We start from the raw sequence: 72,089 nt of genomic DNA, 5'->3' as shown, positions 1-72,089 counted from the left end.
GTAAATCTTTTTCTCATCCTAAATATATATTGGTTTCCATGCCTCAGTAAAAGAACTTCAGTACCTGATTCTTTCATAAAAATCTATTGAATTATTCAATTCTATACTTTGGGAAGATTTTTATAACTAAAATGGTTTTAAAAGAAATCACTCATGGCCATTTTCACATTACGCAGCTTCTGGCAAGGTTACTTCCACAGAGAAGGTGGATTCCATAGTCACCAGATTCCACTTATCCTGCATAGTTGAATGGAAAATGTCAAATAATTATTACAAGCTTGGATAGTAAGCATTACAATCCAATTCGTGTTTTATGAGACAGGAGTATGTCATCCAAACAGTAGAAAACCAAGAGAATACCTTGTGCAACAATGAAAACGCTTTAAACTTTCAGTGGTGCCACTGTTCCCTGAAGTGGCATTGCATCAGATTGGTCCACGGAGCTTTGAAAATAACATATACTAAAGGGTCACATTTGGACTTTCTAATTCAGGAGGCTTAGAGAAAGCCCAGAAACCAGAACTGATCAGTCTGACGTGTGCCTCCCCAGTGGAGAAGCACTGATTTGCCTGGTAAAGTCCAAAGTTTGAAGTATGGTCACTAGAGTCATGATGACTGGCTCCTGCTCAGAACCATCTCCAAACTACCTCAACACTTAAGCCTAAGAACTAGTGAGCTACTGGGGTTTCTTGGAAACACTGTGCCTTTGCTCATAATGTTCTTTTTCCTGGAATAAACTTTTCCCCTTGTATAACTGGAGCATTCTATTCCTATTTCAAGACAAAGCCCCCAAATCATCCACTTTCTCACACTTCCCTAGCGACCCCCAAGAAAAATTAATCACATTCTATTCTAAGCCTCCAGCCTAGTTTGTATATATATTTATAACATATAATATATTATATACATATATACATAATAAAATATAATATTGGAGAAGGAAATGGCTGCCCACTCCAGTATTCTTGTCTGGGAAATTCTGTGGACAGAGGAGGCTGGCAAGCTAGAGTCATGGGGTGGGAAAAGAGTTGGATATGACTGAGCAACAACAAATAATATAATAGATACATTGTTATTGTTGTTTAATTACTAAGTTGTGTTCAAGTCTTTTGCCATCCCATGGACTCTAGCCTGCCAGGCTTCTCTGTCCATGGGATTCTCCAGGCAAGAATACTGGAGTGGGTGGCCATTCTTTTCTTCAGTGGATCTTCCTGACCCAGGGATCGAAACCAGGTTTCCTGCATTGCAGGCAGATTCTTTACCATCTGAGCCACCAGGGAAGTCCTCTTTTGGGCTCAAGTCATTACAATTGCTGACTTCTCTGTCTTCCCCAGAAGGCTAAGAAATATTGTAAGAAAGAGACTCAGGCCCCTGAGTGTATGTGTGTGTGTGTGCGTGTGTGTGTGTGTGTATGTGTGTTTAGTCACTAAGTCGTGTCTGACTCTTTGCAACCCCATGGACTGTGGCACACCCATGGACTGCAACACTTCCCTGTCCCTCACTATCTCCCAGAGTTTGCTCAGATTCATGTCCATTGAGTTGGTGGTGCTATCCAACCATCTCAATCCTCTGCCACCCTCTTCTCCTTTTGCCTTAATGTTTCCCAGCATCAGGGTATTTTCCAATGAGTCAGCTCTTCCCATCAGGCAGCTAAAGTATTGGAGCTTCAGCTTCAGCATCAATCCTTTTGAAGAATACTCAGGGTTGATTTCCTTTAGGATTGACTGGTTTGATCTCCCTGCACCTTTATTTTAGGTGACTCTGACAATCTATCAGTTGTATCTAGAATGTAACTCAAAACTTACCTCACATCAATTTGTTTAAAATGCATTTATTTTGAAAGATGTAAATATAATTTTTCTTAAACTAATATCATGTGGAAAACATTGTCATGAGATGCTTATACTACACAATAAGAGAAGTTTGAGAATTAGGCGCTAAGAACCATTTCATCAAGAAGATATCTTCTGAGGGACTTGAGCAGAATGAAAGATCTTTTATAATCTGCTCATGGAGATCCAAACACAGGAACCACCACAGGATATCCAAAGATGCCTGAGATATGACTCTTGCCCTCAAGGATTTGGCAAGCTAAATTAAATAACTCAAAAACTAAGAGAGAAAAATCATCAGTGTTAATCAGTACTCTTCAGACATAAATGTGTGACCAGAAGCCATCTTTGTACTGTGTCAAAGAAACTTAAACTTATGTTTTCTCTTTATTTCTTCTTTTTGTGATTGTGAATCCTGCTTGACTAAAAGGATGTTTTGTCAGATTGTTTAACTCATTCGTTAATTCATTAATTCAACAATATTTCCTGATCATGTTCCACACCAGGCACTTTGCTAATAATACCAGAAAACAAGACAAATACTTTTCCTTAGAGGCATTTTTAATGAAAACAGATAAATAACACACACATAGTCAACCTAAAAACAAAGCAAACTGAACTCTGAGTGGGGGTCATGAAAGACTTCTCAAGGAAGACACTTAACTTGAGTCTTCAGAGAGGAGTTGGAGTTTGCCAGAAATATCATTATTGAGGCAATGATAGAATTGGATATGGAATTTGTTTTTGCTGTGCATTCTAACTAATAAAAGCCTCCAGCTGTGCACACACAACTAACAATCCATAAAGGTGACAGCATTCCTAGAGATGGGTGTTGGGTGTTCTGCCATTTTCCTGTCTAGAATCCCTTAGATTATTTCCCTAGGCACTTGCATTTTTTAAAAAAAGTTTTCCCAGTATAGATCCTCTGGAGTGCTAGGGGCCAAATTAGTCATTTTTTTATATATTTTATACCTGTTGACTAAAGGATTTTCAACAAACTTTTGTATGAGTTTGTGTGTGAAAAACACCTGAGGAATTATTTTTTAACGCCATAAAAACTTTGACTTGGGAATAAATATATTGTCTCCAGAATTTGCAAGCATGGGCATTTCGGTCCTTTCCTTTAAAAAGTGAGGCTCCATGGAGAAGAAAAACTCTCACAGTATTTTCAAAAAGTAGACGATATTTCAGTGAACAGTCAGTGAAAGTATTTCAAATTCCTAGCTGAAAAAAATGAAAAGGAAGACATTCAACATACCAATTTTTCAATATTTTCTTCTTAAGCTTGATTTTTCTAACCATAAATGTATAGAGTCGCATGGTGGAAAACCGGAACATACAGAACAAAATGATAATGATCCGGCTTGCTGTCATTTGCTGCACAACTTCTCTGTGCCCAGTCCTGTCCTTCACATACATTACATCACATCATCCTCACCACAACTCTGTGAATCAAGTATTCGAATTGTCTTTGTTTTACAATAAAGGAAGAGGCTGAAGGCAATCCCAGAGATACCAGGAGGGGTAGCACCAGATCACAAACTTGAGATGTCTGATTTCAAAGCCCTCACACTTAAGATCTTCCATCAGGCCACCAACACCTCATCTAGGTGCACGTTTTCCTTAAACATTCCATTACGTATTTACATCGGGCACTGTATCAGGTGCTAGAGGCAGCCAGGTAAGTACAGTCTCTGCCATCACAGAATCGATGTTCTAGTGGAAATGGTAGACATTGCACAAGTAATTAGGGATGTGAGTATAAAAAAGGAAACGTGAGGGGTGGTTTGGGAGTGTATAATACAGGAACCAAATCTAGTCATCTGAATGCCAGAACATATCCCCAAGTCACCTATCGATACACTTGCTTACATAGTTCAGTCATACTGTTTCTGAATTTTCAGTGTTACTTTGTTAATCTAACACTATATCCCAAGCATTTCCTGAGTAATTAAATGTTACTTGTTTTACCTCCTTATATAATTTTTAAACACAGGAATGCATCCATTAACCATTTTCTATTACTGTATATTGTCAGTTTTTTATTTTTCTTTGTTATAAAAATAATATAATAATATCATTTGCATAAAGTTTTTACTGTATGTCAGATAGTTTTCTTGGAAAAAAGAACCTCCAAAATTGGAAGGCTGCAGATACCTAGAGTATTAGAAGATTTCAAAAATACATTTGCTACATCAGCGAATGTATAAATTAAAGGTCAAAAAATTATCACTGTTGCAATTTGAAAGAGATATATGGTTATTCTGAAGGAGAAAAATGTGCTTCTAAATAGTTCTTGTTATAACTCAAGTCCGAATTGTTAATATTGACTGTAAAAAATGAAAAGCAGTGGACACTATCATCAATTACACTTTCTGTAATTTTGTACAGAATCACATTCCTTCATTAGCATAAACCAGAACCTCCTCCTTGATCATCACTGCCCAGCATCAAGACTGACTGCCACAAAATCCCCAAAAAGAAAGGCCAGCTGTGAATTTCACACATACTCCCTGTTACCTCATCAAGTGAGGAGAGCTCTGGGGATCAGCTATGAGGCCTCGGACACGTTTCTTAACTCCTTAGGTTCCAATTTCCACATCTAAAAAGCTGGGAATAGTATCTCCAGCTTCACGTCTTAAGAGGATTAAAAGGGACAGCATCACGTGCTGCACACGTGTGCAGCAGGTACCGTCAGGTCCTTTGCACACTACATGCAATATCCAGCAGTGATGCCTCAAGCATCAGATCATATATCAAGAAAGGAAAATGTGGTCGGTAGGAAACAGGGGATGAGGGAACGACGGCTGAAGAGACAGAGTTTCTACTATTTAGAACAGATGTCTACACCCCCATGTTCATAGCAGCATTGTGTCCATAAGCTGATGAATGGTACATATATAAATATTTTTCAACCATCAACAAGGAAATCCTGCCACTTGTGACAACGTGGATGAACCTTGAGGCATTATGCAAAGTGAAATAGGTCAGAGAAAGACAAATACTGTGTGATCTCACTTATAAATGCCATCTAAGAGAACAAACTCATAGAAAAGGAGATTCGTTTTGTGGTTGCCAGAGGTAGGGAGTGAGAGTAGGGTAGTAAGATAAGGTGGTCAAAAGTCATACACTTCCAGGTGTAAGATAAACAAGTACTGGGGATTATTCTGCTCAATGGCTACACTTAACACTCCTGAATGGTATATTTAGAAGTTGCTAAGACATGTGCACCCGTGGCTGATTCATGTCGATGTTTGGCAAAAACCACTACAATATTGTAAAGTAATTAGCCTCCAATTAAAATAAATTATTTTTTTAAGTTGCTAATAAAGTAGATCCTAAGAGTGTTCATCACAAAGAAAAAAAAATTTTCCTCTTTTTCTTTTTTTGTATCTTTATGACATAATGAATATTAAGCTTATTGTGATAATTATGTCAAGATATATGTAAGTCACATCATTATGCTATACACCCTACACTTGTACAGTATATGTCAATTATACCTCAATAAAACTGAAAAAAAAAAAGATGTGGAGTTTCTTCTTGAGGTGATAAAAATGTTCTAAAATTGACAATGGTGATGATTACACATATCTGTGAATTCATTAAAAGCCACTGAATTTTTTTAATTAAGTAACTTTAATTGAAGGATAATTTCTTTACAGTATTGTGGTGGCCTTTGGCATACCTCAACATGAATCACCCACAGGTGCACACATGTCCCCCCATCCTGAACCCCCCTCCCACCTCCCTCTGGGTTGCCCAGAGCACCAGCTTTGAGTTTCCCTGCTTCATGCATTGGACACTGATCATCTATTTTACATATAAGCCATTGAATTTTATACTCTAAATGGGTGAATGGTATGAGACATAAATTATACCTCACTAAAGCTGAGAGAAAAAGAGAAAAATAAGTTATTAATGGCAATTTCACCTTAGTTCACATTCTGGTTAATGTGAGATTATATTTTGATTCATTTGATAAATGTTTACTAGGCACCTGATTCAAACGTGCCAAGAATGATACTAGATGGCAGAGACAGAGCAGCATGTAAGCCAAACAAAGCCCAACCCTATAGGAGCTAACAACAGGCCAAAACCATAGGCATATATAATAAATATCAGGCATGGTAAGTGCTATAAAAAATAGAGAAAAGGATCGAAAGCTATTTTAGATAAGGTGATGAGGGTGACAGCTCTGATGAGGGGAATACCTGAGGAGTTACCCAGGAACAGAAAGAAAACTGAATAAAATAAAAGAGCAGCTGTAGCAGCTGTACCGTAACTATCAAGCCTGCACTCTAGAGCACAGGAATTGCAACAACTGAAGCCCGCACACCCTGGAGCCCGTGCTCCACCACAGGAGAAGCCCACACCTTGGAGTAAAGAGGAGCCCCCACTCACTACAACAAAAGAAAAGCCCGTGCAGCAATGAAGGTCCAGCAGAGCCAAAAATAAATAAATAAAATTATTTTTTTTTTATTTTAAAAGCTTCATTTTATCAAAACATGTTATCCAAAATTATATTATATATATATACTATAATACATATATTCATTAAATACTTATTTACCTAAAGTTAATGAAATATTTGAAAAATTTTAAAAACAAGTAAAGCCTAATGCCGTAAAGAACAATATTGCATAGGAACCTGGATTTAGGTTCATGAATCAAGGTAAATTGAACATGGTCAAGCAGGAGATGGCAATAGCGAACATTGACATTTTAGGAATCAGTGAACTGAAATGGACAAAAATGGGCAAATTTAATTAACATGACTATTATATCTACTACTATGGGCAAGAATCCCTTAGAAAAAATGAAGTAGTGCTCAGAATTAACAAAAGAGTCTGAAATGCAGTACTCGGGTGCAACCTCAAAAATGACAGCATGATCTCAGTTTGTTTCCAAGGCAAACCATTCAACACCACAATAATCCAAGACTCTGCCCCAACCACTAACACTGAAGAAACTGAAGCTAAATGACTCTATGAAGACCTACCAGACTTTCTAGCATGTGCATGCTAAGTAGCTTCATTCATGTCCAACTCATTGCAACTCCATGGACTGTAGCCCACCAGGCTCCTCTGTCTATGGGATTCTCAAGCTAACACCCAAAACAAGTGTCCTTTTCATCATACAGGATTAGAATGCAAAAGTAGGAAGTCAAGAGATACCTGGAGTAAGAGGCAACTTTGGCCTTGGAGTACAGAATGAAGCAGGACAAAGGCTAATAGAGTTTTGCCAAGAGAACTCACTGAACATGGCAAACACCCTCTTCCAACAACACAAGAGAAGACTCTACACATGGACATCACCAGATGGTCAACATCAAAATCAGATTGATTATGTTCTTTGCACTTTGAGATGGAGAAGCTCTATACAGTCAGCAAAACAAGACCTGGAGCTGATTGTGGCTCTTCTCATGATCACCTTATTCCAAAATTCAGGCTTAAATTCTAAGAAAGTGGAGAAAACCACTGGACAATTCAGGTATGATCTAAATCAAATCTCTTATGATTATACAGTAGAGGTGACAAATAGACTCAAGGGCTTAGATATGGTAGACAGACTGCCTGAAGAATTATGGACAGATGTTCATAACATTGTACAGGAGGTGCTGACGAAAACCATCCCCAAGAAAAAGAAATGAGGAAAGGCAAAGTGGCTGTCTGAGGAGGCCTGATGAATAGCTGAGAAAAGAAAGGAAGTGAAAGGCAAAGAGAAAGGAAAATGCATGTCCATCAGAAAGCAGAGCTCCAAAGAACAGCAAGGAGAGATAAGAAAGTTTTCTTAAGTGAACAATGTAAAGCAATTGAGGAAAACAATAGAATGGGAAAGACTAGAGATCTCTTCTAGAAAATTAGAGATACCAAGGGAGCATTTCATGCAAAAATGGGCACAAAAAAGGGCAGAAATGACAAGGACCTAACAGAAGCAGAAGAGATCAAGAAGAGGTGGCAAGAATATACAGAAAACTGTACAAAAAAGGTCTTAATGACCCAGATAACCACAATGTTATGATCATTCATCCAGAGCCAGACATCCTAGAGTATGAAGTCAAGTGGGCCTCAGAAACATTACTATCAAGAAAACTAGAGGAGATGATGGAATTCCAGCTGAGTTATTGTAAGTCCTAAAAGATGATGCTGTGAAAGTGCTGCATTCAATATACCAGCAAACTTGGAAAACTCAGCAGTGGTCACAGGACTGGAAAAGGTCAGTTTTCATTCCAATCCCAAAGAAAGGCAATGCCAAAGAATGTTCTAACTACTGTGTAATTGCACTCATCTCCCTTGCAAGGTAATGATCAAACTACTTCAAGCTAGGCATCTGGAACCAAGACTTCCAGATGCTCAAGCAGGATTAGAATAGGCAGAGGAAACAAAGATCAAATTGGCAACATCTGTTGGATCACCAAAAAAAGCAAGAGAATTCAAAAAATAGATCTATTTCTGCTCCATTAACTACACTTTGACTGTGAGGATCACAACAAAATGCGGAAATTCTTAAAGAGATGGGAATATCAGACCACCTGACCTGCCTCTTGAGAATCCTATATGCAGGGCAAGAAGCAACAGTTAGAACTGGACATGGAACAACGGACTGGTTTAAAATTGGGAAAGGAGTACGTCAAGGCTGTATATTGTCACCCTGCTTATTTAACTTATATGCAGAGTACATCATGCAAAATGCTAGGCTGGATGAAGCACAAGCTGGAATCAAGACTGCTGGGAGACATATCAATAACCTCAGATATGCAGATGACACCACCCTTATGGCCGAAAGTGAAGAGGAATTGAGTAGCCTCTTGATCAAAGTGAAAGAGCAGAGTGAAAAAGTGGGCTTAAAACTCAACATTCAGAAAACTAAGATCACGGCATCAGTCCCATCACTTCATGGCAAATATATGGGGAAAAACTGGAAACAGTGACAGATTTTATTTTGGGGGGCTCCAAAATCACTGCAGATGGTGACTGCAGCCACAAAATTAAAAGACGCTTGTTTCTTGGAAGAAAATCTATGACCAACCTAGACAACATATTAAAAAGCAGACATAACACTTTGCTGATGAAGGTCCATATGGTAAAATCTATGGTTTTTCCAGTTGTCATATATAGATGTGAAAGTTGGACCATAACAGAGGCTAAGCACTGAATAACTGGTGCTTTCAAATTGTAGTCCTGGAGAAGACTGCTGAGAGTCCCTTGGATTACAAAGATATCAAACCAGTCAATCATAAAGGAAATCATTTCTGAATATTCATTGGAAGGACTGATGCTGAAGCTGAAACTCCAATACTTTGGCCACCTGAGTCGGCAAAGAGCCAACTCATTGGAAAACACCCTGATGCTGGGAAAGATTGAGGGCAAGAGAAGAAGGGGATGACAGAGGATGGGTTGGTTGCATGGCATTACCAACTCAATGGACATGATCTTGAGCAAACTCTGGGAGATAATGAAGGACAGGGGAGTCTGGCATGCTGCAGTCCATAGGGTCGTAAAGAGTCAGATACGACTTAGCAGTTGATCAACAAAAACACTTTTGGATCCATCAAAATCTTGTTCCTCCAGTGATTGATTATATCCCACAATATCTTTTCATTCTTATGATAGTTCCCTAATTGTTGCTTTTTATCTTCTTCTCCTGGATATTCTTTCTTTTTCCCCCAATTATCCTGTCTTAAATCATCTTCCTCCCTCTGATTTTATCCTACATGTCACAATTTCCTTGGAAAATAAAATCACCAAAACAGGAATATATACAGGTAGATATTCACAGGTAGATTTTACAATCTGGCCTTGATCTGTCTTATAGACAATTATCACATATCCTCCAATATCAAATATCCTCCAATAAGAGGAAATGCAGAAATTCACTAGTGACCTTCAGTGGTATTGGGAACCAAGTGGCCTCATCATCCTGCCCTATAATAGTTAATACCTGTGCTATTAAGAGTAGGTCCATTTGATATTGGATGCTGAAGTCTGATACAAACAAAGACAGGAACTGAAAACAAATCTTATGGGAAATATTCCAAAAAGATAAAGTTATTCCTGAAGTCCACCAAATAGAACAGGGATTTTAAAAAGCACCAAGTGTAGGGCAACCCTCACTGGGGATTATACTTGCTTTATCTCCAGTAAGAAATGGCTAAGTGTCAGTCCAGCCTTGAAAGCAAAGAAAGGACAAATCCATCAGAGGTTTTAGAAATCACTTTTCCAATAACTTTCCAGTAACAATAAAGTCAACACTCAAGAGCAGATCCACAGGCAGATACTCCTGATGCACTACCCTTTTTTTTATGAATGGCCTTAAGCTACAAATATAGGACTGGTATATAAGCAAATAACAGAATAGGAATAGTTCTCCGAATAGACCTGTAGCATTTACCAAAACATATTGCTATGCACTTAGTCTCTCAGTCATGTCTAACTCTTGCAACCCCATAGACTGTAGCCTGCCAGGCTCCTCTGTCCATGGAATCTCCAGGCAAGAATACCAGAGTGAGGTTGCCATTTCCTTCTCCAGGAAAACATACTGAGAGGGTCTTAGAACAAAAACAGAGTAAGGCCCCAAAACAATGTAATGGCTTTGCAAAATAAAATTATTAAACAGTCTTATGCCATCTTGGAGTCCTTCTAAAACATGTTCCTATACTGACAACATGATAGATTTGTGGGATTATCCATGATTTGAGATACCTTGAAAAGAGTAACTCTTTCTAAACACAAGATGGATTCCTATTTTAAAAATGATTAAATAGTTAAGGAACTTCTAGATACCCTAATACTGACAAAGGAAGTCATTATTCTTTTTTCGTTTTGTGGCTACACTGGGTCTTCATTGCAACATAAGGGCTTCTCTAGCTGTGGCTCAAAGGCTCAGTAGCTGCGGAGCATGGGCTCCCTGGCTGCAGCACTCAAGCTAAGTTGCCCCACGGCATGTGGGATCTTAGTTCCCTGACCAGTGATCAAAATTGTGTCCCCTCCATTAGAAGGCAGATTCTTAACTACTGGATCACCAGGGAGGTCCCAAGAAGTAACTATTCTAAAGGCAAAAATTATCTTCAGAATAGATAGTCTAGAAACTAACAGATGCTAGCTCATCATTATATCAAGCAGTTAGTCCTTATAAACATACTTGCCTCTCTGACACCCTCCAAATATCTAGACTTTCGGTTCAGTTCAGTTCAGGTAAATTGCTCAGCCATGTCTGACGCTTTGCGACTCCATGAACTACAGCACTCCAGGATTCCCTGTCCATCACCAACTCCCGGAGTTTACTCAAACTCATGTTCATTGAGTCGGTGACGCCATCCAACCATCTCATCCTCTGTCGGCCCCTCCTCCTCCCCCTTTCAATCTTTCCCAGCATCAGAGTCTTTTCCAATGAGTCAGTTCTTCACATCAGGTGGCCAAAGTATTGGAGTTTCAGCTTTAGCATCAGTCCTTCCAATGAATACTCAGGACTGATTTCGTTTAGGATGGACTGGTTGGATCTCCTTGCAGTCCAAAGGACTCTCAAGACTCTTCTCCAACACCACAGTTCAAAAGCATCAATTCTTCAGCACTCAGCTTTCTTTATAGTCCAACTCTCACATCCATACATGACTACTGGAAAAAACCATAGCTTTGACTAGGCAGACCTTTGTTGGCAAAGTAACATCTCTGCTTTTGAATATGCTGTCTAGGTTGGTCATAACTTTTCTTCCAAGAAGTAAGCATCTTTTAATTTCATAACTGCAATCACCATCTGCAGTGATTTTGGAGCTCCCCCCAAAAAAATGTCTGCCACTGTTTCCACTGTTTCCCCATCTATTTGCCATGAAGTGATGGGACCAGATGACCTAGACTTTGGAAGGGTTAAAATAGGCCATTATAGAAGCCAGAATTCAGCTGCTGTATCAAAGAACAAATACTAGAAACTATATGGATATCAATTATCTGAATCTCATCTCTGACATTCCCAGGATAGCTGACTGTTAATACCATGTGACCTCAAGTGGAACCTTGCTAAGATCCTTCACAAACTTCACAGCATAGAAAAGACAACCTGGTCACCACTATGCACCAATACTATTGGAGGAATTTTAGATAAATCACTGAGGATGTCTCTGTTGCATGTCTTACCAAAACATTATCCTGGCAAAACTCAATTCTATAACTTGACTAGCTGTGTGACCTTAGGCAAACAGCTCATATAATTCAACAACAGCAAAACAAATAACCCAATTTAAAAATGAGAAAAAGACTTAAATAGACATTTTTCCAAAGAAGACATACAGATGGCCAACAGGCACATGAAAAGATGCTCAACATCACTAATTTAATTAGAGAAATGCAAATCAAAATCACAATAAGTTACCACCTTAAGCTGGTCAGAACAGCCATTATTAAAAAGCCTACAAATAGCAAATGTTATAGAGGGTGTGGAAAAAATGGAACCCTCCTACACTGTTGGTGAGAATGTAAATTGGTGCAGCCACTATGGAAAACAATATGAAGGTTTCTCAAAAAACTAAAAATAGAGTTGCCATAAGATCCAGCAGTACCAATCCTGGGTATATACCCTGACAAAACTATAGATCAAAGAGATACAGGTACCCCTGTGTTCATAACAGCACTATTCACAATAGCCGAGACATGGAGACAACCTTAGTGCCCAATGACAGATGAATGGATAAAGAAGGTATAGTGTGTGTGTGTGTGTGTGTGTGTGTGTGTGTGTGTGTATGTATATAAGTTTACACACACACACACACATATATATATAAAACACACAATGTAACATTGGTGGTGGTGGTGGTTTAGTCACTAAGTCATGTCTGACTCTTGTGACCCCATGGACCATAGTCCACCAGGCTCCTCTGTCCATGGGATTTCCCAGGCAAAAATAATGGAATGAGTTGCTGTTTCCTTCTCCAACAATGGAGTATTACTCAGCCATAAAAAAATGAAATAATGTCATTTTTAGCAATATAGATGGACCTAGAGATTATCATACTAAGTGAAGTAAGTTAGAAAGAGAAAAAAAATATGATATCACTTATTTGTAGAATCTAAAAAATGATATAAATGAACTTATCTACAAAACCAGAACAGACTTACAGACATAGAAAACTGACTTGTGGTTGCCAAAGAGGAGAGGGGAGAAATAGATAGGGAGCTTGGGATTAGCAAACTATTATATGTAGAATGGATAAACAGAAATGAATATATATGTGTGTGCTGCTGCTGCTGCTAAGTCGCTTCAGTTGTGTCCGACTCTGTGCGACCCCATAGACGGCAGCCCACCAGGCTTCCCCGTCCCTGGGATTCTCCAGGCAAGAACACTGGAGTGGGTTGCCATTTCCTTCTCCAATGCAAGAAAGTGAAAAGTTAAACTGAAGTCACTTAGTCGTGTCCGACTCTAGCGACCCCATGGACTGCAGCCCACCAGACTCCTCCGTCCATGGGATTTTCCAGGCAAAAGTACTGGAGTGGGGTGCCATTGCCTTCTCCGATATATGTGTGTGTGTGTGTATATTATATATATATAATTCAATACATTCATACACTCATATATTCATATGGTGAATATATGACTGGTGACTTACCTCACATTTCTCCAGCACTGACTTCCAAATGTTAACCCAAGTTTTCTGCCAGACCCTAAAACCATAGCCTCTGATGTGTAGAATCTTGAGAAGACTAATTAGAAGTTTAAGCAATTGTGTGAAAGTGAAAGTGTTAGTCACTCAGTCGTGACCCCATGGACTATAGGCCACCAGGGTCCTCTGTCCATGGGATCCTCCAGGCAAGAATACCCAAGTGGACTGCCATGCCCTCCTCGAAGGGATCTTCTGGACCCAGGGATTGAACCCAGGTCTCCCTCTCTGCAGGCACATTCTTTACCGACTGAGACACCAGGGAAGCCCAATTGAATCGATGTGCAGATTGAAGTTTTTATTAATAACTAATTGAAGGTTAGAAGAAGGTGAGAAACCACATTAGCACTTAATTCAGTTTACTGGAATGAGGAAAGTTGATTAAAAAATACAGTAGATGTGATCTTCATCTCTTCACTAAGGAGACTGAAAGCCACAGCAAGCCAGTTTCCCAAGCCCCAGAGTAGTAATGAATTTCAAGCGTCCATGCATTTTTTTTTTCCTTCTGTTCAAGGATAAATCTTTGGGGAACTTTTTATTTCTTAGATTTCTTTCCTCACCATCAAGATCTTCTAACTATGATATTGAAGGATTTTTTTCAGTCACATTGGTTTAAATTCAGTTTCTGTCTGCCACAGTATTTTCCAGGGGCATCCTTATTTAAAAAAAAAGGAAGGAGGGTTTCAGATTAATTGCCACATCCTTCCTTAGTATATAATGCAACTCTTCCCAGTGTAAACTCCAGAAGAGAACTGATCCATTTGTATCGGCAGCATCCAGAAGACTACAAAGCACGACACAGGCTCTTCATACATTTTGTCGTTGAATTCATGTAAGGATAACAATGACAAAAAGAAAAAAGGCAAGCAGAAGTCTCTGATCACTAAAGAAAAAAAAATACAGAGAAAGTTCACAGGCTTTGGATCCAAACAGACAACCTAGCTGTATTTCCTCAGCTATAGTGAAGAGCAATAAAGAGCTGTTTATGAACAGCTCTTTATGAACCAGGGCTGTTTTAAATTATTTTCATATAAAATTATCTTAAAGTGTACACTGAATCTTTGCTATTGTTTAGGAGATTTTGTTATGTTTCTTAGAATTTAAATCTTACTTTCTGGAAAAAAAAAAAAACTGGTTCTCTAAAATATGGATGAAAAGGTAGCATTCACTAAGACACACTGTCTTAAAGCAGAAGGGAAAAAAAATGTGTTAGCTGACTCCCTGTGATGAAATCATAAACCCAAAGAGTTACAAAATTGGAACAGTGGAGGTCCAGACATGTACGCCCAGTTTTCTAACTTCTAGTACAGGAGAAAAGACCTACAGATTTGATGAGATGAAGGTTTAAAACTTCTTGAATGTCAACAGCAAATTTTTTTTAAATTACAAGGAAAACAAACTTTGGGAAATATTTTCAGGAAATATCATTCAAGGAAATTATTATATATAAAAACCTTATAAAGTAAGAAACCACTAAGACAATGATATATTAATCAGAGAACAAAAATTAAACAATTTAAAAAGAAAAAATGAGTAATAAAAATCCAATAGTATAACTCTAATTAAAGCAATATAGTAATTAACTCCTTGTAGGAGAAGGCAATGGCACCCCACTCCAGTACTCTTGCCTGGAAAATCCCATGGACAGAGGAGCCTGGTAGGCTGCAGTCCGTGGAGTCGCAAAGAGTCGGACATGACTGAGCGACTTCACTTTCACTTTTCACTTTCATGCATTGGAGAAGGAAATGGTAACCCACTCCAGTGTTCTTGCCTGGAGAATCCCAGGGACAGGGGAGCCTGGTGGCCTGCCGTCTATGGGGTCGCACAGAGTCGGACACAACTGAAGCAACTTAGCAGCAGGAGCAGCAGCTGGTGATCAATAAACAGTGATTCTTCTATACAGCTAGTAGGATTGTGTACTATTTCAAGCCTTTCAGAGATTTTGGAGATCAAGAACTTAAAAATAATTTTATGACAGTCAGCAATTACCTCTCTAGGAAATCAAAATGTGGGAGAAAAAAATCAAATGTAAGTAGCTAATCACAGAATTACTTGTACTAGTGAAAAAAACAGAAATAAGCAACCTAATTATTCAACCCTAGGAATGATGAAGTAAACACATATCAATTCAATGAAATATCATTCAATCACTAAAAATTTTGGTTTTATAGGATCTCAAAGAAATATCTGAACCCCCATATTACTTCAGCATTATTCACAATAACCAAGAATGGGAACAACTAAGCGTCTATCAATGATGGATAGATAAAGAAAATGTTATATATATAAACAATGGAATATTATTTAACCATGAGAAAAAAAAGAAATCCTGTTATTTGTGACCACGTGGACGAATCTTGAGGGCATTATGAAGTAAGTCACAAAGAAAGACAAACACTGTATGATATCATTTACACATGAAATCCAAAAAAGTCAAACTCAGAGAAATAAAGAGTAGAGTGGTGGTTACCAAGGGCCAGGAGTGGCCAAAATGGAGTAATATTAGTCAAAGGGTACAAACTTCCTGTTATATGATGAAAAGGTCTGGAGATCTAATGTATAGAATAAGACTACAGCTAATAACACTGTACTATATGTTTGCAAGCTACTAAGAGAGTAGAAATGCAAAAAAGCAAAACGGCTGTCTGGGGAGGCCTTACAAATAGCTGTGAAAAGAAGAGAAGCGAAAAGCAAAGGAGAAAAGGAAAGATATAAGCATCTGAATGCAGAGTTCCAAAGAATAGCAAGAAGAGATAAGAAAGCCTTCCTCAGCAATCAATGCAAAGAAATAGAGGAAAACAACAGAATGGGAAAGACTAGGGGTCTCTTCAAGAAATTTAGAGATACCAAGAGAACATTTCATGCAAAGATGGGCTCAATAAAGGACAGAAATGGTATGGACCTAACAGAAGCAGAAGATATTAGGAAGAGATGGCAAGAATACACAGAAGAACTGTACAAAAAAGATCTTCAAGACCCAGATAATCATGATGGTGTGATCACTCACCTAGAGCCAGACATCCTGGAATGTGAAGTCAAGTGGGCCTTAGAAAGCATCACTATGAACAAAGCTAGTGGAGGTGATAGAATTCCAGTGGAGCTATTTCAAATCCTGAAAGATGATGCTGTGAAAGTGCTGCACTCAATATGCCAGCAAATTTGGAAAACTCAGCAGTGGCCACAGGACTGGAAAAGGTCAGTTTTCATTCCAATCCCAAAGAAAGGCAATGCCAAAGAATGCTCAAATTACTGCACAATTGCACTCATCTCACACGCTAGTATAGTAATGCTCAAAATTCTCCAAGCCAGGCTTCAGCAATACGTAAACCATGAACTTCCAGATGTTCAAGCTGGTTTTAGAAAAGGCAGAGGAACCAGAGATCAAATTGCCAACATCCGCTGGATCATCGAAAAAGCAAGAGAGTTCTAGAAAAAAATCTACTTCTGCTTTATTGACTATGCCAAAGCCTTTGACTGTGTGGATCACAATAAAGTGTGGAAAATTCTGAAAGAGATGGGAATGCCAGACCACCTGACCTGCCTCTTGAGAAACCTGTATGCAGGTCAGGAAGCCACAGTTAGAACTGGGCATGGAACAACAGACTGGTTCCAAATAGGAAAAGGAGTACGTCAAGGCTGTATATTGTCCCCCTGTTTATTTAACTTCTATGCAGAGTACATCATGAGAAACGCTGGGTTGGAAGAAGCACAAACTGGAATCAAGATTGCCGGGAGAAATATCAATAACCTCAGATATGCAGATGACACCACCCTTATGGCAGAAAGTGAATAGGAACTAAAAAGCCTCTTGATGAAAGTGAAAGAGGAAAGTGAAAAAGTTGGCTTAAAGCTCAACATTCAGAAAACAAAGATCATGGCATCCCATCCCATCACTTCGTGGGAAGAAGATGGGGAAACAGTGGAAACAGTGGCAGACTTTATCTTTTTGGGCTCCAAATCACTGCAGATGGTGACTGCAGCCATGAAATTAAAAGATGCTTACTCCTTGGAAGAAAAGTTATGACCAACCTAGATAGCATATTCAAAAGCAGAGACATTACTTTGCCAACAAAGGTTCGTCTAGTCAAGGCTATGGTTTTTCCTATGATCATGTATGGATGTGCGAGTTGGACTGTGAAGAAGGCTGAGCACCGAAGAATTGATGCTTTTGAACTGTGGTGTTGGAGAAGACTCTTGAGAGTCCCTTGGACTGCAAGGAGATCCAACCAGTCCATTCTGAAGGAGATCAGCCCTGGGATTTCTTTGGAAGGAATGATGCTAAAGCTGAAACTCCAGTACTTTGGCCACCTCATGCAAAGAGTTGACTCATTGGAAAAGACTCTGATGCTGGGAGGGATTGGGGGCAGGAGGAGGAGGGGATGACAGAGGATGAGATGGCTGGATGGCATCACTGACTCAACGGACGTGAGTCTGGGGGAACTCCGGGAGTTGGTGATGGACAGGGAAGCCTGGCGTGATGCGATTCATGGGGTCACAAAGAGTCGGACAGGACTGAGTGACTGAACTGAACTGAACTGAAGAGAGTAGATCTTAAAAGAAATGGATGGAGGTGTTAGCTAATGCTATGGCAGTGATTGTTTGGCAATATATAAATGGATTAGATCTACATATTGGGAACCTTATACTTACATAATGTTGTATATCCATTACATTTCAATAAAGCTGGAAAAAAGACTTTGAGCCCTGCTCAAAATGCAGAACAAAGCAAGACACAAAATATCATATGATTTTTATTATAGTAATAGAAAATGAATATATATGAAAATTTTTGGAACAAAATACACCAAGCATTAGTAGTACTGATAATGACAAATAACAATATTAAAAACAAGCTAAGCACACAAATATTTCTTCCATTTAAATTAACACATCTACATCCAAAGAGTCATGAAAATATTAGCCACTGCAACAAATAAAATAAATAGGCAAATAAATCTATTTTTAAACATGCAAGTATTTGAAAACACAATGAAATTTGGTTTAATACTTTCACAGGCCACAGACACTTTCTATGATAAAATCAGAAAGAATGGGAGGGATATATGAAAAAGATCTATAAGTCAAGAAAAAAGTGGAACATAGCCTGTCTTTTAAACATTTGCAAAACTGACATTTCATTACAAATAGCAAGGTCTGGCTCAGTAGACCCACCCCAGGTTTTAACCAGCCAGTCTCTCATAACAAATTTAAATTCATCTTTCTCTAGTCCGTTAATCTTTTAGTATTGACTCTCAGTAAAGATAAAATTACAGCCCTTTAAAAAGTCAAAAATGCTATATCAATATATAGCATTATATCAATATTACAGCAGAATTTCTAATGTTATTTAAAACTAAACCCGAGTGTAGATACTTCTGCCTTCTAAAAGTTTGAGGTACATAAGTTTATGTACATGAGGTACATAAATCATAGTAATGGAGGAGAAAGTGTTTCCACACTAGTGCTTTCCACTAATCACAAATAAGTGAATAAAACCTAAAGTTTCTTATTTTTTACCACTTCTATATTGTTAAATACTAAGATCCAGGGCAGATGATACTTTTTCATCAGAGTCTCTCAATTAATTTTTGGTTTCAGAAAGTATGCCTGGAAGTGAATAAGGGAATGGGAATTAAATTGTTCTGAAAAACTATTGTGAGAAATTAAGTTGTGATTGTGCCTTGAAGATTCAAAGGGAAGAATCAGCCTAGCAGAATGCAGAGGCTCACTGAGAAATTTGGTCAGTTCCCAGTGTTGGGGTGGTAGAAGAACTTTTAATAAAGGAGATGTCTGATCTTGAAATTTATGGTATTTTCAATTTCTGTATGTAAAAAGCCTTCTATAAATAATGTCTACAACTATTTTGTGAATAGTCTGAGGGGAAATTAAGAAAAAAAGAGCTGTGTTTCTTGAGTTGATGACAAGAAACTTGTAAATTATATGATACAGTGATGTGGAGTGATGACTGAGCCATAAACTCCGGAAAAGTCAGGACACGTCCATCTTACTCATCAGTGCCTGATGGCTGAGACCCTGACTGAGTAGATCTCCCATAAACACGTGCCGAATGAATTAACAAATCACACCATTGACATACAAACATTAAACACAGTAGTGTGAAGACACGTGAAAGTGCTTACCTCTTCCCAGAGATTTTAGGAAAAGATTTCTTAAGGATTTGAAATGAATGAGGTACAATTCGACTTCAAAACCTTGAATTCACCACAAGCAGGAGTGAAATCAAGCCATTGGCCCAAGATGCACAAAGGCATGAAATGACCGGCTGTGCCTGGGGATCTGCAGGCTGTCTGGGGTGGCTCTGTCTCTGCATGTGAGAGAGAGCTAGGGGTAGAACCCACCAGGAAGCTGAGGCCAGAGCCTACAGATGTGGTGTGATGTACTGTGATGCAGAGTGAAAGAGAGAAATAATGCCACGTGCATCAACATGGATGGATGGATGCAGAGATTATCATTCCAAGTGAAGTTAAGTCAGAAAGACAAAACAAGTGTGATGTCACTGATATGTGGAATCCAAAAAAAAAAAAAATGATACAAATGAGTTTATCTACAAAATAGAAATAGAATCACAGACAAAGAAGACAAACTTGTGATTACCAAAGGGGAAGGGGGAAGGATAAAGGGATAAATTAGGAGTTTTGGATTAAAATATATACACTGTTATATAAAAAATAGATAATTAACAAGGACCTACTGAATAGCACAGGGAACTATACTCAGTATCTAATAATAACATATAATGGAAGAGAATGCAAAAAGAATATGTATATTTACATATATGTGAAACTGAATCACTTTGCTCTACACCTGAAATTAACACAACATTGTTAATTAACTATATCTCAATAAAAAATTTTAAAACACACTAAACTTCCTAAAAGAAGCCAAAAATAAATAAATGTAAGAAAGACATTTTACTTTTTACATTTTACAGGGAGATGACTCTGTGTGTATGCAAAGAACAGGACTGTTCCTCCTTTTGTTCAGGACTCCACACTCTTATGAATATAACTCACTAAATAACCAATATGGTCATTTGAAGATGTATTCTTTTGTCCATGCTAACTGAGGAAAGCAGCAGTCAGTGCTTTCCAAGACACATTCAGTGAAAGGCCCAGAGAGGTGGTCATGTTCCAGAATACACCGCTTCAGAAACAACACAACACACTGAACACAGAGGCTAGGAGACACTTCACTAGCTGTCCTTCCTGAATCAGACATCAGATGGTCCATGAGATGAGACGGCATTCCTCTCTATTCATAAATTGATACACATACAATCATAACTGAAATCCTAACACAGATGGGAGGAAAATCTAATTAGCATCATCAGAATGTATTTTGACTACAACACTGAAATATAAGGAGATTGGGAAAAGAACCCCCAGGCCTTTTGAATATCATATGCCCAAAATCTGCATATTCATGCTCATCTGGAAATCTACCATGAGCTATGTGGTGCTTATGCTCCATCTGCATTTGCCATCTTCCTTTCCCCAACCCTTGATGCTTCTACTAAATAATTTTTTTTTTTTAATGCAAGAAGTGGCAAGGATAGGGAAGCAAAATTTTATCACTGCATTTTGCAGCCCCAAGTCAAATAACAGCTCAGGCTTCCTGATGCTTACAGATGCAGTTAATTTATTCTGATATTAGTGACATTCCAATATATTTAGATAAAACTGTGTGACAATGAGGAAGGCCCAGAGGGCAGGTCATGGTGACCTAGTGAAGAGAAAGAACAGCTGAGAGTGGTTCTAAGACAGAGTCTTCATCTGGGGTCCAGAGACCACCAATAGGACTATTAAGAGATTTCTGGGATTCATGGACTTATATTTGAGAACATAATAAATAAAATATTTGTTATTTAATTTTTTAATTTTTTTTATATTTCTAACTGAAATTTAGCATTTCTTTAACCTGCAAATGTAAATAATAAAGCCCTGTAGTATCAGCCATATCAATGACTCTGTCACCAAGAGAAATAACAGATATTTTTGTATCACATTACAGTTATTGCAAACCTATCACTTATACATGACTAATTTTAAATATCAGTAGTATTGAGGACTCCACCTCTAATCGCACTTTATCATCATCTTCCTGTCTACAGATACTGGGCCAACTACAGGGCAACTCTGCCCTGAGTAGTCACTTAGCCCTGAAGGATAGAGCTGTGTGTTCTCACATTGGTACCCAACGGTCACTGCTTCGGTCACTGCTCTCCAATGCACTCTGTCCAAAATCACTTGCAGGTTAATATACTGAAAGGTGTGCCACGCTATATTTCTATTCTTTTGTTTTAGTATAATTATTATCTTCTGTAATTGTAAGCATTTTATTCTATGCACATAAAAATTTCATCCTGAGAGCTGGTCTATAAGCTTCACTACATTGGCAAAAACTAACATTAAACAAACAAACAAATGTTTTGACTTCCCAGCCCAGATTATATTGCTGCTACTGCTACTGCTGCTGCTAAGTCGCTTCAGTCGTGTTCGACTCTGTGCGACCCCATAGACGGCAGCCCACCAGGCTCCGCCATCCCTGGGATTCTCCAGGCAAGAACAATGGAGTGGGTTGCCATTTCCTTGCCTTCTGAAAATTAGAAGGAATCAGTTCTTACAACCCTTCCTTCCATTATTCAACTTGGTGTTATTAAAGGGTGGAGTCTGAGGAATGAGGTGAGTTTGGTGGACTCCATCACTTAGAATTTTTAAAAAGTGCAGGACTTAATGGGGGTGGTAGGAGGGAGGCTCAAGAGGGAGGGGATATACGTATACTTACAGCTGATTCATGTTGTTGTAGCAGAAAACAACATAACATTGTTAAGCAATTACCCTCCAATTAAAAATAAATTTTAAAAAAAAGCAGTAGGACTTTCAGCTTTCATGTCAGGAAGGAGTCAAGTCTGGGAGCCAAACTTTGAGGACTTTCCAAGGTCTGGAAGCTTATCCTTTTGTTTATATCCATGGCTTATACTTATTTGTATACTTATATAAATAAGTATACTTATACTTATTTATCCATGGCACAGTCATCAGCAAGTCCCTGAAGCGAGAAGGGCTTCTGGTTTTCCCTTCAGAGGCAAACAGGAAGGAAGCACTAAAACAATAAGAGACCCAAGCAACAGAGTAGGTGGCAGGAGTGTGGGGGTTCCCTTCCGAGAGGAGCAGTGAGCCTGCTGAGATAGCTGAGCCTGTCACAGGAAGGGCAGAGGGAACCAGGAGCCATGCTGAGACTGGAAAATAGGATGCTAGGGCTGGGGCCATCTATTACACTCTTAAATTTTCTCAAGAAATTTTAAGGACATGGAACAATTGCTCAGGAACTATTGTGTATAATAACTAGGAATACATCCGTGCTCTGATATCAAGATCTATTAAAGACCCCTGAATAAGCTGACTACTAATTCTAATTCTAGGCTATGATCATGGATTTTAGAGATCCAAAGGCCCTCTGCAACAACCCCATCACTGTATTACCCACTTCCCACTAAGCCCTATGAAACAGACAAGGCATTTCCACCCTGGTATAGAATGTTGATTCCCCAGGAAACAGAGCTTAGTAGGTTCCATTCTCAAGAGTACTTGGTCTCTGAAGAGAGAGGAGTGAAGGAAGGGGCATTTCTTCAGAGCCAGACCTTGTTCTGGAAACTTATTTCATATAATCTACAAGGCAATAATTTCAATTAATATTACTGTGAATGAACATTTTGGCTGTCATATCAGGCAAATCCTTTGCCTGTCATAAACAGAGGATGTTGCAGCCATTGAGCCATCACATTTCAGCTAGCCAGACGATAAGCCTAAGAGAACTCAGGATGGAGACAAAGAAGTTGCCCACTGCCAAGCCCTCCACCACTGCAGTGACTCCCTACTGTGCACCCTGATGGGATTCAGAATGGAGAAAAGCAGGATGCTGATCCCAGATACAGCTGAGGTGCCTGTCAGAGGAATGACTTCAGTGAGCCCAGCCTCTAGCTTATTCCCGTACATAGCAAAGCACTAAATTCCTTAACTTGAAATATCTGGGGTTTTTTAATTAAGATTTAATTAATCTTTTGATGTTCCAAATACCTGGTCTTTGTTGCAAAAACTCCTTCCATCCTGGCTACCCCCAACCCCTTGACCCTTTGGAGCAGTCTCACAGAGTTACCTGAGATGCTGTGTTCTGAACTTGAAGTCTTCAGAATGCTCACCAAATAAAACATAATTCTCAACTTGTAGATTGTGCAATTTTTTTCATCAACATTACTATCCCAACTTTCAGCAAACTGAAACTCAGAGGGATTAATTAATTTACTCAAGTTCATGTAAAATATTCAAGGATAGTTGACTCCAAACCTATTATTCTGTATCTACCACATTATGTCATGCAGAATCTCAAAAAAAGAGTTCACATTATGGAACTAAATCCAAATATCTGCAATTTTATAGCATCGTGATTTTGGCCAGATTTCTTTATCTCTCTGCGCCTCAAGTCCTTCATTTAAAATGTGCATCACAGTATCTACCTCACTTAGCACCATGCACTTGGCACATAATAAATGGTTGACAAAAGTTAGTTATTTGGGGGACTTTCCTGGTGGTCCACTGGCTCAGACTCTGAGCTCCCGATGCAGGTGGCTGGGGCTCAATCCCTGATCAGGGAACTAGATCCCACATGCTGTAGCTAAGAGTTTGCATGCTGCAACTAAGGACCGACTCCTCATGCTGCAACTAAGACCCAGCTCGATCAAAAAAAAAAAAAAATTTTTTTAAGTTAGTTGTTTTCATCATGACATAAGGAAAAGAACAAAACTCAGAAAGGAAAGGCAGCTCAGACTCAGTTTGTCAAAAGTAACTCACTGCCAACCAAATTCCCTCTCCTAGTATAATTTTCATGTATTTTACTCAGCTTTTTGGGGCCAATATTTAGAAGTCAGCCAATGCTATTCCTTTCCTCTGATTCCTTTCCCAGTTATAATCAGTCACCCCAAATCCTGACAATGCTACCTCATCTACATTTCTCAAAGATACAATCTAAAAATTTATTAAACATATATTAAAAGTTTGAAAAAAAAAGGTTGGGGGAGGCAGCAAAAAACTAAAATAGCAAGGAATGACCTAGTGCCTCACATGATTTGTACAGCATTTTGATTCTCTCTGTTTTAATTCTGGAGAAAAGAATGGCAACCTTTTGGCATTACAGGCAATACAGGCACTCCAGTATTCTTGCCTGAAGAATTCCAAGGACAGAGGAGCCTGGAGCCTGGAGCCAGGAGCAGCATATAGAATCCATGGGTCGCAAAGAGTCAGACATGACTGAGTGACTAACACACACACACACACTACACACACACACACACAAACACGATTTTAATTCAGGAAACATTAATTGCACAACGAATATCCATAAGGAACTCTGGAAAATATGAAGACTTGGGACCAGATTCTATTTTGAAAGATTTACTCTCTAAAAAAACTGTTGAGGTGTTACCATGGGCCAGACGGAGAGGATGAAGGAAAAAAAGTGAAAATGTTAATCACTCAGCCGTGTCTGACTCTTTGCAACCCTGTGGACTGTAGCCCACCAGGCTCCTCTGTCCATGTAATTCTCCAGGCAAGAATACTGGAATGGGTTGCCATTACCTTCTCCAGGGGATCTTTCTGATCCAGGAATCAAGGCCAGGTCTCCTGCACTGCAGGCAGATTCTTTACTGTCTGAGCCACCAGGGAAGCCCCATGGGCCATATGGAGGCGACACATACAATTAAATGCAAAAACAAAACATTATTCCCGTTGTAATTTGAAACCTGACGTGTACACTGCAAGCCCCTTAAAAGCAGGAATTCTTAGTCTCCATTGTCTTCCCAGCATTTATCCCAGTGCCCCAAACACAAAAGTTATGTAATAAGTGTTTCTAGGAAGGGAGGCAGGGAAAGAGGAAAGCTGGGAGGAAGAAAAAGAGGAAAAAGGACGAAAAGCAGGAGTAAGTAAGAAGGGAGAGTGCCTACAAAAAGCTTCAACCACGGGATGTGGGACCTGAGAGGAAGGCAATACTAACTGGGTGAGATATTAACTGTAAGAATATTATCAACAGTGTTAACAATATTAATGGTGAGAATACTGTGGCATTTGAGATATCTTAGATGACTTCAGAAATAGGTCAGGACACAGTCTTGTTCACTGTACCTGATATGCAGGAGGACTCAGTGTTTGCTGACTGAGTTTATGAATGGATAGTACAGGGGTGGGAGAGAGTCTTGGGAAACCACCATAGGAGTTTGAACATGCCTCATACCTTCCGGGAGATGGTGAGAGACAGGGAGGCCTGGCGTGCTGCAGTCCACGGGGTCGCAAAGAGTCGGACACAACTGAGCGATTGAACAACAACAAATATACCTTCCTATTCTCAGACTGTTCATCAGACAAAATGAAGGATAAACTCATGCCTTTCAATGTCTTCTACAGCACTTTCATCCCCAAACCAACTTTGCCGCTTTATCTTTTGAAAAATATAAAACAGAGAAATTTCATTCCCTGCTAGATGGTGGCTAACCTACCTTTTTAATAATCCTTATGTGAAACTCTGGCTCCGCCTGAAGAGTTTGCCACGCTGGGGACATAAGAGTCACAGGCTCCACAACTTTTTATAATGTCTGAGTCATTAAGCATGTTAAGCCAGCAAAATCTATCTAATGCCTTTTAAATGGCACATTTTTATGTTTTGGGAAACTAGGAAGGCATGTACAGTAAAAACCAAGAAGCTGAAGAGTTACATGAACAACTTTCATTGGTATCTTTTCTAGACCAGCAGCTCAGATGTTCTGCCTCATTAAGTAAAACTACTTTTCACTCCTTGTATTACTGGAGAGATAGGTCATAACACCTCTGAACGGAACGACATTTAGAGATCACTCTCTCACCTACAAATGTTGAGCAGTTGGAGCACAATCACCAGTGAAGACGGTAAGCAAGCAAAGATAAGAAAGGAAACAAGTTATTTAAACATATCACTGGCAGAACATCACAATCATCTCACAAATGTTAACATCTCTTGGGAGGAAAGGAAGAAGGGAGAGAGGGGAAGGAATGGAGGCAGGGAGGAGGAAAAATAAGGCAATAATATGGCGGATAACAGCTTCTGATTTTTGAGAAGGGGACATTTCTCGTATTTCAGGGGATAGTCCATGTATTCCAAGCATTTCAGATAGTAAGATGAAGAAGGCACGATCTCTCTCCTTGAGCACCTCATTGTAGAATGTGAAAACAGTTTTGTAAGCAGATGTTTTCAATGTAATATGAGGGCCATATCAGTCATATTTACCAAGTGTGAGGACCCCCATGGAAGTATCAGTATGTCAACAACATGGAGAAGAAGAGAAACCATGTGAACTCCAACACTACCTCTTACTGCCTTTGTGATTTCTGGACAAGTTATCTAATTTCACATAGACTCAGCTCCCCCACCTAACAGTCATACCACCTCTAAGGACTGTTGAGAATATTAAATGAGATAACATGTATGGAAGTTTTTATTTCCATGAACTATCATAGAAGGGGTTGTGATTGCTCTACTATTTGAGAATATTCAGTTTTGCTCTAGAAGAAAAATAAATGGGATGAGTGAAACCCTTTAACAGTGTTACATTTAGGAGGGAAGTAAGCAAGTAGTTTATAAAACAGAGGCAGAGTGCAAAGATATGTTAAATGTCAATAGTAATTAAGTTAATAAACTATAAGATATGTTAAAGATGGATAAAATAATGAAATGTATAAGAGAATAAATAAGTGCTACTAATAAATACAAAGGGATAAAAAGACAAATTTATAAGGTGTGCTGCTGCTGCTGCTTACTCGCTTCAGTCATGTCTGACTCTTTGCAACCCTATGGACTATAGCCCTCCAGGCTCCTCTGTCCACGGAATTTTCCAGGCCAGAATACTGGAGTGGGTTGCCATGTCCTACTCCAGGGGATCTTCCCAACCCAGGGGTCAAACCCAGGTCTCCTGCACTGCTGGCAGATTCTTTCCCATTTAGCCACCAGGGAAGCCCCTTATAAGGTGTGATTGTGCCTTCTTTGGGCTGACAGCTATGTCATCTCAATATCAGCCATCCAATATAAGCCCCACTTATTCTTTGCCCAAGAAACAGGAATAAAACCCCTCACAGTTCAGGCTAATGTGTACTTGCTGCTGCATCTCTCTAAAAGACAGACTATGTGTTTGGGCACCCGGTGCTTTCTGTTTATTGGGTTCCTTTGTTCAAACCCCAATTCTGGTCCCAGCATGCACATCAGTGAGCAAAGCTGACGCAGCAAGTAGAGACAAAATACAGAACACAGTATATTTTGGGTAGTGTAGTCCATACATCTCACTTGCATCTTAACCTAAGTACATTAACCACCTCTCTCTTTTTGTTTCTCTTTGCTTCTTACGTAGGTGTCCAGTTGACTTGATACACTATGTGATTTGAGCATCTTAATTTGGTATATGAACCTTTCTATCCTGTGACCTCTGAGACAGCTTGCCTAGTTACATAATTGGAGACCATCGTTGCTTCAAGGTGGCTTCTTACATGTCAGGTGTTGTACATATTTGTTTCTTTCCTTCTTTTTTTAAATTCAATTTTTATTTTATAGTGGAGTATAGTTGATTTACAATGTGTTAGTTTCAGCACAGCAAAGTGATTCAGTTACACATATACATCTATCCCGCCGCACTGCTGGTGCAATGGCATCATGCAAGATTCCCATTCTTGCGACCCAGGTTCAATTCCCGGGTGGCACAGGTCATGTTTTCCCTTCTCTGGTGGTTCCAATGATAAAAAAAAAAAAAAAAGCTGCCTGCAATGCAGGAGACCTGAGTTCAACTCCTGGATTGGGAAGATCCCCTGGAGAAGGGAATGGCAACCCACTCCGGTATTCTTGTCTGGGAAATCCCATGCACAGAGGAGCCTGATGGGCTACAGTCCACGGGATTGCAAAGAGTCAGATTCGACTGAGAGACTAACACTTTCACTTTCACACATATATTCATTCTTTGTCAGATTATTTTCCCATATATGTTATCAGAGTGCTGAGTTCCCTGTGCTTGCTCTTCTATCTTACTGAAAGATAATGAAAGAATGAACTGCAGTTTATTTTGAGATGGGTATGCCTTAATTCGATTTTCTATTTGACTCTACAAAATGTGTCTATCATTGCACGTCCCACTCAAACTCCTGCTGGTTAAACACCTGCCGATACGGTGTCAGCTCTCTGGTAGAAGTGCACTGGAACAAGGGTGGACTGATTCAAAACCAGCCAACCATCGGCTGGCCAAAGACCAGAGACTTCACTCGGAATGACCAACAAGCCCCGGCAAAGAATGATACTGAGAATGTGGACCTGACACTCTGAAGCTAGGATCAGGTATCTAGAGGCCCTCAAGTGCACGGGCCATGCTCTGGCTGAGGACTAGTAGGGGTGAAGAGATGAACAGGAATGTATTGGCCACATTCAGGATGATGAAAAGGAATAGAACACGGGTCTCTGGACAGTGAAAACAGCGCAGATGCCCAGGAAGAAGCAGAGATATCACTGAAAGGGAACTATAAATCCCCGGGAGAAATAGGGATGAGGAACTTTGTCTTAGTTACAGCTTTTCATTCCAGCTTTAGTGGGGCCCAAACATTCAAGTTCCCATCCTGGGTCCCCTACATCAGTACAGTTTATAAGAAACTTCCATTTACCTTCTAATGGTTTTTCTTTTTCATCATTTGTTTCTTACAAGCAAATAAATAAAAACTTCCATTGGAATACTAATTGTTCTTTTTTTTAATTAATTATTTTATTTTAATTGGAGGCTAATTACTTTACAATATTGTAGTGGGTTTTGCCATACATTGACACGTATCAGCCACGTGTGTACATGTGTTCCCCATCCTGAACCTCCCTCCCACCTCCCTTCCCATCCCATCCCTCAGGGTCATCCCAGTGCACCAGCCCTGAGCACCCTGTCTCATGCATCGAACCTGGACTGGCGATCTGTTTCACATATGATAATATACACTTTTCAATGCTATTCTCTCAAATCATCCCACCCTCACTTTCTCCCACAGAGTCCAAAAGACTGTTTTATACATTTGTGTCTCTTTTGCTGTCTCGATATAGTAATTTTTAATGTTCACAAACAACCTCATATAGAAGCCACTTACATGTGTTAGTCTTTAAGAGTGTGTATTGATGGTAAAACTATGTGATTCAATTGAAACAGTGTCATTCATTTGTTTCAGTGCCACATTTAGTTGTTATGTCATAAAAGACACCATCTGTGCAGACACTAGTAAATTAGATTACTTGCTGGTGACACTGAAGCAGGCAACAGAACCCTGGTCCCCTTACACCTATCCCATCTGGAAGAATTAATCCAAAAAACTTTCAGAGTCTCATGACAAGTTAATGATAGAGGAAAAAAACAAAACAGCATATCCCCAAATACAACCAGTTTATAAAAATGCCAACAAAATTATCATCAATTAGCACACTGACTGTAAAAGGGCAATAATGTTGCTTCTCCAGAAAACTTATTCCATTTGATAGTTGGTTCACATTTGGCCTAGATATAATTATTTCTTGGTGAAAAAATAATTAGCAAAATACCTAAGCTGCTTATCTACTTATTTTATGGAAAATGACTCTCGGGGGGGGAGGAGCCAAGATGGCGGAGGAGTAGGACGGGGAGAACACTTTCTCCCCCACAAATTCATCAAAAGAGCATTTAAACGTCGAGTAAATTCCACAAAACAACTTCTGAATGCCGGCAGAGGACATCAGGTACCCAGAAAAGCAACCCAACTCTTCGAAAGGAGGTAGGAAAAAATATTAAAAACAAAAAAAAAGAGACAAAAGAGGGAGGGACGGAGTTCCGTCTCGGGAAGGGAATCTTAAAAAGAGAGAAGTTTCCAAACACCAGGAAACCTTCTCACTGCCGAATCTGTGCCGAGCTTTGGAAGCACAGAGGGCAACATAACAGGGATAAAAAATAAATAAACAATTAAAACTCGCAGATTGCGAGCCCTACGGTAACTCCCCCAGCGGAGAAGCAGCACAGACGCCTGCATCCGCCATTAGCAAGCCGGGGCTGGGCAGGGAGGCGCGGCGTGGGATGCATCGCTGAGAGTAAGAATCTGGCCTGAATACCCTGAGCGCTATCTGAGCGAAATAATTTGGGCTAGCAAACCAGACTGTGAGATATCTACCACGCGAAAAGCCAGCCCTAACCTAAGACCGCCAGGCCCGCACACGGAACAAAGGACTGAACAGAGATAGCCGGCTGCAGACCTTCCCCCTCCGGTGACAGGCAGCCAGAGCCGGAAGGGGGCAATCGAAGCCCCAGAGAGACATTATCTATAAAACTGTAAGCAGGCTTCTTTGCTAACTGAAACTTCTTGGGGGTCTGGACGGTCAACATCTGCCTGAGAAGGTGCGCCGGTTTTACACCCAGATAACCGAGTGGCGGGGAGGCGATAAGTCGCAGCATTGGCGCTCGCCAAACACCTCATCACCTGAGCTGCTCGGACCTGGGAAGAGCACAAAACGCAGGCCCAAATGAGTCTGCGCCTCTGAGGACTACCCGAGTGCCTCAACCTGAGCGGCTTGGACCTGGGAGGTGCATGCAGCCCAGGGCCAGCCTCGGATTGTTCCCGGCGGAACAACCTAGAGTCAGAGCAGTGTGGACAGGGAGGCTACACGTGCCGTGAGCGGGGGCAGACCCAGGGTGGCTGAGGCACTGCGAGCCCACGCCAGTGTTATTTGTTTGCAGCATCCCTCCCTCCCTCCCCACAGCGCGACTGAACAAGTAAGCCTAAAAAAAAAAAAAAAAAGTGTCCTCCACCGTGCCCTTTGTGTCAGGGTGGAAACCAGATACTGAAGAGACTAGCAAACAGAAGAAGATATAACAGAGGGAAACGCCTTGGAAGCTACAGGCAATAGATCAAAACCCTGTGGTTACTACGGACTACATAGGAAGGGGCCTATAGATCTTGAGAAATATAAATCTGACCAAGGAACTAGCCAAAAATGAACTGAACCCACAACACCCACAAAAAAAAAAAACAAAAAAGTCCTAGATATATTTTTATTATGTTTACGATTCTTTCTTTTTTTTTTAATTAAAAAAAAATTTTTAAGTCCTCTATTGTTCCTTTAATTTTCACTTTTATAACCTATTACTTTGCAAAAAAAAAAAAGACCCTATTTTTTTCTTCTTCAGCAAACTTCATATATATATATTTTATAATTTTTCGACCTTGTTTTTTGTTTGTTTGTTTGTTTTTGTTTTTGTTTTTTTCTTCTTTTCTTTAACATTGTATTTTTGAAATTCCAAACTCTACTCTAGATTTTTAATTTTCGCTTTTTGGTATATGTTATCAATTTTGTACCTATGGTTTTTTTTTATATAATTTCTGTGACTTTTTTTTTTTCTTCTTCTTCTCTGTTTCTTTCTCTTCTTCTTTTATATAACATTGTATATCTGAAATTCCAAACTTTACTCTAGATTTTTAATTTATGCTTTTTGGTATTTGATATCAATTTTGTACCTGTATTTTCTTTATAATTTTTGTGACATTGTTCGTATTTGTTTGTTTGTTTTCTCTCTTTATCTTTCTTCTTCTTTTTTTTTTTTTTAACATTGTATTTTTGAAATTCCAAACTCTACTCTAGATTTTTAATTTTTGCTTTCCGGTATTAGTTATCAATTTTGTACCTGTACTTTCTTTATAATTTTCGCGACCTTGTTTGTTTTTGTTTGTTCGTTTTTTCTCTCTTTCTTTTCCTTCTTCTTTTCTTTAACATCGTATTTTTGAAATTCCAAACTCTACTCTAGATTTTTAATTTTTGCTTTTATGTATTTGTTACCAATTTTGTATCTTTAAGGACCCAATCTTCAGGACCCATTTTTCACTAGGGAGTGAGATTACTCACTTGACTGCTCTCTCTCCCTTTGGACTCTCCTTTTTCTCCACCAGGTCGCCTGTGTCTCCTCCCTAACCCCTCTCTACTCTACCCAACTCTGTGAATTTCTGTGTGTTCCAGACGGTGGAGAACACTTAGGGAACTGATTACTGGCTGGATCTGTCTCCCTCCTTTTCATTCCCCCCTTTTATCCTTCTGGCCACCTCTGTTACCTTCCTCCTTCTTCTCTTCTCTGTATAACCCCGTGAACATCTCTGAGTGGTCCAGTTGTGGAGTGCACATAAGGAAGTGACTACTGGCTAGCCCCCTCTCTCCACTATTGATTCACCTCATCTCATTTGGGTCACCTCTAACTCCCTCCTCCCTCTTCTCTTCTCCATGTAACCCTGTGAACCTCTCTGAGTGACCCTCACTGTAGAGAAACTTTTCATCTTTAATGTAGATGTTTTATCAATGGTGCTGTATAGAAGGAGAAGTTTTGAAACTACTGTAAAAATAAGACCGATAATCGGAAGCAGGAGACTTAAGTCCAAACCCTGACTCCAGGGAACTCCTGACTCCAAGGAACATTAATTGACAGGAGCTCATCAAATGCCTCCATACCGACACTGAAACCAAGCACCACACAAGGGCCAATAAGTTCCAGGGCAAGACATACCAAGCAAATTCTCCAGCAACAAAGGAACACAGCCCTGAGCTTCAAGATACAGGATGCCCAAAGTCACCCCAAAACTATAGACATCTCATAACTCATTACTGGACATTTCATTGCACTCCAGAGAGAAGAAATACAGCTCCACCCACCAGAACACCGACACAAGCTTCCCTAACCAGGAAACCTTGACAAGCCACCTGTACAAACCCACACACAGTGAGGAAACGCCACAATAAAGAGAACTCCACAAACTGCCAGAATATAGGAAGGACACCCCAAACTCAGCAATTTAAACAAGATGAAGAGACAGAGGAATACTCAGCAGATAAAGGAACAGGATAAATGCCCACCAAACCAAACAAAAGAGGAAGAGATAGGGAATCTACCTGATAAAGAATTCTGAATAATGATAGTGAAATTGATCCAAAATCTTGAAACTAAAATGGAATCACAGATAAATAGCCTGGAGACAAGGATTGAGAAGATGCAAGAAAGGTTTAACAAGGACCTAGAAGAAATAAAAAAGAGTCAATATATAATGAATAATGCAATAAGTGAAATTAAAAACACTCTGGAGGCAACAAATAGTAGAATAACAGAGGCAGAAGACAGGATTAGTGAATTAGAAGATAGAATGGTAGAAATAAATGAATCAGAGAGGATAAAAGAAAAACGAATTAAAAGAAATGAGGACAATCTCAGAGACCTCCAGGACAATATTAAACGCTATAACATTCGAATCATAGGGGTTCCAGAAGAAGAAGACAAAAAGAAAGACCATGAGAAAATACTTGAGGAGATAATAGTGGAAAACTTCCCTAAAATGGGGAAGGAAATAATCACCCAAGTACAAGAAACCCAGAGAGTCCCAAACAGGACAAACCCAAGGAGAAACACCCCAAGACACATATTAATCAAATTAACAAAGATCAAACACAAAGAACAAATATTAAAAGCAGCAAGGGAAAAACAACAAATAACACACAAGGGAATTCCCATAAGGATAACAGCTGATCTTTCAATAGAAACTCTTCAAGCCAGGAGGGAATGGCAAGACATACTTAAAATGATGAAAGAAAATAACCTACAGCCCAGATTATTGTACCCAGCAAGGATCTCATTCAAGTATGAAGGAGAAATCAAAAGCTTTTCAGACAAGCAAAAGCTGAGAGAATTCTGCACCACCAAACCAGCTCTCCAACAAATACTAAAGGATATTCTCTAGACAGGAAACACAAAAACGGTGTATAAACTCGAACCCAAAACAATAAAGTAAACGGCAACGGGATCATACTTATCAGTAATTACCTTAAACGTAAATGGGTTGAATGCCCCAACCAAAAGACAAAGACTGGCTGAATGGATACAAAAACAAGACCCCTACATATGTTGTCTACAGGAGACCCACCTCAAAACAGGGGACACATACAGACTGAAAGTGAAGGGCTGGAAAAAGATTTTCCATGCAAATAGGGACCAAAAGAAAGCAGGAGTAGCAATACTCATATCAGATAAAATAGACTTTAAAACAAAGGCTGTGAAAAGAGACAAAGAAGGTCACTACATAATGATCAAAGGATCAATCCAAGAAGAAGATATAACAATTATAAATATATATGCACCCAACACGGGAGCACCACAGTACGTAAGACAAATGCTAACAAGTATGAAAGGAGAAATTAACAATAACACAATAATAGTGGGAGACTTTAATACCCCACTCACACCTATGGATAGATCAACTAAACAGAAAATTAACAAGGAAACACAAACTTTAAACGATACAATAGACCAGTTAGACCTAATTGATATATATAGGACATTTCATCCCAAAACAATGAATTTCACCTTTTTCTCAAGCGCACATGGAAACTTCTCCAGGATAGATCACATCCTGGGCCATAGAGCTAGCCTTGGTAAATTCAAAAAAATAGAAATCATTCCAAGCATTTTTTCTGACCACAATGCAGTAAGATTAGATCTCAATTACAGGAGAAAAACTATTAAAAATTCCAACCTATGGAGGCTGAACACACTGCTGAATAACCAACAAATCACAGAAGAAATCAAAAAAGAAATCAAAATTTGCATAGAAACGAATGAAAATGAAAACACAACAACCCAAAACCTGTGGGACACGGTAAAAGCAGTCCTAAGGAGAAAGTTCATAGCAATACAGGCACACCTCAAGAAACAAGAAAAAAGTCAAATAAATAACCTAACTCTACACCTAAAGCAACTAGAAAAGGAAGAAATGAAGAACCCCAGGGTTAGTAGAAGGAAAGAAATCTTAAAAATTAGAGCAGAAATAAATGCAAAAGAAACAAAAGAGACCATAGCAAAAATCAACAAAACCAAAAGCTGGTTCTTTGAAAGGATAAATAAAATTGACAAACCATTAGCCAGACTCATCAAGAAACAAAGGGAGAAAAATCAAATCAACAAAATTAGAAATGAAAATGGAGAGATCACAATAGACAACACAGAAATACAAAGGATCATAAGAGACTACTATCAACAATTATATGCCAATAAAATGGACAACGTGGAAGAAATGGACAAATTCTTAGAAAAGTACAACTTTCCAAAACTGGACCAGGAAGAAATAGAAAATCTTAACAGACCCATCACAAGCATGGAAATTGAAACTGTAATCAAAAATCTTCCAGCAAACAAAAGCCCAGGTCCAGACGGCTTCACAGCTGAATTCTACCAAAAATTTAGAGAAGAGCTAACACCTATCCTGCTCAAACTCTTCCAGAAAATTGCAGAGGAAGGTAAACTTCCAAACTCATCCTATGAGGCCACCATCACCCTAATACCAAAACCTGACAAAGATGCCACAAAAAAAGAAAACTACAGGCCAATATCACTGATGAACATAGATGCAAAAATCCTTAACAAAATTCTAGCAGTCAGAATCCAACAACACATTAAAAAGATCATACACCATGACCAAGTGGGCTTTATCCCAGGGATGCAAGGATTCTTCAATATCCACAAATCAATCAATGTAATACACCACATTAACAAATTGAAAAATAAAAACCATATGATTATCTCAATAGATGCAGAGAAAGCCTTTGACAAAATTCAACATCCATTTATGATAAAAAACTCTCCAGAAAGCAGGAATAGAAGGAACATACCTCAACATAATAAAAGCTATATATGACAAACCCACAGCAAACATTATCCTCAATGGTGAAAAATTGAAAGCATTTCCTCTAAAGTCAGGAACAAGACAAGGGTGCCCACTTTCACCATTACTATTCAACATAGTTTTGGAAGTTTTGGCCACAGCAATCAGAGCAGAAAAAGAAATAAAAGGAATCCAAATAGGAAAAGAAGAAGTAAAACTCTCACTATTTGCAGATGACATGATCCTCTACATAGAAAACCCTAAAGATTCCACCAGAAAATTACTAGAAATAATCAATGACTATAGTAAAGTTGCAGGCTATAAAATCAACACACAGAAATCCCTTGCATTCCTATACACTAATAATGAGAAAACAGAAAGAGAAATTAAGGAAACAATTCCATTCACCATTGCAACGGAAAGAATAAAATACTTAGGAATATATCTACCTAAAGAAACTAAAGACCTATATATAGAAAACTATAAAACACTGGTGAAAGAAATCAAAGAGGACACTAATAGATGGAGAAATATACCATGTTCATGGATTGGAAGAATCAATATAGTGAAAATGAGTATACTACCCAAAGCAATTTATAGATTCAACGCAATCCCTATCAAGCTACCAACAGTATTCTTCACAGAGCTAGAACAAATAATTTCAAAATTTGTATGGAAATACAAAAAACCTCGAATAGCCAAAGCGATCTTGAGAAAGAAGAATGGAACTGGAGGAATCAACCTACCTGACTTCAGCCTCTACTACAAAGCCACAGTTATCAAGACAGTATGGTACTGGCACAAAGACAGAAATAAGCCCAGAGATAAATCCACGCACATATGGACACCTTATCTTTGACAAACGAGGCAAGAATATACAATGGATTAAAGACAATCTCTTTAACAAGTGGTGCTGGGAAATCTGGTCAACCACTTGTAAAAGAATGAAACTGGACCACTTTCTAACACCATACACAAAAATAAACTCAAAATGGATTAAAGATCTAAACGTAAGACCAGAAATTATAAAACTCCTAGAGGAGAACATAGGCAAAACACTCTCCGACATACATCACAGCAGGATCCTCTATGACCCACCTCCCAGAATATTGGAAATAAAAGCAAAAATAAACAAATGGGACCTAATTAACCTTAAAAGCTTCTGCACATCAAAGGAAACTATTAGCAAGGTGAAAAGACAGCCTTCAGAATGGGAGAAAATAATAGCAAATGAAGCAACCGACAAACAACTAATCTCAAAAATATACAAGCAACTCCTACAGCTCAACTCCAGAAAAATAAACGACCCAATCAAAAAATGGGCCAAAGAACTAAATAGACATTTCTCCAAAGAAGACATACAGATGGCTAACAAACACATGAAAAGATGCTCAACATCACTCATTATCAGAGAAATGCAAATCAAAACCACTATGAGGTACCATTTCACGCCAGTCAGAATGGCTGCTATCCAAAAGTCTACAAATAATAAATGCTGGAGAGGGTGTGGAGAAAAGGGAACCCTCTTACACTGTTGGTGGGAATGCAAACTAGTACAGTCACTATGGAGAACAGTGTGGAGATTCCTTAAAAAACTGGAAATAGAACTGCCTTATGATCCAGCAATCCCACTGCTGGGCATACACACTGAGGAAACCAGAAGGGAAAGAGACACGTGTACCCCAATGTTCATCGCAGCACTGTTTATAATAGCCAAGACATGGAAGCAACCTAGATGTCCATCAGCAGATGAATGGATAAGAAAGCAGTGGTACATATACACAATGGAGTATTACTCAGCCATTAAAAAGAATACATTTGAATCAGTTCTAATGAGGTGGATGAAACTGGAGCCTATTATACAGAGTGAAGTAAGCCAGAAGGAAAAACACCAATACAGTATACTAACGCATATATATGGAATTTAGAAAGATGGTAACAATAACCCGGTGTACGAGACAGCAAAAGAGACACTGATGTATAGAACAGTCTTATGGACTCTGTGGGAGAGGGAGAGGGTGGGAAGATTTGGGAGAATGGCAATGAAACATGTAAAATATCATGTAGGAAACGAGTTGCCAGTCCAGGTTCGATGCACGATGCTGGATGCTTGGGGCTGGTGCACTGGGATGGCCCAGAGGGATGGTATGGGGATGGAGGAGGGAGGAGGGTTCGGGATGGGGAACACATGTATACCTGTGGTGGATTCATTTTGATATTTGGCAAAACTAATACAATTATGTAAAGTTTAAAAATAAAATAAAATTAGAAAAAAAAAAAAAGAAAGAAAATGACTCTCAGGGCTTGACAGTCACATAAAAATGTTTGTAAGCATATAACAATCAGGAAGCCTAAAATGAATTTCTCAGCCAAAGTTTTAATATACATGTGTTAACTATTGAGGGACTTCCCAGGTGGCTAAGTGGTAAAGAATCTGCCTTCCAATGAAAGAGATGCAAGAGACACAGGTTCAATCCCCAGGTCAGGAAGATCCCCTGGAGAGGGAAATGAAATCCCACTCCAGTATTCTTGCCTGGAAAATCCCATGGACAGAGGAGCCTAGTGGGCTATAGTCCATGGTCATAAAAGTTGAACAGAACTTAGCGACTGAACAACATTAACCACTAAACTGACTTCCAGCTTTAAAACTTATTTCTAACTCAAAAATTATTTTAGTTAGGGGCTTTAATGTTGCTCTAACTCCACTGCCCCTCAATTACATTGCAAGTACCACATTCCAATCTATTGACAAATAGATTGTTATCTCCGTGTACAAAAAAGTAAACTGAGATTCAGAGAAATTAGTTGGTCAAGGACACACAGCAAGTTAATTACAGCGCTCATATTCTGTAATTAGATCATGTCTAGCTCCAAACCTAGTTATCCCATTTCATCATGCTACTTAAACTCAATAAAAATGTGTTAAATTAATGCCATTTTACTTCAACCATTTTTATGGAAACGTGTTTGGCTCTAGGCTTATTTAAACACAATTAACAGTTCAGGCTTTTTCATTTACTTGAAGAGATGATCAGGATCACTATCTAAAGTATAAAAAGATACCTGCATCAGACTCTCCAAGAAGACAAAACTTCCCCCGCCCCCAGCACTGCACAGCTTGTGGTATCTTAGTTCCCTGACCAGGGATCAGACATAGGACCACGCAGTGAAAGGGCAGAAACCTAACCACTGAACCACCAGGGAATTCCTCAAACTTCCTATCTTTAAAAGAACACATGTATACCTGTGGCGGATTCATTTTGATATTTGGCAAAACTAATACAATTATGTAGAGTTTAAAAATAAAATAAAATTAGAGAAAAAAAAAAAAAAAGAAATGGCCTTCAGTCATCACAGTGGGCTGCCCACCACAGGTTTGTTAAATGAATAAATAAAAGTCCCTCAAGCACTTGAAATGCGGAATCTCCAAAGCTAAATTCTTTCTCTCTCTGTTTTTCCCCAAAATATATCAATAAATCTGCCGTGCATTTCCCTGTGTCAATGGGTGGGATCACCATACACTCTGTCTTACACTGGAATTCTAATAGTTATCCTGCCTCCTCCTGTTTCTGATCCCCTGTACTCACTGCATTACTGTGACAGATACCTTCCAGATCTCCTCTCCAGATGCTTCTTTCTTCCCATCCCTTTCTCACATTGACTTCCAATGAGGGTATCAATGGGCTTGTGGTGGTGTGGTTTAGTCACTAAATCATGTCCCACTCTTATGACCCCATGGACTATGGCCTGCCAGACTCCTCTGTCCATGGGATTTTCCAGGCAAGAATACTGGAGTGGGTTGCCATTTCCTTCTCCAGGGGATCTTCCTGACCCAGGGATCGAACCCAGGTCTCCTGCATTGCAGGCAGATTCTTTACCAACTGAGCTACGAGGGAAACCCTACCAATGGGCTTATATTCAGCCAATCCGCAGCCCCAGGAACCCACCCAAGACAGGAAAGAGACTGAGGTCAAGGGGCTTTGTCCATGGCTCCATCTCTACTAAGACCTCGTGAGCTAGCTGTGACCTTTGACCCACCTTTCTAGAGTTCTTTCTCACCAGGTTCTAGGAACTACCCTCGCCTCTTGCTATTTAAGCCTTAGGGTGGAAATAACTTCCCATTGTATCAATCGTCCTTTTAGCATACCTACATTCTACCGTCACCTTCGAAAACAGCACTAATAACTAGTCTGTGTGCCCTGTAGTTTCCATGTTCTGACACTATAATATAATCCTGTTTATTCTAAATATTTCTTGAATCTGTCCACTTCTTAACCCAAAGCCTTGCCTTAATTTGGAACTTCATCTTTTATTTTTGGATTGCTGCAAAGCCCAGTTGACCTGTCTTTAAGCCATTCTCCATAGTCCAATTAGTGACATGACATCATTCTTAAAAAAAAAAAAAAAATTATCAGATCTCCATATCATGGCCCTGACCTTTTTAATTTAAATTTATTTATTTTTGGTTGGAGGATAATTGTTTTACAATATTGTGTTGGTTTCTGCCATATATCAACATGAATCAGTCATGGGTATATGTATGCCCCATCCCTCTTGAGCCTCCTTCCCACCTCCCACCCCATCCCACCCCTCTAGGTTGTCACAGAGCACTGGGTTTGAGCTCCCTGCATCATACAGCAAATTCCCACAGGCTATCTATTTTAAATGTGGCAATGTATACAGAGATCCAACCAGTCCATTCTAAAGGAGACCAGTCCTGGGTGTTCTTTGGAAGGACTGATGCTAAAGCTGAAACTCCAGTACTTTGGCCACCTCATGCAAAGAGTTGACTCATTGGAAAAGACCCTGATGCTGGGAGGGACTGGGGGCAGGAGGAAAAGGGGACAACAGAGGATGAGATGGCTGGATGGCATCACCGACTCGATGCACATGAGTTTGAGTGAACTCCGGTAGTTGGTGATGGACAAGGAGGCCTGGCGTGCTGCGATTCATGGGGTCGCAAAGATTCGGACACGACTGAGCGACTGAACTGAACTGAACTGAACTGAATGTATATGTTCCAGTACTACTCTCTCAATTGGTTTCACCCTCTCCTTCCCCCCATTTCCCTGTTTAAAGCCCTTCAGTGACTGTGACTGGTTCCTCATGGAACCACAGTAACTCCGAACTCCTCAGGGTATCCTGCAAGTTTCCTTATCACCTGTGCCGTGTTCACCTCAGTGGACTCACTGCTCCACACTCCGCCTTTCTACCACTTAAACTCTTTGTTTTAGCCATGCTTGTTATCTGTGCAGCAGGCCACCACAATGCACTGTGCTAGATCCCCCCACTCCAGTTTGGTCTTGCACAATTCATTTCCTCCATCCAGATCAACCTACCCACTCAACATCCATTGGCTAATCCCTGCTTCCCCTACAACACAGACTTTCACTTCATCACCCCTGGGAAGCCTTTGCTGAGGTCTCTTTCCATTCTAGGTTAGAATTCTTTCCCTGTGTTCCTATTTGTCATTCAGTCGCTAAGTCATGTCAGACTCTTTGCAACCCCATGAAGTGAGGCATGCCAGGCTTCCCTGTCCTTCACTATCTTCTGGAGTTTGTCCATTGAGACAGTGATGTCATCCACCCATCCTATATGCCTGTCTTAGTCATAATACTGATCACACTGCTTGCTCCCACTAGACAACTGTTTCTTTGAAAGCAGTAACCAAGCCTATTACCTCTGTACCCATAGCTTCAGGAAAGCACTTTGCTGAATGAATTAAGTTATCCCTCTGAACATTCTTCCCAGCAAACCACAAACCCTACAAAACATATTTTGTTCTATATTTTCTTTATCAAGGTGTCTTTGGTACAGAAGTGTTTGTGATGTACATGTTTATCTGAAATATGAAGCTCTATTGATTTGTATGCATATTTATATTTCAGGCAGTCACATTATGCCATGCTTTGGTAATAGCTGCATAATTCTCCCACTGGGAGAGCAGTTTCTATAATCGCAGTTGATGATTTCTTTTTATAGACTTTACATTTGATGCACTGCTTTTTATTGTCAGAAATCAAATTAAAAAAAGAATTCTTCTGAAATGAGGGTTCTGGCCCTGAAAGCTATAAATTCAAAGGTGGAACTTATCCATCCCAATGAAATGCCAGGTAAATTACCCCCAGGGATTGCAAACTGCTTGAGAAAATAAAGTTTCCAATTCACCAACATAGAGTAGGAAAGGATGTAAAATCAGAACAAATATGATATGGAAGGGAAGTCTCACAGAACTTGGATCTTGAACCCTGTGGATTTAATTGCTGAAACACTACAAACGAATTTGTTGTTGTAGTTCAGTCGCTAAGTCATGTCTGACTCTGAAACCACATGGACTGTAGCCCAACCAGGCTGCTCTGTCCTTCATATTTCCCAGGTAAGAATACTGGAGTAGCTTGCCATTTCCTTCTCCAGGTGATCTTCCCAATCCAGGGAATGAACCTGCATCTCTTGTTTGGCAAGCCAATTCTTTACCACTGAGACACCTGGGAAGCTCCACAAATGAATTACACCTACGCCTATTGTGGATATCAGTGTAATAGTTAATTTTTTCCTTCTCTAGTCTTTTTGTTGATGAGAAGGCTCCATAGTTGCAAGTTGCAAGAAGTAAGGTATAGTTGTTTATACCTTCTTTATCTGTAATAAAATACTGGTTATTATGGACTCTCTGGCCATGGATCTTTCATTTTATGGTGATGTATTCTCCCCATTTATCAATTATCTACTGCTACATAATATACCACCACAACTTAGAGGCTTAAAACTACCATTTAATTATATCACATTCTGTGGGTTGGTAAGATGAGTTGGGTTCAGCTGGGTGATTCTTCTGTTGGATCCCTCCTGTAGTAGGCGGTCAGCTGATGGATCAGCTGGGGCTGGTTAAATTATGAGAGCAATCCTAAGATGCTGGGAGGGCTAAAGCCCTCCCATGTGGAGCCTCACCTTCCAGCAGACTACCTGCTATAGTTCACACAGAGGTTGGAGTCTCAAGAATAGAAAGGGAGGGCAAGCCCCAAAGCAAAACACTGTTCAAGCTACAGCTTCAGTCACGTTTGCTATTTTCCCACTTGCCAAAGCAAGGTACGTGTCCAAACCCAGAGTGAATATAAGAGGAGACCAGTGAAAGTTACAGATACAGGAAGACATGAAAAAATTCATGGCCATTACTACCATATCTGTGGCATGCCATTCCTTATATTTCTTTCTCTGTCATAGAGGCTGAGTTATGGAACACTCCTGGCCTTTCTTGTTCCTTCACTCACTCATTGTGAGAAGAGTAGTACTGATTTTTTTTCTTGGAAATTTGGATGAGAATAAAGCAGGTATGCCCAACTAGCTCTTCTCATATGAGATGGGGCAGCCTACTTCTGTACCTGTGAGTTGCCTGTGTCTGTTAAATTTAGGGGCTCAGTGAAGAAAAATTCATTTATCTGAAAATAGAAGTCATATTTTCCAATACTGAGATTTTGCCAATAAAGAAATTTGGGGCCTCATCTATTTACTCTTCTGTCTTCATTCTCAATTAGTTCAAAATCAGTGAAAGACCCTACCCCTTCCACCCTCATCTTCTCTAAGTACACGCACACATGCACACAGCACTTGAATGGAAATATTACCTATTGTGCCAAAAATGGCATCTCTCTTAACTGAAGAAAACAAGGCAGAAAGGGAGGAGCTGACAAAGGAGACTTCTTGGGAATGACTATAGAAAATGATTATAGAAGTTCCATCATTAAATAATGGGCAAACTGATACAGTCTTTAAGAAAAGTCTTCAGTTGCAAGCATAGGAAAACAGAACAAAACTTGAAGAGATCTACTGCCATTACAGAACTCAAATAAAGATAATGAACTAGTGCCCTGAGGCAGGAAAAAGACCAAACCCAAGGTTTCTCAGTGAGGGTGACTAAGGCTGAGTTTATCAAAATGACTGGAGTTGGAACCAAAGACAAAATTAATAAGAATGGACTGGCCTCACCCACCTGTATGTAAATAAAGAGACTCAAACTAAACTAAAGGAAGAATGGCACATTGCCCACTTTCTATTGTAATCTTAAGTAGTTTCTATAGTTAAGCATTAACCTGCATAGCAACCCTAACAATTACATATGATTAGTTCTGGTGGGCTGCCATCTATGGGGTCGCGCAGAGTCGGACACGACTGAAGTGACTTGGCAGCAGCAGCAGTGCTCTTGTTCTATAAGTGAAGGAACAGAAATAAAAGGAAAGTAAAGGATGTTCCCAAGTGTGTCATAAAGAATTTAATCTTGCCTAAAAAAAGTTCTAGGCTTTGTCCTGGCCTATTGGGAGGTAAAGTGTTTGTATTTGCTTGAGGGCCTTGGACTAGCTAAATAGTAACAGTGTGAGTTAAAGTGGGGGCTTTGACTCACACCAACCATGTGATTTAGGGTAGGGACTTTGGATCACACCTGGGGAGCAAGCTGGTGGTGGGGGAGGTGTTGAGACTGGAGACTGAGATCAACCACGTGGACAATCAATCAATCAATCATCCCAAAGGCAATGGAGTCCCAGTGTGGACACCAAGGCCGGTTGAGTTCCCTTGGTTGGCAGTACTCCACCCGCATTGCCTTACATCCCTGCTAGAGAGTAACACGTTACCAGGAGAGTAAAAAGAAAGCTTCACCTTTGGAAAATTCCTGGACTCTGCTCTAGGCATCTCTTCCTTTGGCTGATCTTAATCCCTATAATAAATCATAATAACTCTGAGTATAACAGCTTTTAGTGAGTTTTGTGGGTCTTTATAGCAAATGATTGAACCTGGAGACCTGGGTTCAATGCCTGGGTTGGGAAGATATTCTGGAGAAGGAAATGGCAACCCACTCCAGTACTCTTGCCTGGAAAATCTGATGGACAGAGGAGCCTGGTAGGCTACAGTCCATGGGGTCGCAAAGACTTGGACATGACTGAGCAACTTCACTTTCACTTTTAAGGGTAGTTTTGACAACCCTCCCCTCACCTCAAATTTGCTGTTGGTGTCAAAGATGAGAGCAGTCTTCTGGAGGACTGTGTGCTCTCTAACTCTGGGGTTGACCTTAACCTCTCATACCAACATAACCTGTGAACTGCATGTATGGCTCTGCAATTTGCATACAGAAACCTCCAGAATGTTCCATCTACACAGTAATAACACCAACTAATACCACGAAGTGAGATAAATAAAAATACTGCTCAATAGATCATTTGAGTAACAGATATCTTTATCCTCTCATTAGAGTTGGATTATAAAAATAATGAGAAATACAATATTAATTGTTCAGCCCATCTACAAACCTTACTGGTAATAAGCTATAAGCCAATAAAAACCAAGTCCAGACAACCACAACTTGGGATCACAACATCAAGTACCTTGGAGCACCTGTGAAATACTTGACAATTCCTAGACCTGTGTGCATATCTATGTACGATGGTCCTGATAACCCAGCTAGGAAGCAGTAAAATCATAGTTCAAACCAGGTCCTGGCATAGAGTCAGAATTGGTCCTGGAAGCTGCAGGGTGAAATAAGTCTACATGAGCAGACAAAACAAAGTAAAATAAGCAGGTGTGGGAATAGTTAAGATTTAAAAGCTTCAAGCTTTGTAGGGCTTATTTCTAAACAATGAAACATTTTAATTTTCCCCATAAGGGAAAAGACTACAATTCCCAAGATGGAATGATGATCTATTATGGAGTCTATTCCTGGAAACCGGGGTGGGGAGCACCTTGGATTACTACCTGAGCAAATATCTAGAGTATATCTACCCATTGCACAAAAAGTTAATGGAAGCCAATAAGTTAAACATGCAACAAATAAAAAATAGATAAATACCAATGTTTTTAGCTATGGGCACCTGGGGAATGTTTAAAGTATTATTTAAAATAAAAGAATGGTGGCACACAAAAAAGAGGCATTTTAACTTTGGACTTTAATAAAAGAGTAAATTCAACAAGGACCTACTATATAGCACATGGAACTCAGTGTTATGTGCCAACCTGGATGGGAGGAGGATTTGGGGAAGAATGGATACATGTATATGGATGGCTGAGTCCCTTTGCTGTCCACCTAAAACTACCATAACACTGTTAAGCGGCTATACACCAATACAAAATAAAAAGTTTAAAGTTTGAAAAAAAAGAAAAGAGTAAATTTTTCTCTCAAGAGGCTTCTAAACACCATTTCTTAAGTGTAGAACCTATGTCTTATTCTTTTTGTTTGTCCAGTTTCTAGCGTGGGGATAGGACACAGCATTCAATAAGAGGATTGTTATATCTGTTAAATTAATAAAAACAAGAGGGAAGGGGTACTCTAATCAGAGTCTCGTCACCTGACTCGTTTCCCTCTCTGCCCTCCATCTTTTAAATTGCCCAGCTCCCTCTCTGTCAGTGAATGGAATGGAAAATAATAAAAATAAAAGTAATCTCTAATATTCTTTCAGCACTAGAAACCCGGTGGTTCTGATTCTCTGTCTTCTGCAATTTATACTACCAAATGAAACAAGATAGCAAATCTATAAAATAGACTTCTTAAAATAATTTAGATCCTCATTATTTTTATTACAGCCGTTGATGAAAAGAAGCAATTATGGGATATTGGCTAAAAACTACCTTGATGTTTTCAACATTAAAATCCAATATTAGTTGTTCTGATCATATAATAGTCTTATCAGTAATAAGCACTAAGTCAAATACGATCTAGGGCAAGGCAAAGCAAAACTTTGTACCTCATGATTAAGTCTCTCGAGGCAGCTGTGCAAAACTTGACATTTAATTTAAAAAGCATGGAAGCATGATGGAAAAGCATCTCTGTGTGGAGAGTGGGAAGCAGTGGTGCATTTTATTTGACATGGTGGATTTGCTTTCCTTTATTTTCATATTTTAATAAGTTCAACTCATGAAAGCATAATGAAAATAGAAAGATCAGCTATAATCAGGATGCATGGACATTTGGGGATCTTGAGTTAAAAAGCAGTTGCCTTCCTAAGTCTTTCAACAAAATGTAAATTAAACAGATGAAATTGCCTAAAACATCACTGATTCCCAAGGGAATGTAATCATGCTTAAATGCCAACACTAAATTAATCAGAGGAACAGAATGTGGAGAGGAGAAATTTCAATTTAAGCAGCTTCGTGTTTCATTAAAGTAAGTGGACATGGCAGGTCAGGTTAAGACTTCACAAAGAATGATTTGAAAAGCAAAAGGCAAAGGTTTCCATCTCACAACTGTGCAGCCACAAAGCCTATTCAAATAGAACTGAATGTTAATTCATGTGCATAGTATGCTCCACAGTTGATCATTTTCCCAAGATATTTCTTTTTTCTCAATGAAGAATTCGTGGTGAGGGGGCTGTATTAATAATTGTGATAACAATGTTGTTTCCTTCAAAATAGCTTAGTTTTATATATCTTACATTGCTTATAAATAATCACATTCTTCCACACTAAACCGGTCTACAAATATAAAATTGAGCTGTCAGTCGAAACATGTATATATTAAAGTTGAACAAGTAGAGAAAAAGATTTGGACGGGATGGTAAGTGAATAAAAATTTTTTCAGAAGTCATTTATTTCTTCAAATTTTTTGAGTGTCTATTCTGTACCTGTCACTGTTCTAGATGTTTGGCACGTACGTTAAACACACACACAGAGACATGCACACACAAAATCTTATAAAAAGTAAATTATGTATAAATTATGTATGGTAGAATATAATAACTGGAATAGGAAAAATGTCATTTGAGATAAGGAGAAAAAGAAGTACATGACTGAGCGAAGGAGACAAGCTGTAGTATCGAAGAGGGTTCTCAGATTAGGTTTCACTGTAGAGGTGATTTGAAAGAGATGAGATAGTCATTTATGGAGATTCTCATAAGATCATTTCAGCCAGAAATGATAGTTCAAAGGCCCTGAGGCTGAGGTGTGTTTTTGAATTGAATTGAATGTGAGATGTAAAAAGAAAGTCCGAGGTGACCTCAGAACTTTCAGCAGAAGTTACTGAAAGAAGCTGTCATCAACTAAGATGAAGAATATTATGAGTATGAGAAGCCTGGGGATGAGGAAGATAAGTTCAATTTTGGACATGTTGAGTTTGAGATGTCTGGTAGAAATCCACAAGTGATTAAACATGTTAGTTAGAATCTAAGAGAGAGACCTGGCCTGGAGATACAAATTTGGCAGTTCTTAATATACTGATACTGCTGAAGCTGAAGTTCCAATATTTTGGCCAACTGATGTGGAGAGCCAACTCATTGGAAAGGACCTTGATACTGGGAAAGACTGAGAGCGGGAGGAGAAGGTGGCAACAGAGGATGAGATGGTTGGATAGCATCATTGACTCAAAGGACATGAGTTTGAGCAAACTCTGGGAGGTAGTGTAGGACAGGGAAGCCTGGCATGCTGCAGTCCATGGGGTCACAAAGAATCAGACACAACTTAGCGACTATACAACAATATATAGGTGATAAATTACAATGGTGATCTCCAAAATTAGGACTCCCTTATTCAGACTTGCCAAGAAATATAAAATTTCCCAATTTTCAGTCCTTGTCTTTGGTGTTGTCTCTTTTGATCTTTTCTCACAATATCATATCCCACCTGTTAAAGCCAACTAATTCATCCAGCTCAAGTGAAATCTCCTCTAAGAAGCTTCACACTTACATAATAGATTAACCAATGTAATAGATTAACATCTATTCTTATTGCATTTTCATAGCTCTTTGTTGGGCCCTCTATTTCTAGCTGTATCACAGTTTATCTTATAGGACCACCCTTAAGCTCACATCTTCCCTGCTTGACTGCAAGAAGCTTGGGATGAAAGATTTATTTTAGTTATTGATATGTTTCTACCCCCATGCTTTAGCCTATTACCTAACACAAAGCCAAAAGTATTAGCTGTTCATTGAATGCCTGCATACTCAGCCACTCAGTCATGTCCAACCAGGGAATTGTCCAGGCAAATACTAGAGTGGGTTGACATTTCCTACTCCAGGAGATGTTCCTGACCCAGGGATCGAAGCTGTGCCTCCTACCTCTCCTGCACTGGCAGGTGGATTCTTTACCACTGAGTCACGTGGGAAGCCCTATTAATTGAACATATCAGGTCAAATTGAATTTAAGTTTTCAGGTCAAAAGATAAAATCATTTAAGTAAAGAAAGGAGAGAAAAGACATGTTTATTTAGTTTGTGTGCAGCTTGACATGGAATTAGAGAATTACAGAGAGAAATTTCTGTCCTACATGAGTATACACTCAAGTGGGGAAACATACAAAGTCATTTAGCACTTACTCTGTGTGAAGCCCTTCAAATACATTATCTCCTTTTATTTATTCAATAGTTGGTAGAATTTGTTGGTAGAACTTATTCGATAGTTGGTATAGTTTGTCCCATTTTGCAAACGAGCAGACTGAGTAGCAAATAAAAGAGCAGGAATTTGAGCCCTGACATATCTGCTCAGGAGCTCAAGTTCCCTCTACTAGCCCCTGCTGGGCACGGGGTCATCAGAGCTCTGAGCATTAGAGCAAGAGGCCATGGGTGCCCAGTAGCATTTGTCTTCAAATTGAAACATCATCCTCTCCACTAGCCCACCCTCACCACCCACCTTTAAAGCTTCATAGTTCAGGAGGATGAAGGAAAATTAAAGTCACCAAGTATGAAAGGGAAGGCTCAGAGAGCTGGGCCAGCACTTAGATCCCTCCCCCAGTCAACTACGACCCATGTGCAGACCTCTGTGGCCCAGACCACTATTACACCTCTTCACCTAAAGCCCTAGGTTCTACTCTGAAAAATAGTATTTTGGATTGTTTCTGACCAATAGAGGAAGTCAATCTGGTCTTACCATCAGCCTGAAGCCAGCCAGTCAGCTAAAGTAAATACATGCAGTGAATCAGGAGATGGATCTGCAGTCAGACAACCTGGGTTCAAACCTCAGCCCTACCAATTACACAGTTGTGGGGCCTCACAGAGATCATTTTAATTTTCTGAGCCTCAGTTTCGACATCAAGTAGAAGAAGGCAGTAACATCTCTCCCGCCTATATCACAGGACTGCTGTGAGAATGGAAGAGATAATATAATGAAGGACAAAGTGATTCAGAACCTAAGGATATTATTTTAGTTGAATTTATCTGCATAAATTCATTGTAACTCTTCTGAGGTCTGGTTTGCACAAATCCTGTGTAAAGTGCATGAGAGGCATGAAGAAGTATCTGGGTTTATTGTCAAGGCATTTAGGCATCTAAGGTAAGACCCAGGGGTGATCCAGATATGAAAGTGTGCCAAGCTGCTCAGTTGTGTCCGACTCTTTGCAACGCCATGGACTGTAGCCCACCAGACTCCTCTGTCCATGAGATTCTCCAGTCAAGAATATAGGAATGGGTTGTCATGCCCTCCTCCAGAGGATCTTCCTGACCCAGGGATTGAACCTACATCTCTTACATCTCCTGCACTGACTGGTGTGTTCTTTACCACTAGCACCATCTGGGAAACCCCCAGATATGAATACAAAGCTTAATATGATGATTCCATAGGAGAGTTCCTTTAAGTACAGAATGATTCAATGGACTTCAAACTGATGGAAGTAAAACCTTAACACAAAACCACAAAGGACACCAAATGTTCAATTACAAAAATTGCCAAAATTATTTGCAGTTTCTCCCATCAGTGGTGGAATATATTTCTCCTCCCTTACATCCATCTGTGTTGATGATTTGCTTTGGGGAACAGCACATAGTGAACATGATGTGAGGCAAGCTCTCAGCCTAAGCCTCAAGAAGCTTTGCACACTTCCATCAGCTCCCTTGGATCCTTTCCTTGGCCACCATTTACAAGTCTAGGCTTGTCTGGTAGATGATTAGAGACCACATGGAATTAAGACAAGCTTTCCCACTAAGCCATCTTGCAACATATAGAAAGATGGCTATATATGTATATATCAGAGTCCAGCCAAGATCAGCCAAACCTGGCCCTATGCAACCAATCTCAGGCCAAGTTGCTGACCATAAAATCATGAGTTAACTAATTTTTAAGTTCCTAATTTTGGAAGTGATTTTTTACATGGAAAAAAACAACAACTGAGCTTATAGGAATGGGAATGTGCAGTAGTGTTTGAGCTGATGCCATGCTCTCATACCGTGTCCTCTCTTTGGAAAAGTTGGCTTTATTCATCATGATAGTTGGCTGAATATGGACAAAGGGATAGAACTCTCCCCTGCCTCTTAACAAGTAACCTTGACTTGGTTCAGTTCAGTTTAGCTGCTCAGTCGTGTCCAACTCTTTGTGACCCCATGAACTGCAGCACGCCAGGCCTCCCTGTCCATCACCAACTCCTGGAGTCCACCCAAACTCATGTCCATTGAATCAGTGATGCCATCCGACCATCCCATCCTCTGTCGTCCCCTTCTCCTCCTACCCTCAATCTTTCCCAGCATCAGGGTCTTTTCAAATGAGTCATCTCTTCACATCAGGTGGCCAAAGTATTGGAGTTTCAGCTTCAACATCAGTCCTTCCAATGAACACCCAGCCATTGGAAGGATTGGAACCTTGACTTGGTAGTGTGTGCCAAGTTGGAAGGTCCATTTTACCTGGTCATAACTGAATCTCTAAGAAGAAAAAGAAATAAATCAGTGTAACAAGAAGCAGGAAGAATGAGCAGCAGACTATATTTGAGCTGAAAGTCAGTGACTTCCTGGAAAGAAACTCAATAATTCAGATTTCAATAGCTTACTGTGTTCACATGGATGGGGATTCAGCATAAACACAAATCTCACAATGTAATGAGGCAGAGCCCATTTTCTGCCTATCCGGTGGAAAGTGAAATTGCAATACTTTTCCACTGTAAGTCAAAATGCCTTTCTAACCTCAGTTGTTAATAACCAATGTATATTTCCCATTTCACCACAAACTCTTTGTGTTAGTCGCTCAGTCGTGTCCGACTCTTTGCGACCCCGTGGACTGTAGCCCGCCAGGCTCCTCTGTCCATGGGATTTTCCAGGCAAGAACACCAGAGTGGGTTGCCATTTCCTTCTCCAGGGCATCCTCCCAACCCAGGAATTGAACCCAGGTCGATTGCCTTTCTAACCTCAGTTGTTAATAACCAATGTATATTTCCCATTTCACCACAAACTCTTTAGAGTTCACATATTAAGAGACTTATTTCATACATTATTCTACTTTGCTCAAATTGATTTTCAAGACTTTCCCAGAGGCCACTGAGTCTCTTGTCTAAATACATTTTTATAAGTTTTGAAGTTTAGATTATTAACAAACAATCTAAAAATTTGATCCATAGAGCACCTGACAAATCCCCATTTTAATTTTTCATAAAAAATGTTTACTTGAAGAATATGTTCTTAGCTTTTATTTTCTTGCAACTTTTGTTTGTAGTAATGGCATTTGTTTGGTGGCAGTAAGAGAATTTAAAAAATCAAAATAGCAACTGAAAATATCTTCAAAATAGTATCATTTTATTTCAGAAGTTTACAGACATGCTGTCCTTGTTCTATCATTGATCTTGAGGCTTATCATAACTGACCTTCAACCTGGAAGATAATCCATCTTCCACTCCCAAATTTATTACTGATAGAATGAACTTGCCCAGTCAGCACCTATTCATCCAACTGTCAGGGATTTTCCCAGGATTTAGAAAAAAATCAAACAAGTTCCTCATCAATACAAGTGTGGAAGTCACCACCACAAGCCCCAGGAGGGGTTGTGTGAAATACATAAGTAGTTGAAGATATAGCCTCTATCCTCAAAGTGCTTAGAATCTTGCCAAGGAGACAATACTAACATAAAAATGCATTGATATAATAACTAAATGCTGAACGGAAAGGTAGAGACAGAAGTGACATTAGAAGGATAAATGTCATTTATTAATCTCCTGTTAGGTGGTACTGTGTTGCAAACATTATATCATCTAATCCTGCCAACAACCCAGAAATAAAAGTATTGTAACTGCTTAATAATAGGAAAGTAGAAGATGAGAAAAATAGGGAACTTCTCCAAGGTGATCCACTGAAGGAACAGAACCAGAAGTCATGGTCAAGTTTGTCTGCCCAAAGATCACATTCCTTTCTTTCTACATCGCATTGCCTCTCAAGTTCGAGTGGAAAGGAAAGGCTTTATGTCTCTTCAAGTCTCCCCTAATGCCATACCTAAATGCTTCTTTATTTATGACAATTACTAATAAGGAGTTATGACAAACCTATACAGCATATTAAAAAGCAGAGACATTACTTTGCCAGCAAAGGTAAATATAGTCAAAACTATGGTTTTTCAAGTAGTCATGTATGGATGTTAGAGTTGGACCATAAAAAAAGATGAGTGCTGAAGAACTGACGCTTTTGAACTGTGATGTTGGACAAGACTCTTGAGAGTCCCTTGGACTGCAAGGAGATCAAACCAGTCCATCTTAAAGGAAATCAACTCTGAAGATTCATTGGAAGGACTGATGCTGAAGCTGAAACTACAATACTTTGGCCACCTGAAGTGAAGAACTGACTCATCAGAAAAGACCCTGATTCTGGGAAATTGAAAGCAGGAGGAGAAGGGGATGACAGAAGACGAGATGGTTGGATGGGATCACTGACTCGATGGACATGAGTTTGAGCAGGCTCCAGGAGACAGTGAAGGACAGGGAAGTCTGGCGTGCTGCAGTCCATGAGGTCTCTAAGAGTTGGACATGACTGAGTGACTGAACCAGAAAAGGCACTGGCACCCCACTCCAGTACTCTTGCCTGGAAAATCCCATGGATGGAGGAGCCTGGTAGGCTGCAGTCCATGGGGTCGCTAGAGTCGGACACGACTGAGCGACTTCACTTTCACTTTTCACTTTCATGCATTGGAGAAGGAAATGGCAACCTACTCCAGTGTTCTTGCCTGGAGAATCCCAGGGATGGGGCAGCCTGGTGGGCTACCATCTATGGGGTCTCACAGAGTCAGACACAACTGAAGCGACTTAGCAGCAGTAGCAGCAGCAGAGTGACTGAACAACAAGAAGAAGCAGTCAGTATATTGAAATCAGAATCAGCTGTGGAGTCAGAAAGATCTAATTTCAAATTCTCTACCTTATTTCTGATAAACTAAAAGTATGTAGGCATATCTACATTCCTAGTCTCTAATAACACCTTACTTCACTGCACTGATATGAGTAATGTGTGTGCTTAGTCACCCGCCAGGCTCCTCTGTCCATGAGGATTCTCCAGAAAAGAATACTGGAATGGATTGCCATGCCCTCCTCCAGGGAATCTTCCCAACCCAGGGATCGAACCCAGGTCTCCCACATTACAGGCAGATTCTTTACTGTCTGAGCCACGGAGGAAGCTCAGTAATATGAGTAATATGTAAAATTCATTCAGTCAACAAATACTGAGTATCTACTATGTCCTAAGCATTATTCTGGATTTTGTTCACAACAGTGAACAAAAGAGACAAAAGTCTCTGTTATCTTAACGTTTACATAGTCAGTGAAAGAGACACAAGTTAATAAACAGTATAAATTTAAGCCATAGTAAGACCTATGAAGGACTTCCCTGGTGGCTCAGACAGTAAAGGGTCTGTCTACAATGCAGAAGACCCAGGTTCAATCCCTAGGTTGGGAAGATCCCTTGGAGAAGGAAATGGCAATCCACTCCAGTACTATTGCCTGGAAAATCCCATGGACAGAGGAGCCTACAGGTAGGCTACAGTCCATGGGGTCGCAAAGAGTCTGACATGACTGAGCAACTTCACATTCACGTTCATGTTCAAGACCTATGAAGGAAAATAAAGCAATGAAAGTGGGCAAAGTGAAAATTCACTAAATGTGTAATGGGTGCAATTCACTGAACTAATAACGTAGACAATCATAAAAATTCATGTTTGACTTCAGGGAATTTGTGCTGCAGGAGGTGGGGACAATGGGGCCAGAAAGGGAAGGGACGGGGAGTGGGGAGAGCCACACACTGTTGGCTACAACACCACCTGGTGAGCATGCCAGGAGAACTATGTACAGGTACCTGGGACAACAAAGGGAGCAGAGATCAGTTCTGCAAGGTGAAGAGAAGGTGAAGACTGGTGATAACAATAAAAGGAAGAAGAACTTTTTGACAAAAGGAGCCACCATCTTGTGCCAGGTAGTTTTGACCCACTGTCCTTTTTATCATCTCAGTGTCTTAAAGATGTAGGCATCATTACCCCACTTAACATGTGAGGGGAATGAGACTCAGAGGGTTGCATGCCTTGCCAGTCATCCCACAACCTGTAAACTGATATTCAAAGCAGAGTATCTGGAGCAAAGCCCTGGATTACTCCTCAAGACCATTTGGTTTGCCCTCAACATAAATCAGTATGTAAGTGTCCAGAGGATTTTATGTAGAAAGAGCTGCCCTCAGATTTGATCAATTTCTACATGAGTTCCTTGGTATACAAATTAATCTCCTATCTGATCTCCCCAAGCTTTCCATTACTTTTCTCTCTCAAAGGAGCCATGGCATTCTGCAGTCTTTTCCTAAGGTACTTGCCCATGCCCTTCTAGATAACCAATGTGCTTTCAAGACCACAGAGTGTTTTCATATCCTGTGGTATGACATTATTCCAAGGAAGGATGAGGTAAGGGCTCTAAGAAAACTCTTGTTGCTGTTCAGTCACATCCGATTCTTAGCAACCCCATGGACTGCAAGACACCAGGCTTCCCTGTCCTTCACTATCTCCTGAAGTTTACTCAAACTCGTGTGCATTGAGTTGGTGATGCCATCCAACAATCTTGTCCTGTGTCATCCCCTTATCCTCCTGCCTTAAATCTTTCCCAACATCAGGGTCTTTTCCAATATGTCAGCTCTTCCCATCAGGTGGCCAAAGTATTGCAGCCTCAGCATCAGTCCTTCCAATGAATCTTCACGGTTGATCTCCTTTAAGATTGACTGGTTTGATCTCCTTGCTGTCCATGGGACTCTTAAGAGTCTTCTCCAGCACCACAGTTCGAAAGCATCCATTCTTCAGTGCTCAGCCTTCTTTATGGTCCAACTCTCACATCCGTACATGACTATTGGAAAAACCATAGCCTTAACTATACAGATCTTTGTTGGCAAGATAGTGTCTCTGCTTTTTAACATGCTGTTTAGGTTGGTCATAGCTTTTCTTGCAAGGAGCAAGCATCTTTTAATTTCATGGCTGCGGTCACCATCTGCAGTGATTTTGGAGCCCAAGAAAATAAAGACTGTCACTGTTTCCACTGCTTTTTCATCTATTTGCCATGAAGTGATGGGACCAGATGCTATAATCTTAGTTTTCTGAATGTTGACTTTTAAACCAGATTTTTCACTCTCCTCTTTTGCCTTCATCAAGAGGCTCTTTAGTTCCTTTTTGCTTTCTGCCGTTAGGGTGGTGGCATCCACAGGACTCCAAAATGCAGTACTTGGATGTAGTCTTAAAAATGACAGAATGATTTCTGTTCATTTCCAAGGCAAACCATTCAATATCACACTAATCCAAGTCTATGCCCCAACCAGTAATGCTGAAGAAGCTGAAGTTGAAGGGTTCTATGAAGACATACAAGACCTTTTAGAACTAACACCCAAAAAAGATGTCCTTTTCAATATAGGGGACTGGAATGCAAAACTAGGAAGTCAAGAAACACCTGGGGTAACAGGCAAATTTGGCCTTGGAATCCAGAATGAAGCAGGGCAAAGACTAATAGAGTTTTGCCAAGGAAATGCACTGGTCATAGCAAACACCCTCTTCCAACAACACAAGAGAAGACTCTACACATGGACATCACCAGATGGTCAACACCGAAATTAGATTGATTATATTCTTTGCAGCCAAAGATGGAGAAGCTCTATACTGTCAGCAAAAACAAGACTGGGAGCTGACTGTGGCTTGCATCATGAGCTCCTTACTGCCAAATTCAGACTTAAATTGAAGAAAGTAAGGCAATGGCACCCCATTCCAGTACTCTTGCCTGGAAAATCCCATGGACGGAGGAGCCTGGTAGGCTGCAGTCCATGGGGTTGCTGAGAGTCGGACCCGACTGAACAAATTCACTTTCACTTTTCACTTTCATGCATTGGAGAAGGAAATGGCAACCCGCTCCAGTGTTCTTGCCTGGAGAATCCCAGGGACGGGGGAGCCTGGTGGGCTTCTGTCTATGGGGTCGCACAGAGTCAGACATGACTGAAGTGACTTAGCAGCAGTAGCAGTAGCAGGGAAAATGACCAGACCATTCAGGTATGAATGGTCTAAATCATAAATGGTCTAAATCTAAATGGTCTAAATTTATGACCTAAATCAAATTCCTTATGATTATGAAGTGAAAAATAGATTTAAGGGACTAGATCTGATAGACTGCCTGATGAACTATGGACGGAGGTTCATGACGTTGTACAGGAGACAGGGATCAAGACCATCCCCATGGAAAAGAAATGCAAAAAAGCAAAATGGCTGTCTCAAGGGGCCTTACAAATAGCTGTGAAAAGAAGAGAAGTGAAAAGCAAAGGAGAAAAGGAAAGATATAAGCATCTGAATGCAGAGTTCCAAAGAATAGCAAGGAGAGATAAGAAAGCCTTCCTCAGTGATCAATGCAAGAAATAGAGGAAAACAACAGAATGAGAAAGACTAGAGATCTCTTCAAGAAAATTCGAGATACCAAGGGAACATTTCATGCAAAGATGGGCTTGATAAAGGACAGAAATGGTAGGGACCTAACAGAAACAGAAGATATTAAGACGAGGTGGCAAGAATACACAGAAGAACTGTACAAAAACATCTTCATGCCCAAGATAATCACAATGGTGTGATCACTCACCTAGAGCCAGACATCCTGGAATGTGAAGTCAAGTGGGCCTTAGAAAGCATCACTACAAACAAAGCTAGTGGAGGTGATGGAATTCCAGTTGAGCTGTTTCAAATCCTGAAAGATGATGCTGTGAAAGTGCTACACTCAACATGCCAGCAAATTTGGAAAACTCAGCAGTGGCCACAGGACTGGAAAAGGTCAGTTTTCATTCCAATCCCAAAGAAAGGCAATGCCAAAGAATGCTCAAACTACTGCACAATTGCACTCATCTCACACGCTAGTAAAGTAATGCTCAATATTCTCCAAGCCAGGCTTCAGCAATATGTGAACCGTGAACTTCCAGATGTTCAAGCTGGTTTTAGAAAAGGTAGAGGAACCAAAGATCAAATTGCCAACATCTGCTGGATCATTGAAAAAGCAAGAGAGTTCCAGAAAAACATCTATTTCTGCTTTATTGACTATGCCAAAGCCTTTGACTGTGTGGATCACAATAAAGTGTGGAAAGCTCTTCAAGAGATGGGAATACCAGACCACCTGACCTGCCTCTTGAGAAACCTGTATGCAGGTCAGGAAGCAACAGTTAGGACTGGACATGGAACAACAGACTCGTTCCAAATAGGAAAAGGAGTATGTCAAGGCTGTATATGGTCACCCTGCTTATTTAATTTATATGCAGAGTAAATCATGTGAAATGCCAGGCTGGGCTGGAAGAAGCACAAGCTGGAATCAAGAGTGCCGGGAGAAATATCAACAACCTCAGATATGCAGATGACACCACCCTTATGGCAGAAAGTGAAGAGGAACTCAAAAGGCTCTTGATGAAAGTGAGAGGAGAGTGAAAAAGTTGGCATAAAGCTCAACATTAAGAAAACGAAGATCATGGCATCTGGTCCCATCACTTCATGAGAAATAGATGGGGAAACAGTGGAAACAGTGTCAAACTTTATTTTGGGGGGCTCCAAAATCACTGCAGATGGTGATTGCAGCCATGAAATTAAAAGACGCTTACTCCTTGGAAGGAAAGTTATGACCAACCTAGATAGCATATTCAAAAGCAGAGACATTACCTTGGCAACAAAGGTCCATTTAGTCAAGGCTATGGTTTTTCCTGTGGTCATGTATGGATGTGAGAGTTGGACTGTGAAGAAAGCTGAGCACCAAAGAATTGATGCTTTTGAACTGTGGTGTTGGAGAAGACTCTTGAGAGTCCCTTGGACTGCAAGGAGATCCAACCAGTCCATTTTAAAGAAGATGGGTCCTGGGTGTTCTTTGGAAGGACTGACGCTAAAGCTGAAACTCCAATACTTTGGCCACCTCGTGTGAAGAGTTGACTCATTGGAAAAGACTCTGATGCTGGGAGGGATTGGGGGCAGGAGGAGAAAGGGACGACAGAGGATGAGATGGCTGGATGGCATCACCGACTCGATGGACATGAGTTTGGGTGGACACGACTGAGCAACTGAACTGATCAACATATCTGAGGTTATTGATATGCCTCTGGCGATCTTGATTCCAACTTATGATTCTTCCAACCTGGCATTTTGCATGATGTATTCAGCATTTAAGTTAAATAAGAAGGGTGACAATATACAACCTTGACACTCCTTTCCCAATTGGAACCAGTCCATTGTTCCATGTCCACTTCTAATTGCTGCTTCTTGACCTGAACACAGGATTTTCAGCAGGCAGGTAAGGTGATCTGGTATTCCCATCTCTCTAAGAATTTTCCACAGTTTGTTGTGATCCTTACAGTCAAAGGCTTTAGTGTAGTCAATGAAGCAGAAGTAGATGTCTTTCTGGAAATCCCTTGCTTTTTTTATGATCCAAAGGATGTTGGTCATCTAGGTTGCTTCCATGTCCTGGCTATTATAAACAGTGCTGCGATATCCATCAGCAGATGAATGGATAAGAAAGCTATGGTACATATACACAATGGAGTATTACTCAGCCATTAAAAAGAAAACATTTGAATCAGTTCTAATGAGGTGGATGAAACTGGAGCCTATTATACAGAGTGAAGTAAGCCAGAAGGAAAAACACCAATACAGTATACTAATGCATATATATGGAATTTAGAAAGATGGTAACAATAACCCTGTGTATGAGACAGCAAAAGAGACACTGATGTATAGAACAATCTTTTGGACTCTATGGGAGAGGGAGAGGGTGGGAAGATTTGGGAGAATGGCATTGAAACATGTAAAATATCATGTATGAAACGAGATGCCAGTCCAGATTCAATGCACGATACTGGATGCTTGGGGCTAGTGCACTGGGACGACCCAGAAGGATGGTATGGGGAGGGAGGAGGGAGGAGGGTTCAGGATGGGGAACACATGTATACCTGTGGCGGATTCATTTTGATATTTGGCAAAACTAATACAATTATGTAAAGTTTAAAAAAAAAAAAAAAAAAGGATGTTGGCAATTTGATCTCTGGTTCATCTGCTTTTTCTAAATCCAGCTTGTACATCTGGATGTTCCTGGTTCATGTAATATTGAAGCCTAGCCTGAAGAATTTTGAGCATTACTTGCTAGCATGTGAGATGAGAACAGTTGTCTATCCAAGGTCTATCAGTATGTAGAGGCGGGGGCTATTCATTCTGTGAAATAGGACCAAGGAGAGCTTGATCCTTGGTTGAGAATTTAACATGGAGGAACCTGATATGCACATAAATTCAGTAAACATTAGTGGTTAAAAGTCTAGCCAGTAAGTTTGAGAGGAGGGAGTAATAAATAAGAAGAGCATAGAGGATTCTTAGGGCAGTGAAAATGATATTGTAATGGTAGAAACATCACTATAATTTGCCCAACTCATAGAAGGTGCAGCACCTAGAATGAACCCAAATGTAAACAATGGACTTAGGTGATAATGATGCGTCAGTGTAGACTCATTAATTGCAGCAGATGGATCACTCTGATGGGAGATGATGATAACTGCGGAATCTATGCATGTGTGGGGGTAGGGGTTATATGGGAAATCTCTGCACCTTCTGCTGAATTTTGCCGTGAACATTAAAGTGCTCTAAAAATCAAGTCTGAAAAAAAAAGTCTAGAGGAAACCCCCAACTGTTACTTTACAATTGTGTGAACATAGAGTTACTTCAGCTCTTCTTGTCTGAATTTTCACCTACAAAATGGGTATAATAACACATTCTACATGTAGATGTTCAGAAAACTAAAGTGAATGAAGTCATATTTGGGTCAAGTGCTTTAGCATGTGCCTGGCTAGGTTAATGCCTTTAGTAAATGAGAGGCTCTTTTTTTAAGACTGAAGAATTGAAAGAGAATAATCCAAAGACAGGAAAGCTAGCTGGAAAGCTAAAGCATGGAACCTGGCAGGAAATGGCAGAAGACTGAATAAGATGACAATTGCTTCCCAAATAGCTCAAGGCGCGGTGCCACAGGGGAGCTAACAGAGACGGTGTATGTAGACTGAATTCATTGTCTTTCCCTCCAAACCTGCACTCCCTCCTGCCTGTCCTGATGAGTGACATACTCAACGCTTAAGTCACCTAAACTGGAAACCTGGAAGTCGACTCTGACTTGGCTCTCTCCTTACCTCCCCATCGGTCATCAAGCCCTGCAGAATCTACCTACTTCACATCTTCCTTTCCTCAGTCTCAGTCAGTGAGACCATGTCAGTACTCTGTCTGCTTAGCCCTCTGTCATCTCTCCTGTGGGTTAAGGCAGTGGTGGCCTTAACAGTCAACCTGATTCCATAGGCAGGTATGGTTGGGTTCCCCAAAGAAAGAGAACCAATCATAGCTTTCTTGACATAAGTGAAGCCATTTTAGGTCATTCTGGGATACAAGCCTGGCCACAGTGCTTGGTCAGGCAGAAGAAGAGGTCTCAGTCACTAATGATCTTAAGGGAACAAAAGAATGTAGGAACAAGCAGCTATTGACAGGCCAGAGAAATAACCATATTGGAGGGGAAAAGGGCAGTCACTAAGACTCCCAGTTCTGTTTCAAAGGTAAAGGACAGCCTGACACACCTTCTTGAGCTGTTTTACAGGGTCTGAAGCCCAGTGGACAATCAGTCACCAGACTAACCTGAGCCAGAGAATTGATGATGCTGACCTTTGCGGGCCCTAGTGATTTCAATCAACTAAGATACAAGCTCTGTCAACCCAGGGTGACTCTTGCCCAAATTCTATGCTAAATTTTTATTTGTTCTATTCTCTTCATGAATACACATGCTTCCATAGCTTAAAACTTCCCCAATTTTGCTTTTGGGGAGACATTGCTTTGGGAAATATCCCTAGTGTACTCAATACTTATTGCAAGTAATGAAATCCTTTCTCCACCCACCTTTTGGCTTGATTATGTCATTCAGCTTGACACCCGCCAAGAGGTCAACCCAGTTGTAACAAATTTCTCTAGGCCTCAGCCTCTCAAATATCATCTCCACACCAAAACCAGAGCAATCCTTCTAAAAAGCACTAAATCTGATCATTTTCCCACCTTCCTTAAAATATATTTCAATTGGTCTCATTGTCTAGGATAAAGTCTAAACCATTTACAGTACTGTCTATTATCTGGTCTCTGAACTATCCCCCTCCACACATCACAACTACGGTTGTTCCCCAACCTGAATTGGAACTACTGATTGCTCCCCAAGCCTGGGAGGGTATTTCATGGCTCTGGGCATTCATGCTCACCATTGCCTCCATGTTCCCCAAACAGTGGTTCGTGAAATACTAGTCAGGCTTCCCTGGTAGCTCAGTTGGTAAAGAATCCACCTGCAATGCAGGAGACCCCAGTTCGATTCCCGGGTTGGGAAGATCCCCTGGAGAAGGGAAAAGCTACCCACTACAGTATTCTGGCCTGCAGAATTCCATGACTGTATAGTCTATGGGGTTGCAAAGAGTAGGATATGACTGAGCAACTTTCAACTTTTCACTTTCACTTTAGTCTCATAAGACACTCTATGAAGCAAGTGGCCCTCATTCAAATGAGTTTTAGAAAAACTGCACACTTTTTTCCTCTGGAAAACTCTTTTAGGCTCTAAGATGTCCTATAATCAAAAAATCTCAGGACTTACCTAGTGGTCCCATGACTAAGACTCCAAGCTTCCAAGGGGGAGGGGCCCTGGGTTTGATCCCTGGTCAGCAAACTAGATCCCACATATCACAACTAGAGATTCCACATGTCACAAGTAAAGATCCCATATGCTGCAACTAAGAGCCAGTGCAGCCAAGTAAATATTTTTCAATTTATTTTAAAATATCTATTTAATTTTGTTTAATTTTCATGATATTGTGATTTATAATAAGAAATATATATTTGGTCTTTGACCTGTTCCTGGTACAGAGCTCCTGAAATTATTGGTATTTTCTGTGCTAAGAGCAATAAAAGTTCTTTCTTAATGTTAATAGTGACTTTCGGAAAGCCCTTAGGTGACCTAAGGATGGTGGCTAGCTGCCAGGAGAAACAACCACGTGATTAGAGGGCTGGAACTTTCAGTCTCACCCCTTCCCCCGCAGCATCCCTGGAGGGGAGAGAGGCTAGAGGTTGAATCAATCGCCAGTGGCCAGTGATTTACCCAGTCATGACTATGTAATGAAATCTCCACCAAAACTCAAGAGGACAAGGGTCTGAGAGCTTCCAAGCTGGTGAACCTAAGAAAGTGCTGGGTGCGTGGTGCTCAGAGAGAATGGGAGCTCCATGATCTTTCCCCATATTTTGCTCTCTGCATGTCTTCATCTGACTGCCCTTGAGTTATACCCTTCTGTAGTAAACTGGTAATCCAGTAATGTTTCTCTGGGTTCTGTGAGCTGCTCTAGCAAATTAACCAAACCAAGGAAGGAATCCTGGAAACCTCTGCCTTAGAGCCAGTTAGGAGCACAGGTGACAACCTGGGATTTCAAGTGGCATCCAAAGTAGAGGATGGAAAGAAGGGGACTTGTAGGACTGAACCCTTAACATGTAGCATCTGATGTCATCTCTTGGTGGACAGTGTCAGAACTGAGTTAAAATGGACATCCAGTTGGTGCCTTGAGAATTGCTTACTGCTGTGGGGGAACCCCAAACACACACAAATTGGAATTGGTGCCACAGCCTATTTAATCCATTATTAAGGTATTTGATAATAGAACTCTTTTTTCAAGTAGAATTTCCTAGGACTTACACACCCCAGAAAAATCGTTTTGTGAAACAGTATCTAAAAAATTCCCTTCCTATATATATGTGGTTACATGTGTGATATTTAGTCAGATCTTCATCTTGTTGGCTTCAGAACCTGATAAATAGTTAATACTTTTACCTTGAGGAAATAATAGTGGATCTTTGGCTCTAATTTTGTTAATTCCACCTGTCATCAAATTAAGTAGATTTTGCAAAACCTAAGTAAGGTTTGAGTCTTGCTAACTCCAACAGTATCTTCTTAAAATTGATGCCTTGATAATTTTTTACATCAGAGAAGCAGTGAAATGTAGAGAACTATCTCTTGCTAAGTATGTGTTCAAATCCTCTACTCCAATTCAGAATTTACCTTCTGTGTCATGAAATAATGACACCAAAATTTTAGCAAACCATGCAAACCCAAATCAAATTAGGTATTACCTGCTGCTGTTCTTTCCATCAACCATTTTATCTTTACTTTGAAGAGTAGACAGAACTATAAGAAGTAAGACTGTTAACATTAGTAAAACTTACAGAAACCACTCAATGTTATAACTGAATTTGAGTCCCAAAAGGGATTAAAATACTGAGCCTCTCCAATTCAGCCTAAGTCCCACAGACAACATATCTTATTGTGATTAGGACTCAGAAAGAACACATGGAGAATGAGTAAGACATATCTCAGTGCGGAAAAATGGAGACTGGAATCAGGGAGACTTAAGTTCAAAATCTAACTTAGCCATTGTGTGAACCTGGATTTCTTAATCTCTCTGAACTCAGTCTCCTTGTCTGTGAAAATGGAGGTAATGATACAAGACCTACCATGTTATTTCAAAGTTTAAACAAGAAAACACACACTAAACACCTAGAGCTGTACCTGTGCCATACTAGAGCATAGCAGATGTTCAGTAAAACACCAGTTTTATTCTTTCCTCTCTATTTTACATAAAATTCCAATTTATAGTTGCTCAGATCTTCATCCTGTTATGGACGTTTTTATCCACAAAATGTACTTAATTTTGCTGTAGATCATAACCCAGGGGTTAGCAAACTATGATCCACAGGCTACAGCTGGCTGACCTCACTGTTCCTGTATATTTCATTTGGACACAGCCACAGCCATTTGTTTACATATTGCCTGTGACTGCCACAGTGACAGATTTCAGCAGCTGTGACAGAGATCATATGTATTAGTTGTCTGTTGTTTCTAGGACAAATCACCACAAACCTGGTGGCATAAAGCAACATGTTCATTATCTTACAGTTCTGTAGGTTCGAAGTCTGATGTAGGTCTCACTAGATTAAAATCCAGGTGTCAGTAGCGCTGTATTCGTTTCTGGAGCCTCTAGGGAACACAATTCCCTTGCCTTCTCCAGTTTCTAGAGGCTGCCAGCAACTGCCTGCTCTGGCCCCCTTCCTCAGTCTTCAAAAACCAGGAACAATAGGTTGAGGCCTTCTCACAGCTCTGGTAATATTACTCTGATCTTCCCTTCTGCCTCTCTCCTACACTTTAAGGAAATGTGTGATTACATTAGGCCCACCCAAATAATCCGGGATAGTCTCCCTGTTGTTCAATCAGCTGTTTAGCAATGTTGATTCCATCTGCAGCCTTAATTTCCCTTTGCTATGTAACAACATATTCCCCATTTCCTGGGATTAGTAGGTGGACTTTGCAGGGGGACATTAGTCTTTCTAGCATACCATACAAGCCACAAACCCTAAAATATTTACTATCAGACCTTTCATGAAAAGTTTTCTAATCCATATCCTAAATTTTGACCCAAGCCTATGAACATAAATAAACACATAGGGACCAACTGTTACTATAAAAATAAGAATAATTTTCATGAATATGTATTCACTAGGTAGCTGTAATAAAAAGATGAACAAGATAATGTTCCTGACCCCACTGGCAGTACAAAAGAACTCTTCATAAAAATCAGTAGTGCATAACTCCTATGTTTATAGCAACAATAATTGTTGCTATATTTGCAATAGCTAAAACATGGAAACGATCTAAATGCACACTTCATGAATAGATAAAGAAGATATATATATACACACACATACATATTCATATAATACATACACGGAATATTATTTGAACATAATAAAGAATGAAATAATGCCATTTGCAGCAGTATGGATGGACCTAGATATTATCATACGAAATGAAGTAAGTCAAAAAAAGACAAATACCATATGATATCACTTATACATGGAATCTAAAACACGACACAAATGAATTTATCTGTGAAACAGAAACAGACTCACAAACATAGAGAACAGACTTGTGGTGACCAAGTGGGAGAGGGCAGGGGAGTGATGGACTGGGGTTTGGGGATTAGCAGATGCAAACTATTATATATATACATATATAGAGGATAAACAGTGAGGCCACAGTGAATAACACAGAGAACTATATTCAATATTCTGTAATAAACCACAATGAAAAATAATATGAAACAAATAATTCCTTTAAAAAATCAGTAGTATGTTGGAGAGTGACAACTCAGAAGTAGGACAAACCTGTGTTGGACTCACAGCTCTTATAATGCTGGGTGACCTTTTATAAATCAATATCCCTGTGCGTGAGTTTCTTTATCTGTTCAAACAATGCCTATTCCATATGGGTGTGTGAAGACTAAATGCATATAATATATCTACCATACGGGCACACAACATAGGTCACGCTGGTTTGCTTCTAGACTACAAGAAAGAGAATATTGCAGTAGAGCAAGTCACAGTGTTTTTGGTTTCCCAGTGCGTATAAATGTTATGCTTATAGTACATTGTAGTCTATTAAGTGTGCAATAGCATTGTATCTATAAATAATGTACATATCTTAATTTAAATATACTTTATTGTTAAAAACGCTAGCCATCATCTGAGCCTTCATGAGCTGTAATCATTTTGCTGGTCTTGGCTGCTGACTGAACAAGGTGGTAGCTGCTGAAGGTTGGGGTGGCTGTGGCACTTTCTTAAAATAAGACAACAATGAAGTTTGCTGCATCAACTGCCATTTCCTTTCACCAACAATTTTTCTATAGAATGAAATGCAGTTTGATAGCATTTTACACACAGTAGAACATCTTTCAAGATTGGAGTCAGTCCTCCCAAACCTTGCCACTGTTTCATCGACTAAGTTTATGTAATTTCTAAATCTTTTGTTGTCATTTCAACAATCTTCACCAGGAGTAGATCTACCTGAAAACCACTTTCTTTGCTCATCCATAAGAAGCATCTCCTCACGTGTTGATTTTATCATGAAATTGCAGCAATTCAGTCACATCTTCAGGCTCCAATTCTAGTCCTTTTGTAATTCCCACCACATCTGCAGTTACTTCTTGAACTCCTCCAATGAGGGTTGGAATCAGTTCCTTTCAAACTCCCATTAATGTCGATATTTTGACCCATTCCCATGAATCACAAATGTTCCTAATGACATCAAGAATGGTGGATCCTTTCCAGGTTTTCAATGTTCCTTGTTCAGACCCATCAGAGTAATCTCTCCCTGTGGTAGGTATAGCCTTACAAAATGTATTTCTTAAATAAGTCTTGAAAGTCAAAATTACTCCTTGTTTCATGGACTACAGAATGGATGTTGTGTTAGTAGGCATGAAAATAACATTAATCTCATTGTACATCTCCATCAGAGCTCTTGGATGACCAGTTACACTGTCAAGGAGAAGTAATATTTTGAAAGAAATCTTTTTTTCTGAGCAGCAAATCTAACAAAGTGAGCTTTGTTAACAAAGCTGTGTCAGTAAGTCACATTGCAAACAGATATGCTGACATCCAGACCCCATTGTTCCATTTATAGAATACAGGCAGAGTAGACTTAGCACAAGCTGGAATCAAGATAGGCAGGAGAAACATCAACAACCTCAGATACGCAGCTGACACCAGCCTAATGGCAGAAAGCAAAAACAAACTAAAGAGCCTCTTGGTGAAGGTGAAGGAGGAGAGTGAAAGACCTGGCTTAAAACTAAATATTAAAAAAACTAAGATCATAGCATCCAGCCCCATTACATCATGGCAAATAGAGTGGGGAAAGGTGGAAGTAGTGACAGATTTCCTCTTCTTGTGCTCTAAAATCACTGCAGATGGTGACTGCAGCCATGAAATCAGAAGGCATTTGCTTCTTGACAGGAAAGCTATGGCAAACCTAGATAGTGTATTGAAAAGCAGAGACATTACTCTGCCAACAAAGGTCTGTACAGTCAAGGCTATGGTTTTCCCAGTGGTCATTTATGGTTGTGAGAGCTGGACCATAAAAAAGGTGGCGTATTGAAGAATTGATGTCTTCGAACTGTGGTGTTGTAGAAGATTCCTGAGAGTCCCTGGGACACAAAGGAGATCAAACTAGTCAATCTTAAGGGAAATCAACCCTGAATACTCATTGGAGGACTGATGCTGAAGTTCCAGTATTTTGGTCATCTGATGTGAAGGGCCAACTCATTGGAAAATCCCCTGTTGCTGGGAAAGATTCTTTCTGCCTGAGGGCAGAAAGAGAAGAGGGCATCAGAGGATGAGATGGCTGGATGGCATCACCGATGCAGACATGAACTTGGGCAAACTTCGGGCGATGGTGAGGGACAGAGAGGCCTGGAGGTGCTGCAGTTCATGGGGTCACAAAGAGTCGGACACAACTGGGCAACTAAACAGCAGCAACAGATTTAGCACAATCCTTAAAGACCCTAGGATTTTTAGAATGGTAAATGCACATTGGCCTCAGCTTAAAGTCCCCAGCTGCATTACTCCCTAACAAGAGAGTCAGTCTGTCCTTTGAAGACAAGCATTGACTTCTCCTCTATAACTATGAAAGTCCTAAATGGCATCTTCTTTCAATGGAAAATTGTTTTGACTACACTGAAAATCTGTTGAATTGTATAGACACTTTGATTAATTATCTTAGATCTTCTGGATAACTTGCTATAGCAGTTGCTGCTTCACCTTGCACTTTAACTATGGTATGGAGATGGCTTCTTTCTTTAAAATTCATGGATTAACAAACCTCTGCTAGCTTCAAGCTTTTCTTCTGAAACTTCCTCACCTCGATCTGCCTTCATAGAATTGAAGAGAGTTAGGGTCTTGCTCTGGTTGGTTGCAGTTGGTTTGACCTTCTATCCAGGCCACTAAAACTTTCTCCATATCAACAATAAGGCTGCTTCACTTTCTTATCATTCACTGGAGTAGCATTTTTAATTTCCTTCAAGACATATACATACCACTATATATAAAATGGATAACTAATAAGGACTTACCAGATAGCACAGGGAACACTACTCAATACTCTGTAACGACCTATTATGGGAATAGAATCTTAAAAAGAGTGGGTATATGTATGTGTGTGTGTATATATATATATATATATATATATATGAATAGGCTTCCCTGGTGGCTCAGCTCTGTATAGACTCCTCCTGCAATGCATGAGATGCAGGTTCAATCCCTGGGTCAGAAAGATCCCCTGGAGAAGGAAATGGCAACTCTGACCAGTATTCTTGCCTGGAGAATTCCACGGATGGAGGAGCCTGGCAGGCTACAGTCCCTAGGGTCACAAAGAGTTAGACGTGACTTAGCGACTAAACAAAAAAATTTATATGTATAACTGATTCACTTTGCTGTACAGCAGAAACTAACACAACATTGTAAAGCAACTATACTCCAATAAAAATTGATTTAAAGCAAAAGAGCTTTTCCTTTGCATTCACAACATGGCTAGCCATTTGATAGAAGAGGCCTATCTTTTGTCCTATCTCGGGTTTCAACACGCTTTCCTTGCTAAGCTTCATCATTTCTAGCTTTTAATTTAAAGTGAGAAATATGCAGCTCCTCCTTTCACTTGAACACTTGGAGGCCACTGTAGGGTTATTTACTGGCCTAATTTCAATATCACCGAGTCTCAAAGAATAGGGAGGCCCAGGAAGGAGAGAGATGGGGGAATGGCCAGTCAGTGAAGCACCCAGAGGATATACAACATTTATTGATTAAGTTCTCCGTCTTATATGGATGTGGTTCTTGATCTCCAAACCAATTATAACAATAACACCAAAGATCATGGATTATCACCACAAGTATAATAAGTGAAACAATTTGATATATTCTGAGAATTTTACCAAAAGGTGAATAGAGACACAAAATGAACAAATGGTGTTGGAAAATGGTACCACTAGACTTGCTCAATACAGGATTGCCACAAACCTTCAATTTCTAAAAAAAAAAAAAAGAAAATTTTGTATCTGTAAAGTGCGATAAAGTGGAGCATAATAAATCTTAGTTATAAATGTGACAAGACAGAGGTTCCAAGTGGGATTAGGAAAATTGCTCTTTTCCTCAACTTAAAGAGATATTTGAAGAGACATCTCAGCAAGATCAAAGAATATACCTGAATTATTTTCTTAAACCTAACATTCTTAACATTCTCCTAGAGATACCAACAGATATCAACTGCAACAACCAATTCTTTCTCCATGCTGCTTGAAGTCTAGCCAGTAGCTGACTTCATCATCCCATCCTTGGCTGCTGACAATTAGAGGAGCATTTGGATCACTTGTTTCAACTGACCAATGAGCATGGGATTCAAGTTTTGGGGGTGCAGGGGGCAGAGGGCAGCTTCAAGTTACTCAGACATCCCAAACTGAGTTCACCAGAGGGGCCAGGTAAGGACCTAGAGAATGACCTTTAGATCCAGGCAAAGGAGCCCTTGCCCTGGGTCCCAGGTTGGAGGGCCCCATGTATTATGAACAGAAAAACATAAATTAGTTTTCTTTTTAATCCCATGACAAAGATTTTTCTTTAGACACTAATAATTCATTGAGTTAACAGGAATCACAGAAGAGGATTTTACAAGCCAAATTCTTTCTCCCCACCCCTCCCATCCCACCAAGACCAGAAGACGTGGGGCTGAGAGTATGTGCAGAAAAGAGAAAACCACCACCTCTGGCCTGGGAAACCAAATTAAGAGTAGCTGCTTTTGTTCAAGTCTGACCACCTTGAATTCACCCAAAATGGGGATCTAGGCAGGCCAGATACCCTGGACAACCGATCTCCTCCATCTTTCTGCTCAGATGTAGTTTTGGAGAGTGCTCAGAATGACTATTATTTCCCAGGTAGAAAAGTAATGTGTTAAGGAGAAACTGCCCTTCTCTACCCCTGGGTGGTGTGACCAAGTTGGTACCCCTTCTGGGTTCAAGCTGATTCAGTCACCACTCAGGAGTCTTGAGCTCTGGCCCAGATTTCATTCTGCCTTCCCCAGCAGGTTTGAGGTCTACAGGGTACAACTGGCCTAGGGGAGAATGTAAGATCCTTAGTCTACAAGGCTCATGAACAACACCCAGCCACAGGCAATAGGGCCCTGCATAGAGACCCAAGTCAGGCTGTGGGCATAGTTATGTGATTCATAACTTTTAAATTTCCCTTTCTCAGTTGTGCTGCTAAGGATGGATTTTGAGCCACTAATGACTAAACTCTGAAACACAGAGGAAGCAGTGACTGGGAGATTATGAGGATTTTCCAAGGCCGATGTTACACATCTTTGCAGACACCTAATCCATCTCCTCTTGGTTAAAGGACAGATTAGGGTTGTTACCTTTGCTTTTAGCAAACCTATAAAAAGAAGTAAGAATTTGCTGGAGAGTCAATTACTAAAAGCAAAATCTAATTTGATACAGCCAGACCATTTCCTCCATATGGAGGAAATATGAATGGTTGAATTACTATGATAAAAACATGTTACTTTCTTCCTGAATCCAAAAGTAAGTTTAAAAAGAAATACCAAAGGATACCCGGGCATGTGTACTGTTGTGTCCAACTTTTTGCAACCCCATGGACTATAGCCCACCAGGCTCCTCTGTCCATGGGATTTTTCAGGCAAGAATTCTGGAGTGGGTTGCCATGCCCTTCTCCAGGGTATCTTCCCAACCCAGGGGTTGAATCCACGTCTCCTGTGGCTTCTG

This window comes from Bos taurus, chromosome 29, assembly GCF_002263795.3.
Source record: "Bos taurus isolate L1 Dominette 01449 registration number 42190680 breed Hereford chromosome 29, ARS-UCD2.0, whole genome shotgun sequence".
Classification (NCBI taxonomy): Eukaryota; Metazoa; Chordata; class Mammalia; order Artiodactyla; family Bovidae; genus Bos; species Bos taurus.
The sequence above is the reverse complement of the archived record's forward strand: the minus strand, read 5'-3'. Positions refer to the sequence as shown.